This window comes from Battus philenor, unplaced genomic scaffold (genome assembly GCF_028537555.1).
Source record: "Battus philenor isolate CCGP_79_NKW_IND1 unplaced genomic scaffold, ilBatPhil1.0.hap1 SCAF_5, whole genome shotgun sequence".
Classification (NCBI taxonomy): Eukaryota; Metazoa; Arthropoda; class Insecta; order Lepidoptera; family Papilionidae; genus Battus; species Battus philenor.
In genome coordinates, this window is record NW_027181715.1 from 6,052,874 (window position 1) to 6,124,962 (window position 72,089).

General features: G+C 31.8%; 1 protein-coding gene across 1 annotated transcript; it reads right to left on the minus strand.

Moving 5' to 3' along the window:
- Positions 1 to 9,596: 9,596 nt before the first annotated feature.
- LOC137929579 (cytochrome P450 6k1-like) lies at positions 9,597 to 14,961 on the minus strand. The gene is made up of 8 exons (XM_068772597.1): positions 14,582 to 14,961; positions 14,332 to 14,487; positions 13,864 to 14,048; positions 13,609 to 13,769; positions 12,525 to 12,643; positions 11,935 to 12,040; positions 11,612 to 11,860; positions 9,597 to 9,794 (listed from the first exon to the last, which is right to left on the minus strand). The coding sequence occupies exons 1-8, from the start codon at positions 14,954 to 14,956 to the stop codon at positions 9,634 to 9,636; spliced, it is 1,512 nt and encodes a 503-aa protein (XP_068628698.1). The 5' UTR covers positions 14,957 to 14,961; the 3' UTR covers positions 9,597 to 9,633.
- Between the last annotated feature and the right edge of the window lie 57,128 nt (positions 14,962 to 72,089).

The window sequence follows — 72,089 nt, forward strand, 5'->3', positions numbered from 1 at the left end:
GTTATATTTTATTGGTCTTTGAGTTCATTGCAAGCTGTTGCTAGCTTGCTTAGCGGATTTATTACTTTGCATTTTGTAATTTTCAAAGCGGAATAAATTTATTTCCGGTCTCAATGGTATACGCCAAGCGTATTCTTAAAGATTGTAACATTTTTCTCAGAACATTATTTACGCAAATATCTATTTATTCGCAATTTTGGCAGATATTTATGTAATATAATATTTCTATAATAACAGAGCAAATAATATGTGGCGTTATATATCCAGGGATGGTGAGGGAAAATATCTATAGAATGATGATGAATCTATTTCACATCACACTCTATAAGTAACCACCTCAATACAAACTACAAAAATAAAATAAAATTATTAAACCAAAGCACATTAAAAAAAACAATAAACTTTTAAATTAAAATTTAGTAAAGTTATAAAATAAACAAATACAAAGAAGCGAAAATATCCATTAAATCGACGTTTTGCAAAAGAATCAATCGTGTTTTTAACTATTGTTTTAACTCTGTAATTTTTTAGAAAATTAATCAAACTTTCACAAGGTTGACAAGAACTAGGGCATATAAATGTGTTAAACTACACATTTATATGCCCTAGTTCTTTTTTCTCCGTCATTTCAACGTTTTTAATAAAAAATGAAGCAAGCAGTAACCCAGACCAAGCATCAAGTAAAAAACCAAAGGCATTCGATATGCTCTCTAGTTTCTCAAGCAAACATATCTTTTATTCATTCTTCCTGTAGGCGTTACGGCGCTAGTGGCTCCTGACTGTTTTTTTGTGTGGATAGTAAAGATTGTTTAGAAATATATTCATGCTGAAAAGAATAAATTCATTTTAAAAATTCACACCAGGGAAACTTTAACCTTTAACTGTGGACGCGCGGTCTCACAGACCGCTTGCAGTTTGTAATTTTTTTGTTTACCCATTTCCCTTTGCTCCCCGCGTTTAATGTTCTCAGTAGCTCTAGTTTTAGCGCCGAAACGTATGTTGAGATGAGAAGTTGTGTCGGCGGCCACAAATTAGCTGAGTTATTTTACTTTATACTTTAACCGCGGTCTGTCAGACCGCACGTCCACGTTTCCTGCGTAAATAATATAAACGGTGACTTTTTAATTTGATTGTTTTATGTTATTTTAATTTAAAATGTCAATGAATATTGAACGAAGAGATGGCCTAGATATTTTATATCGCATTCTTGACTTGTGTGGTATAAATGCTCATGTACTACACAATGAGCACCAGAGCCAAAAAAGAGAAAGTGGAATATTCCTAAAAAAATAGCACGATCTTTAGTCGTTCCGCATATGCAAAGACGAGCAATAAAACCAAATATTTCAAACGAATTGAAAATGACAATGAGGCGATTTTTATTAGGGGCAGATATGCTCCTAGATGAACCCCCCCTAGCCAGGAGAGTGATTCATTAATACGAAAAACATGTCGTCTTTGTCCGCCAAAACTAAAGAGAAAGTCCAATTACACTTGTATAAGTTGTAGGCAGGTCATATGTTTATAGTGTTCCAAACCCTTGTGCAAGGACTGCCAATAATTTTAAGCAATTGGACCAATGTCAAAAATTTTGTATTTTAATTTGAGAAGACTTTTATTTGTTTTTATATAAGGGTAAAACTTAGATTTATAGTTTTGATTGTTATTTTTCCTAAAAAGTTTAATTTATTCGAGTATTTCGTACTAAAATTGATCTCTAGTAAATGTACGACAAAAAGTGCTTTTAATTGTTAGTATGCTTTATTTTATTTACAAATAAGGAAAGATTGATGAAAGGCCTCGAAATTATTTAATTTCAATATATCTAAAAAACTATAAATACAAAAGAGTACAAATAAAATTAATATTTACGTAATATTTGGACTTCAGAACATAGCGGTCCGAGAGACCGCGCGTCCATGGTAGTGTTACAAAAAAATGACGTCCATAGTTAAAGGTTAAAATGCGCTAAACTTTCTCAACTTCCTAATATTAGTTTAATACCACAATTTTAGCCGATCTTTAGTCTTTAATTAGATTCATAAATTTCTTTTGTTAGTCAAATACAGGGATAATGAGATTTGCAATTGTACTAAAATCCTAAAATCGTATTTTCAATACGAGTAAAATAAGTATAAGGTTATAAAATATAATAAGCAAAACGTGGTGATCGATCATCATTTCAGCCGTAGGGTCACCTAACATAGGCCTCGCTATACATATCCAAAAAGACCGGTCGAAAGCGGACTGCATTCATCGTTATCATCGAATAAGCATGCATGCATGCCGATTATTCTTAACAAGAGAATTGATGCACGTGGACTATTTCAAACACTGTCATATTCTTTCTTTCACGCAGTAATAGTATGGTAACTAATGTAATTGTATTATCTACGTTCACTCAAACGTTATGACGATGGACGTATGCGGCGTGGTAACTCTTGTGGCGTTTTATTTTACGTAAGGGAAATGCTTTCGCATATACATCCTCAAGGGAGCAAAGACGGGGTTCGACAAATTCGCACCCCCACGGCTGTCAGAACGCTATCACATATCCGCAGCGTTGCCAGCGACGGCCGCCGCTGTTTGTCTTTAAAATGTAGCTCCGCACCCCACCGCCTCATCTCTGAATTGTAAGTAAGAAAGGGACCAATATATAGCTACTTCCACTATGCAGCAGTGAAGTATCACTCGGTGTTTGGCACTGGTCGGTGTAACATTACTCCTGAGGATGCCCCGTGGAGGGGTGAAACACGTGTAGAGTACATTAGAGGTGGTAGTTGTGTAATTCGCATTGTTTGCTCATGCGCATTTATCAGCGGACTGGCGGGCGGTGCACTTCATTGCACGACTACTGCTGCATAGCAGAAGTAGCTATGTATTAGTCCCTTTCTTACTTAGGATGGACTTCCGCAAAGTAACGCCTGTATCTATTAGATACTCTGAATTGTACTCGAACCTACTCACAACAGTCATCTGGGACCAGTCCTACAAACATACTGGCCAGACATATAGGTTACGCTTAACTACGTTGTGTCCATATCCTCGGTTACTGAACCCTCTTCCCTCTCGGCGCTGACACATAGCGGGAACAAGTTTAAAGGAGAATAGACAATGACCACTACCGCGTTTTATTTGTTGGGTTAAAATATTATGCTGCTATAGCTTTTATCGACCACACCTTTAATACAGTGTAGTGCTTGATATTCTTGATACTCTAATGGGAAATTTAAAACAGCTTAACACACGTTATTTTTATTCAATGAAAATTCCCGTTTAATTTTGTGTATATCAAATTTTTAAAAACAATTACGTGTCATACATAACTCATAAAATTTATGATAAGATAATTACACTCTAACGTTTTTCTAATAATATCAGTGAATATAATGCACGCATGGCCTCGACAATTTCAGATGATTATAGCTGAGAGGAAAACAACATAGAATAAATATTATTTGTGGTAACGTAACTGATATATGTGCCCAGAGAGACGTGAAGATTTATGGATTGAAACAAAGTATCACACGTCATTAAGCAGACGTTGTATTGTATTTTTTTTTAAATAAAACCTTTTTTATTATTTACAAATTTGTAAAACATATATTGTTATAATAAAATTTGTTTTATTAAACTTTATATTTTATATTTAGTAAAATGAAAAACCTTATGGTTGGACATCATTTAACTATCAATTGAATTAAACAAAGTAGAATTAGAGTATTTTTATGTGTATTACGTAAAATACATTACAATACATTATTTCATTGAATAACGTATTTTCAATATCTATTTAAAAGCTTTATATTTACCTATTAACTGTAAATATTCACACACTGTGTAACTTAATAATGTCGATAATTGTATCTATAAAAGTTACTTTGGTATAAAAATATATAGGCAGGTTTATTTTGTTAGTTCTTTTTTCAGTCTTTAGATTCCCCCTGAAGAGGCTACACAGGGCTCCACCAAAGACATATATGAGGTATATACCATAATGGCCACGCTTGGCAGGCGGGTCGGCAAACGCAATGTGATATTATGTCACGCAAAAGATGTTGCTGCCCATCCTCTGGAAACTTGTGAATAGTGGCAATCTTATATAAATCACATACAACCTGTAGATTATAGGAGATTGCATCCCGAGAATCAAACCTGCGACCTACGATCGCAAGTCTCAGTCCTCTATTGCTGGACTACCACCGATCTCAATACCACCGGCTGCTGGGACACCATTCTTTTAGTAGGTAATTCTTTATTTATTTTTAAAGAAAAATATCGACGCTCGAAAGGCTGTTAGTAATGACTATAATCATTTGTCACATATCATGTTTTAGGAGCCGGTTTCTTTCTTACTTTTTGAAATTTCTTTTGTATATTTAGAGCAACAGATAACACGTACAACGACTTAAAAATTTAAAAAATCAATAACCACGTAAGCAGTGCTATCTCAGACTGCCATGGCTCGCGAATTTTAAACACAAATGTCAAGTGGGTTTTCTTTCATGTTATAAAACTTCAACTATTAACTTATGCTTAATTGTTAAACTTAAGTACTGCGTTATGTAATGCTTAATAATGATAAATTTATTGTATTGGTTATTAATCACTAAAAGTATCATATTTTATTAGTTAATGTCGCTAAAAAGATGTTTAGATACAGCTTGGTATAATTCAATTGTAGACTAAATGTGGAATTCTTTTTTTAAGTTATATTTGTTTGTATATTTCTTAAAATAACTTAAAAAAAGTTTTAAAAATACAAAAGTTAACCGTGTAAAGTTTACAATAAAATTATCACATGTGTAGATGCAAATGACGGTCGAATATTCTTCATAGACGCTCCAGAAAGAACTGGTAAAACCTTCCTTATTAATTTACTTTTGGCGAAAGTAAGAAGAACTCACGGCTTTGCTCTTGCTGTGGCGTAGTCCGGCATAGCTGCTTCATTACTGGAAGGTAATCGAACTGCTCATGCTAATTCTAAGTTACCACTCAATTTAATCACTGCTAAGAATCCCTTTTGCCAAATAAACTTTATCCAAAGTAATTTTGCTAAAGTTTTAAAGAGTACAAAAATAATCGTGTGGGACGAAATAACGGTGGCTCATAAAGGTGGTATTGAAGACTTAAACAAATCACTAAGTGATATAAGGGGTAATACAAAATTAATGGGTAACGTAACAGTTTTGCTGGCCGAAGACTCTCGGCAGACTCTACCAGTGCTGCCGAAAGGAACCAGACCTGACTAAGTAAAGTTGTGCATTAAGAAATCTAATTTGTGGCCCCAGGTTAATATTCTTAAGCTCTATAAAAATATGAAAGCACATTTGGGCGGGGATGATTCTGCTGGTTGATTTTCAGATCTCCTTCTTAAAATCGGTAATGGTGATTTTCCATCGTTTGATGAAATGATAACCATCCCAGAATAATTGTGCACAATTGTTACTACGGCCCAAGAATTGCTGTATAAAGATGATGTATAAGAAGATTATCCAGATGTTATTCATATACATGACAAGCCTATTGAATGGTTATGTGAGCGTTCCAAACTTACTCCAAAGAACGATCAAGCAGCAGCTATCAACAATATCCTGCTCATGTCGTTTGAAGGCGTAGAAAAGGTCTATACTTCTATTGATACTGTGTTTAATACAGATGACGTTACTAATTACCTTGTAGAATTTTTAAATTCGTTGAAACCGCCAGGTTTGCCTTATCATAAGCTTATTCTGCGTATGGTTACTCCAATAATATTGTTGCGAAATTTAAAACCACCAAAACTTTGTAACGGCACGAGACTGCAAGTGAAAGCGTTACATCGCAATATTGTGGAAGCCACTATATAAACTGAGTATGCGAAAGGGGAAACTGTAATTATATCCCGTTCGAATTTAAACGATTACAGTTTCCCCTAAAAGTCTGCTTTGCCATGACAATAAACAAGTCTCAGGAGCAAACTTTGAAATTTGTGGATATTGACTTGAGAGAACATTGCTTCTCTGATGGCCAGTTTTATGTTGCTTGCTCACGATTAAGTTCACCCAATAGCTTGATAGTTGATAATTTTAGCGCCTAATGACAGATTAGTTAACAATATTGTGTACAAAGAAGTTTAGCAGGCCCTAATTTTTTACATACTCTAAACAAAAGTAAAGCCGCAAAAACTATACCTAATTAATAATAATACTTACGCAAAAGCTAGTTTTATATAAAAGTACTAACAAATAAATTAACTAGATACAAGTAGCTTCAGTATAATTACTCATGGTATAATGTTATACCATCTAATGTTATACCATCATGCTGAATAGAATGCAATGCAACCATCTATTGGAGTAATAGATGTCACGCATGAATAATTACGGTAATAAACTTAATGTTTAGATAAAATGTTGATAAGAGTTAAGGTAATGTGGTAATTTAAACTAAAATATTAAGAAAGGCAAAAACTGAAAATCAAATAGTATATTGTCTCCGCCGCTTTAGAGATATATGGCAACAAACAATAATAAAAAAAACTGTATAGAGGCGAAATAGCTTTCTTATACAAGCGCGGATACTACTAAACGGTACCTCGCATATATTTGACTTCATTGTTACTAATGTTTCTCTCCTAAAGAATAAAAACCATTTTTTTTCTAATCTTTTTATAATACGATTACAAAAAACGTCTTTTCTTTAGTAAGACGCTAATTTGAGAGATATGAGATAAAACAAAAATATTTAATCGTTAAATAAAATATTATTATAAGTTCAAAACTATATATTCTTTTTATCTTATCATTCGTACATTCTGTATTTTCCCTTTTTTTAGCAAGTCAGCTTTGATAGAATTTTTCACAATAACAGCTTTGTATATTTATTTTTTGAAAACGCAATTTTTTATGGTTTTTAATATTTATGAAAACTTTTAAATGCCTTTCGCATAGCTCTCCTTGTAGTCGTCGTCGTTTTAGCACATAAAGGCCCACTGCTAGGCACGGGAATCTTCCAAAAAGATCTATTGGGAATATATCATATTCGCCAAGCTTGGCAGGCGGGTTGATGATCGCAGTGTATTATTATTATACGCAGAGGTCTGCTTCCCCTCCTTTGGAAACTTATTTATGAGCAGTGGTAATCTCTTATTATTGATGCACAAAGTATGAATTAGATAAGATTCTGTCCTGGGTTGATCGAACCCGATGATCGCAAGTCTCAATCCTTTACCGCTGAAACTACTGCTCATTATTATTGTTACGATCACATGCTTCTATTATTATTTAAAGCCGGTTTTTCTAAACAAAATTAAATCATACAATTGCATCTGTTCATGGAGAGATTGATTTCCCAAGATGATTCTGAAAATAAAATACGCTTGGAAACTTAGTTTTTACACTTTTTTTTCTATAACTTACATTTGCAGTCCGCCATTGCAGACAACGAAATGAATGTATCAATATTTATAATAATACAATTAAAAACTTTCATACATTTCATATTCTTGATAACATTCCAATAAATACCATGAATCTATTACAAGCTATCTTAGCTACTTAAATAAACCTCCCAAAGAGAGCCGACGCTTTATATAATTGCTTCCTTCTGTGCAATTATCTACTCCGAACAGGTTTCTAGCTGTTACGATTATACAGGTAATTTGTTATAGGTTGTAATTAGATTAATCGTCGTCCTTTCAGTCTACAGATGTCCGCCCACTGCACGGCCAAAACCTCTCCAAAAGATATATATGGATACATATGACACACCATAAACATCACGCTATGCAGACGGGTTGGCGATCGCGTTATACGCTGCTGCCCATTCTCTGGATATTTATTTGTGTGCAGTGGCAGTCTTATATTATCAATGCACAAAGTGAGAATTATATGTCAGGCTATACCCCGGAATTAAACCTACGACCTATGATTGCAAGTTCCAGTCCTCTACCACTGAACATCCTTAGCTCGTAATTAAATTACCTTCGTAATTTTTTGTCATTCCATACTTATATTACAATAACAATGAATGTACCTTGCAATATTTTTTACGTATTTCAATTACACACTAGTTTATTTGATTATTGTTTTACGATTGCATCCAATATCAGGATAAATCTGGACTAGGGTTTAAAGATGACGGATGTGTCAAAAATAGGTTTCATAAAATGAGATAAAATGAATGATTATGTTACATTTTAAATTACGTTTTAATAGTTATTACTGATGTAAGTACTTATTTATATATTTGAATATAAGTCGTTTCTTTTCTCATTTCGAGGTTTTAGACGCCATAGATTTATCAACACGACTTCGTCGTAAAGAATTTACGCTAGATACTTACAGAATGAGAGCCATTTCCATGCAATTGTAGTGTTAATATTCATAAAAGCAGTTTCAGAACTAAATAGGCCATTACATTTTGAGATGTTATGTAAATTATTATTTTATTCTTAAATTCCTAATTCGATAACATGGTTCGGAGGTCAAGAAGTTGAACGATACCATTACGGTATTGAGTTTGTTTTTATAATTGGTTACATAAATATAAAAGCTTTAAAGGAGTGAATGTAAAGCCATTTTATTATAAAAAATAATGTTGTGACTTATAATAAATAACGTAATGATAATATGAATTAAAAAATTCAAATTACTACATATCATAAATAATTATAGTTTACTGTCTGCCCTGCAAACTTTGTACTGCTAGAAGTATGTCGCATTTCAATAAGCAATAAAATAATGTATCATTAATGTGGTAAATAAAATTATTTATAAAATCTATTAAACTTTTTGTTAAAAAACAGGCTATGCATTCACGCCTTTAAAGTTTTTACACTTATAATCATCCTGTATAGATCATGACCCGCTGAGATGTTCGCCTAATCATTGTTACTATTCGCTGAGAAAATAAACCCAAGTGACTGGACGCTTACTGAAAGCGATAGGCCCCCTATTAAAGATATCTACGAGGGATAAGTCAGAGTCGTAGTCGCCACTCTAAGCAGGCGAGTTGTCGATCGCAGTTTGGTGTTATGGTACGAATAGCATTTGAGCATATAATTAATGCACAAAGTGTGAATCATATTAGCTTGATTTTTTATTAAACGTCGTTAGCTTTGGTAAATTATCAAGAAGCGAAATATTTCAGGAAGTTATTATAATAATTAGGTTGTTGACGTCAATAAATAATTTTGGTTTGATAAAAAGATGATATACTTAACATTTTCCCAGCCCACGGTGCTTATTTGTAATCGAAAACGTATTTTCCGCCTCATTACAAGTTTGGATCCGATTATGATATGAACGAAATAATTTTTTTTTTATCAAGTAATTATCAATTTATTTCATCGTACGATAACATTTATCATTAATCTATTTGTTGTAAGCTATTTTGCTAATTAAAAATGATACAGATATCTCTAAAAATTAATGGTGATTAGAAAACATGGAATTGTACGATTTAACTTTTATTAGTACTGTCCAAAAATATGATCATTTCTAAATTGTTTCTTTATTTAAAACATCCCAATAAAACCTATATCTTTTTTATTTTTAGTTAAACGTTTGCCGGCAATAAGTCAAGTTATAAAAAAAATCGCTAAGGAGTTTTTTATTTTATATTATCTTACAAGTAACAGAATCAGACTTTTCATCTCGCTACAAATTTGACGCTTAAACCGTCTTTCGGTGCTAAAATAACACTGTATGGATCACTTGGTGTATCGTAAGGTATTTCTGCAGGCTTTAATTCATATGCCATTATTAGTTGAGCTAAAGAAGCGCGGATTTGCATCATGCCGTAACGTTTACCTGGAAATAAGTTACATATTAAAGACAGTTGACAACATAATTATAGTTAAACACAAACAATACAAATATTATTTAAGATGGAGTCTGTTAAGGTTGTCCGAAGACGCGGAATATAAACCACTTTCAACTGTAAATCTATGCATAATAAATCATATGAAATTATAATGACTAAACTCGATTACTTCGTAAAGAAAGAAAGGCTTATCAATCGCATAATAGTTACACTTGAATTAAATCTAAGTTGAAAATTTTCGCTAATTGTGTTAAAGTTTCGCACATTTGCATTATATATTGACTGTAAAGAAATCTGTGAGAGATGCCTAAGTTTATATGTCAACGTCCTGAAGTTTAAATTATGAATTTTATTCACATAGTAAATTGCTTTAATCCTTGTTGGTTTTTTTACATTAGTAGAGTCACTGCCAGTTTTAAACTCTCTCTCTCTCTCTCTCCTAAACATTATTATTCCTATTATGTTCCATCATGTTGTCTGCTTTCCTTATCTTCTTTCTTCACCTCGCGCGATAGGACACGTCGTTCGCAGAAACTTTGCAGGCAGACATGTCTTTCGCTATGGTATCTGCCCATCTTGTTTTCGGTCTTCCTCTTCTTCTGGACCCGGAAATGTTTAGTTCCATAGCGACATTCCCGATGTATTCAGGAGATCTCCTCTTTACGTGTCCGTACCATCTAAGCCGTCTCTCTTATAGCTTATCGCGATGTCACGTACCCCAAGGCTACATCGAACGTACTCGTTGTGTATTTTATCGAGCCTCGTTACTCCGCACATCCACCGAAGCATCTACATTTCGGCGACATGGATTGAACGGATATGGCTGTGTGTCATAGCCCATGTATCACTTCCATAGGTCAGAACAGGTCTTATCATGCTCTTATATATCAGACCTTTAAGCTTCACTGGCATCCTCCGATCACAGGTAACTCCAGTTACCTCGCGCTACTTTAGCCAGCCAGCTGCGATTCGATGTTGTATATTTATCTCCAAATTTCCTGATATGTGCAACAAGGTACCTAAAAATTTGTACTCGTCACATCCGATGACTTGTTGTCCATCAATGATGAGAGGGTATTCAAGTTGGTTAGGGTCATTGCACACCATGTATTGGGTTTTCGCAACACTCAGCTGAAGGCCACCTGTCTGTAACTGACGTTTCCATTCACTGAAAGCTACCTCTAACTCTTTCCGGAATGTTGTACAGACAGCTACATCGTCTGCGTAAATAAATGTCCATGGTGCTTTGTTTCACTGCCAGTTTTAAACATATTATCGAAAGCTTATATCGAAATCCATATATTATTAACGCAGACAAAAAAATCAACATAATTTTGAAAGTATAATAAGTACATAATCTGATTTTCTAGTTCAGCGAACGTTCTGATTAAAATAAGATTATTTACTAACAAAAAAAACCCCGATACTGGAAAAAATTTCTGTTGAGATAATGTATCTGGAAATTGGTTTATGTGATCCATCTGATTACCTAAGCGTCGATATATGTATATTTAAGTGCGTAGTATCCAATCGCCTAATACTTTACTTGACTATATACATATATATTACTTAATCACTAAATAACATACAATGTTATAAATAGTTTAGTATAAATACAGTTTACGAGAAGTAATTCATAAGGAAAACATGACTAATCGTCTTCCACGAACATTGTACCTAATCTTTATAAATATCCTTGTAATATTTTTTGTGATCTAATGGAAACTTAAATATATCAATACTATATTCAAGACTACGGTACTTCTTATTCTCGTGCCTTTTTAAATATAAAAAATATACGAACCGATGCAAAAGCGAGGACCTTCTCCAAATGGTAAGAATGTGAAGTTCAAATTGTCATTATCCGATGAACAGTTCATCCTCTCCGGGCACCATTTGTTTGGTTCCGGAAAGATTTTCTCGTTGTAGTGGATAGCAAGGACGTTGACAAATACCGGTGTCCCTTTTTCAATAGTGAGTTTATCATTTAATTTATAATTTTTGTTGCATATTCTGTCTAAATAAGCAACCGGTGGATATTTTCGCAATGTTTCTGAAAGGTCATTGAATAAAAATTATATAAAATTAATATATTTCCCATTTTTAATTCTGATATTTAACCCTTACCATTAATGCAAGATGAAAGGTATTTCAATTGCATCAACTCATCGTAATTCAAAATGTCTTTGTCTGTTTTTTGTAAAGCATCACGAACTTCGTTATAAAGTTTGTCCTGAAAGTTGTTAAACAGAATTAAAACTTGTAATACACGAATTTTAAAAGTTAAATTTATTAACATAAAATCTATCACCAATAAACGGAACCACTATTTAATATTGCAGCTCATTAGTTTTAATTATACATAATATAAAGTATTAATTCATCAATGTATTAATTAAATAACTATAAAATATTAATACATATTTTTAATGTAAATTTTTGACTAGCAGTGTACTATCGATATCTTGATTTTCGTTCTGTTGTATTAGATTAATAAATTTTATTACAAATCATGATACCTATTTGTTCTAGGGCCCAACCTCATATACCCGATTCGATTGTGTCAAAATGAAGCTAATAAAAACTAGTTTTTTTTAATAAATCGGAAATAAACATCGTAAAAATGATTAATTACTTTTGCAATATTCTACATTTATGAAAAAATATAATAACAGGAAGTTATAATGTTTGTTCTTCAGCAGTTAATATATCATTACCTGTTCTTCTGGATGATGTGCGAGTTCATGTAAACAATAGCTTAAAATGGAAGAAGATGTCTCAATGGAACCCAGAATGAAAACAGCTGCTTGTGCCAGCATTAAATTGTCAGCGAGATCTTAAATAAAAAAATCTTATCACTCTTTACACTCGTGAACGAGATAATGGGCTTAAAGAAACTAAATTCGATGAAACCATGACTATTTAATATTTAAATTCCTGTGAAATTAATAAGAAATTACTTTGTCGTCTTTTTAGCCAATAGATGTCCAATGCAAGGCTATGCTTCCTATTATGGTACACCAAGGACATTGCTGCTCATGCTCTGCAAAACTCTTTGTGAGCAGTGGGTACCTTATATAATAATTGTATTTAGTGTGAATTATATAAAATTGCATCTCTGGAATCGAACTCGGGACTTACTATCACATGTCTCAGAGTTATACCGCTGGGCTATTACCGCTTGTGGGCAACTCCAGTGAATCCTAATAAAAAACAATGACTTATCTCAACACTACTGAAGCTGAAGCATTTTGGTAACGATTTAATATATATCATTAGAAAGATATTCGCGCATGCTGGTGTTCGAACCTAATAATTTTTACGGATGATCTTTGGTGACCTTATTGACATTTAAGATTTCGCATTTGAGAAAGCAGGGCGCTGATAACGCATAGTCTAAATTCCGGTTTAGTAGCTAAACTCAGGGACCTCTCAGAAACCTCGGTTCGGACAGCAACATATGACTTTATTACCGGATAGACTAAACACCAATGACACCAGAGTCATTTTACCTATATCTACTTCATTATCATTAAAGCCGTATGACGTCCACTTTTGGATACAACCTCGCCAGAGATTTACTACTACATACGCACGTGAATTACTATATAAGGTATATATATAATATACAAGCAATTAATTTAAAAAAAAATGAGAAAAGTAGTTTTTTCTATGTGATCCCTTATTCTTGCAGCACGGTGTAATACACATATTATTCTCATTAAAAATAGTGATAATAAGATTATTCTTATTAATAACCATACGTATTCGTAATTAAAACATAATAATTTCTGTACTTACCTGATCCCGATTCAGCGGGGAGCTTCAAGTTTTGTTTTAACTTAAGCAAATGATTAACAAGATCCTTGTTGTTAGAGCTTTGATCTTTTTGTCGCTCCCCGACGACTTCCCAGAATATTTTCTTAATATAATTAGATGCTCCTTCCGAGAAGAATTTTAATCTTGAAAATTAGTTTGGCATTTTTATTTCTTACACTCTGAGTTGAATAAAGTTAAATTTGATTCTTAAGCTATCTACATAACTTTTTAACTTACCTTAGAAAAGCAGCTATAACAGGTAAAAAGAATATCATAGTAAATTCGAATCCGCGCCAAAACGTCCACTTGACCATGTGATTGGTAATACACCATAACGGTGAATCTTCATCGTTTAGTACACTGACTCGAATCCCGAAAACACTGTATGCCACCGTGTCTGATGTGTACATTGAAAACAGTTCCTAAAATGATGGTCAAACATAATATTTGAGTCAATATCATTTTTAACATTATCGTGAATAATTCATTTGTATTTACGACGAGACTTTATAAAGCACAAAAACACACTTCGTTTCAAGTTACTTGGAAAAATTTTATAATAGGAGTAAAATTACCATGATATGTTCAAAATTTACATTATCTACAAGTAAATATCTACTTGTGGTAATTTTAAAATCACCAAAAGCTCTAAAACCTAAAGCAAAAAATAAAGTATTTTAATAAAAAATGATTACATAACGTTACCTTTAAATTAACAAGTTTGTTATTGTCAATGTAGTCGCGACGCACTTTAGAAACCAGTTCACTTGCGTTTTTATTCATTAATTCTGTGATCATTTTAAGTCGAGCGGATGTAAACATTGGCGACATTTCGTGTCGCATCGCAGACCAAATCGGATTCTAAAATAATATTTAAAAACATATAATTGTATCATTTTGAAATTTTCATTTAATTTTATGCGTGCGATATTATTGCAAAACAATATAAAATTACCTTAACCGTAAACAAATTCAAAGAACCCAAAGCGTCAGAAAAACCACTGTATAAATAACGATCTGTAAAATATTCAAAATCTTTCACGAGAATCCTCCTAGCCAACTCCGGAGTTTGAACCATCAGAACAGGTCTCCAAGCTAAAAAGATTCCAAAATATTCTCGAGGATGTTTATCTTTCAATTCGTAGCAAAAATCCCAAAAACTCTTTCTCATGATGAAACTAAGATTTCCAAAGAAAAGAAAGGGCTTTTCAAATGGTATCCCTCGGTTCTTCCAGTAATTGTAATTTATATGATAGAACCAACATATAAGAATAACACAAACACTCGATAAAAGTAAGAAGCCATTTACTGCGACACCAAGCACGTCCATATTGATGCAATCTAATGTTACTACTGTAGCAGTCCTCGTGGCTCCTACAGTAGTAACCTGAGTCACGATATCTCTTGTAGATAAAATTTATTAATTACGATATAAATGAATGACATAGGAAAAAATAATCGATTGAACTATTTTGTTATATAAAAGCTACATTGTGTCATACTTTCAAATTATATATGAATATATTTATTAGTACATACAGCTTTATGTGTGTGTGTATTTATAAAGATGTATGTAAATTTATTTATTAATATTTATATAATACATTAATATTGTTAGTGTCATTAATTTTCGTGTATTTATTATGTAATTTAATAACATGCTTTTTGAAAAACAAGAAATTTTTAACAAGCAGTTTACAAATTTTATCAATATATTACACGCATAAAAAATTTGACAACGAAGAGATAAGGATTATTGAAATAAAAGACTATCGCTTAAAAACATATATGCTCCTATTCCTAGAAAACATACTATTCTTTCGTTAAGCTATTTATATAATTAAATATAAAATAAAATACAAAAACAGGTAGTAATTATGGGACGATTTTTTTTAGTTAGCCTCCAGAGATAATAGTTGATAACGCCTTTAATATTCACAGTTGCTAGCTACATTTGAGTTAAAGATTAATTTAAATATTATTTTTTTAATATTGTTGACTACTTACGATTTGTTTTCACATTTTGTTCTAGTTTCTTAACAATTCATAATGAATTATTGCATTTTTCAAATTATGGTAACCATTCTTTACTTTTAGTGATTAGACGATAGCACTGTGACTGATAAACTTTCTTTACATTTGCTTGTTAATAGATATGTTTCATTTATACCTATTTACAAACCAATGTAAAAAAAACTTTTAGGAAAAATCGCTAACTAATCTATATGTTATTTTTTAGTCCCGTGTAATAAGTTCTTAATGTTATATAGTAACATTAATTTTAAGATGCCATAAATATGTACAAACTAATCGGCAAGGAAAAAGAATTTTTGTAACTTTCTTTGGTACAAACTGTCTGTACAAATTGTTGGGCATCGTGATTTCGAGATCATCTGTCCTGTGGTAAATCCAACAGGAAAAATAAATATGAACGTGATTTCCCTGGTCGGGTAGTAAATGACCGCACATTTCATTTTTACTCGTTTTAACACCAATAATACCGGTTTGATGAGGGCGGCATGCGTCGCCGTAACTCCAGAAACTTAAGCATAGTTTGAACTATTCCAGTATTTTAGTTGAACAGCGAATAATTTAGTAGCTAAAATACTCGCTTCTGCCCAAGATTCGTTCGCATTTGCTCGAGTAAAGCTTACAAATGTGTGGTGTTTTGCAAGATGAATAGTTTACAATGCGATAAAGTAAATAAACTGCTTAAGCTACCGACTATTTTAAAATATTTATTAATAATTTTATTTCTATTTAAGTAAACTTTATTTTTTTTTTTGCTGCTATATATTTTAAAGTTTTTTATTGCCTCCAGCAAAATGACATTTTTGCGGCAACAAATGAACACAGCAATTCTGACAGGTTTTTGACAGGTTGACAGGACTCGACTTAATTACGTACTAACCTACTCCGGTTATACTCCGGCTATAAATGACTCGCTGTTCTAATAAAATACTAGGAGTCCAAACAAGGCCAAAGGTCTCAAAGACCTTTTTTTTTTCGTGAGAATCTCCTGCTTAGGATACCCCTCGGCTGCGGAGCAACGAAAGGGTTATGCCGGACTCCTACTGTCTAAAACCAAACCAACGGTGGTGACCTAGTGCCGCAACTCCTTAGAATAGAGCTGTAGTCGCCCACCCATCATAAATACGTGAGATTGAGTTCGCGTGCTATCGCAGGGCCAGGACATACTTGCGCCGGATCACCACGAATCCGTCGCCAAGGCCATGTTATGAGGGTTGGAGAAGGGCGCGGTATAAAACTCTCCGACGCCCAAGTCTCTAACTGCGGATGGGAAGCTCAGAAATTCTTCCTTTCTCTCTGCAGCCTCTTTCTGCAACATGACTTTTTCGCAGAAGATTATACCAGCGCTCTATGACGGCCCTTTCTGTACCATCGCCTGAATTTGCCTCGAAGCCTGGTAACGATAGATTATCCCCCACAGCGTCGGTGAAAACTGCTATTGGCCACTTGTTTCTTCTTGTTTGTTATTATTCACTACGAAAAAATGTATATAGTATAATAGTTTTTAAAGTGCGTAATTAAACTTAAAAAACATTATCACACAATATTTTGATTCAGCAACCATAGCTGTCATTTTAATGTCGATTACTTAAAAAATGTTAATGTTATGATGTTAAAAAGGGTGCAATTTTTATATCTTCAAGCGTTGAAACCGTTGCCTTGTCAAAAATAACAGGCGCTTTATCACATGAATATCATCATTTATGGCACGAGCAACGATGCCATTACTAATCTTTATTGTTTTCCCACTTTCTTTTATAAATGTTTTTAAAGATATTTAAAAGAGTGTATGTGCTCATAAACAAGAATAAATCGTAAATAAATTTCATAGAGACACAAAAAGATTGTTATAAAGAGAAATAATTTTATACCGCGCGGGACATTGTAAAAACGAATACGCTTGTTTTTTAATTTTTAAACCATAGAATAAAGTAATGTACTTATCCATAGCTGTCAAACTTTGTTGAAATTAAATAAAAAATATTGCGTTTTTTAAAGTTATAAATCTTGGTTCTTCTTTGTAATGGATAATAATTTTTGACAGTAGGAAGTTAACCAGGGCGCCTTGTTGGTAATAAAATTAAGTTCATATTCTTTTTTGTTTAATAAAACAAATTTTAAATATTTTTATCACTTTAGACTAAAACTTCGTTATCCGTTATTGGCATATTTAAATTTTGGGCAGAAAGCGCTCAGCCTTAACTTCTTTTCAACTAATCTCGAGGGCTCGGTCAGGAACGTCGTCTTGGGCCAAATACCTATATTTATAAGATTATCATTTAAAAGGTTTTAACCTTCAAATTTATTTACATCTACGTTAAAGATAATATACAGAACTTCGATCTACGGGGATATTGGTTATAGATAAAAAATAAATTGTTAAAAAGTTGAAACAATATTTATTTATGTACTTACTCATTTATTAATCGTCGACATAATGAATACAATGATGTATCATTTTCACAATTTACATTGTGACGTGTTTTCCGATTTTAGAAGATCACAGTTACATTTTTTTTTTTCAAGTAACCCTCGCTATTGGGAACCGCCCATGCTCCTATCTTGTTTTCAGAGAGGATTTTTATTCCTACTTTATTATTTTTTACAACATTTTTTTACTTTTATGCTCTTTTATCATTGCTCTTAGGATCTATCTATCCTCTTCTTTCATTGTACAATTTTCTTTTATTCTTTTCCGTACTAATTTCCGTTCATTCATAGCCTCGCTTCATTCGCCTCGTTCCTCGAACATTACTGAATTATCACATTTGTATATTTGTTTATGCTATACAAATGTGATAATCAATTCCTTTTACTAATATTATTTAGACTTTAACAATTACAATAGTTTAAGTGAATATGCGGATAGAAATAAAAAGCAAAATGACAGTTCTTAACTAAAAAAATAAAACACTGACTAGACATTAAATTGACAACACTAACCCGTCATTCGAGAACGTAATGTCACTATCGAACAGAATTTCTAAAAGGAAATTGGAACAGAATAAACAAAATACACCTCATTAAAAATAATAACATATAATGTTGAAATATATGTTGATGAAAGAGATAGACAATAATTATGACTACTTCAGTTACACAGTTACTTTCGGGCCCGGTCGCATTGCCGGGTCTGACAAAGTGATAGGGGTCTTCCTAATCCAATATCTGTCCGGAGTCCGGAATTTGCGACCCATGTGGCGATTAGTCCAGCCCCCTTACATATATTGCCGATGTCAAAATAGGCTTCCCCAACTAATTCCAATAAAACCCGTGGGCTACGGATCCATAAAGCTTCTGCTTATTTGAGATAAAGTGTGATCATTCCCCATAGGTGGTAGGGGACTGATACCTGTAGATACCAAAAAAGATAGGAGAGCAAGAGGTCCCTAAACACGGTAGCCATATAAAACGTAGTAATAAGACTAGTAGGAACCTGTCTGCAACCATCTTCTTTCCATCGCTTTAATAAGAACAAATAAAGGTAACACACGGGGACAAGATGAGGGACCAATTGTATCTTAGCCCGTCGTTTAAATGCTAATAAGTAATAAGGCTTTTCCTAAAACTTTCCGTAATAACGAAGTGAAAATTTTACAAAAAGTCCCATTAGCCTAATAATTTTACTGGCTGCGACATCCTCAGAACGGAACGCCATTATGTTTGACGGAGGACATACTTGCCGCGATACGCTGTATCTCCGAGCGCTAAAATGTAGCGTCTCGTTAATAATACATTAGTGTGCACTATCCGTCATTTATAACATAAAGAAGCGTTGTTTAACTTTGTATTTACTTAATATTATAAGTATATAAGGTTCTACTACAATCAAGCAAACTATAATACATTATGGTGTTTGAAATCACATTTCGCGATAAGCACCTTACCTAATAATAAAAAGGAACGAAAAAAACATAGAGCTACATTCTATCTATCATAGCAGTTTATTTTGTTTGTCTGTTCTCGACGTTTCGAGAGATTTACAACACATTGTGGTCATGGATAGGATTGAGGTAAAGCATATTCATGCGTCATTGTTATACCGAGGTTTCTTCAACCTATTTTATTATTGCTTTTGATCTAATCAATACAAAATATTACCTAAAAGTCTTTCAGCACTCGATAAATCAATTAAGAAATTATCTATAGTACCATTAGTAGTACTTCATTGAACCTAAGTAGCCATTAGTGGTATTTTAATGAACCTTATTGGAATAAGAGACTGAAAAAAGTTAAATCTGTAAAACACCAAATATCTAATGTCGTCCTTCTAATTATTTTATTAACAATATTTACTGCCAAATTATGCTAAAGGAAGTATTTGTACATATGTATGATGTTAGTTGAGATATAACATTTTAAATTATAATAATATTTTTATTTTATCTTTAACATTATTTTCTATAATTACATTTGAGACTAGACGATTTATAACGAAATAAAACCATGACTTCATACTTTTCTTAATTCAACGATAAGATAGAAAAATAGAACAGCAGCTGCTTTTAAGCACTATTTTATGACTAATGGGCGTCATTAGATTTTGAAATCACTGGCCGCTTCTACGATTACATTTCGGACCAAGGCTTCATTGCCAAGACAATTTGATTTATTGTTATACGTAATTGGCTTTAATTAAATTCGTACAATCTTCGCAAGCCCATTATGGACGTCGTAATAACCAACGGCATCGGTTTGATTACAATTCCTATCGCTATGTCTCACCGTTCAACCCCTTGAATACATTTTGTCCCTTGACTTTTCTCTACGATTCAAATATTTTATTATTATTTTGCGTTAGTTATTTAATTTTATGCGTATTTTTTTAAGTCCTCCATTTTAAAACTTTATACTATTACACGATTCATAGTTATTCCCAAAAGATTTCTAATATGACCTTTTGGAAGCGGCCTGCATCAAGAGTCTTCCGACGAACTTAAAAAAGTTGTGTAAAATAATGTTATTAATCATGCAAAAATTTTATAAAGATCAATATTTCAAAACGATTTATATAGAGATAGATACTTATATAGCATATATTTTAATAGTAGTAGTAGCAGTAGTAGTAAGTAGTAGTAATAGTAATAGTAAATAATATATTAAAATGTATGCTATATAAGTATCTATCTCTGTCGTATATCATATTATAATATGAACACATATTTTAGTTAAACTTGTTTTTTATAACTAGTTTCATAGTAAACGTGTAATTATTTTTCTAAAAAACTCTACATATCGACGAGTCCATACAAAAATTGCAACATATTTAAGATTGTAGATTACTCTACTTTTAATATTAATAATTGTCAAAGAGCACTGGCTGACAAAATCTATTGGTCGAAACTTAAACTATTTGAAATCTGCGTTTATGCGTTCTAAAATACAAATACACTCGACTTCATTTAATAACGTGTATGAAATTAAATTGATGGTACGCAAACCTTTGCTAAGTTTCCTGTAACCGCAATACCTGTTACGAACGTAGATCGAAATATTAAATAGGAATTTCAATATACTACACAATAGTATTGCATTTTATCTTTAAGTATTATGTATTTTTAAGTAAATACTAAGAAATATTAAATTTTTAATTTCGCAATTTAAAAAAAAGACATCAAAAAATTTTGTCACTGTCTTTAACAGAATACGTATCCGGCGTTCCAATCAATATTAGAATGTCGCAGTGTTCGCATTCGAAAATCGATAATTTCTATCTTAAACTTACAAAAGATTATCTACCTAAATGTTGTAGAAATAAACGTTACGACCAAATTAGACAATTAATACATTCTATATATCTTTAGAATATCTTTAAAAACTATCAATTAATCGGGTATGGTAAATGCTAAAACAATGTAATAATAAAATTTACACTTTTACGTACAATAGTTTGTAACATCTACAAATTGAACAGAAAAATAAATGTCTTTTTAAAACTTATGCAAATACATTAAAACAGAATAGAGTATAAAACAATGGGTAATAAAGTCTGCATTTAGTACAGCAAATATTCTATTTATATCCAGCCATAGTTTCATGCGCTTCATTCCACCGTTTTGTAAATACAAATACAGCTTTGTGTTCTTCAAAAACTGCACTAAAATACAGGTTTGTTTTAGGGATTTTGTAGAGCAGATAATGCATGTAAACACAAAATATTAGCTCTAACGGTGTAATTTAAATTTCCTAAAATTTGTGTGACTTAATAAAAGTGCTAATATTTGAGTATAATCAACACTCTACTATAAGAGAACTTCAAGAAACTTAAGGAATTCTGAGTACCTGTAATGGCCATTTTATACTTCATTTTCAAGAAGTTGATTGAAAATGAGCTTCTGACGACCTTAACAAAGTCATCTGTTAAACTTGCTGTGCTTGCCGAGCGCCCATCTGTTCTGCACACTACTTGACCTGCTCAATACCATTTCAACTTACCAGCCCGCCGGCTTATATCGGTAACTTACGTTCATCTTTCATAGAGAAATCACGAGTATAGCCCTCGCCAAAGCTCGTTGAGCAACTGTGAGCTTACAATTATGCTCGAAGTGGCAGACCTCTTAATAGTCATATAAAATAAGAACATTTTCACACGTAGGTATAGTTATTAATGATAACATCAGAGGTTAAATCAACATGTTAATATTTTTATCATTATAAATAGTATTAACAATGAAGTGCCGGAGACAAATGATACAAGTTTCAATGTATCTGGTATGTCATGATTGTTTAAATATTCACGTCAGTTCAGTCAAAAAAAAAACCAACCGCTTTTTTAAAAAAAAAAACGACAACGCTTAGATGTTAATCCTTTATCTATGCTATATAATCATTTTAGATAAAATTTATTCAGGTATCCAGAGATAATATTAAAACAAGAATAATCTAATAAATAGTCAGAAAGTGAAAATGTTGTTTATTTTATTTAAATATATAGCTATTCTTTTAAAACATTCCAAGATACATGAGAAAGCAAAGTCAAGCACTCTCATAGTCTCTACGTTTCAAGAAGCTGTCCTAAGAACTCTCGACAGTGATACAATTTTTAAACTAAATATATACAAACACTGCGACGAGAAAACGAAAAAAATACATTGTTAATTCTTTAGTCCTTGTATAAAACACAGACTGATCGAGATCGTATACTTTTGACAGGATGTACTTACTGGACGAAAATTAAACAAATTTCATGGAATTTCAAAATTATTAAATGACATGGCAACAATAACAAGATTTTTACCATCCTTGTGCGTCGTTAACTGAAATTTTATGTACACACAAAAGACGAACATAACATTAAACAACTGACGGTAACGTGGTAGCTCAAGGATAAACATTTAAGAAGTCGTGGTACCATCAAACGATCGGACCTTTAATGTCACATAAGAAATTTTGTCAATGTGCACGGAAAATACCAGGTGTTATTTTAGTATTGTATGATTTAATACATAACAAACTAGGGTCCCAAGCAATGCTGCTTAATTAACAAATGATAACTTGTTAAATCACATCTTTATGACGAGGACGTAATGACCATTTACATTTTAAATTTTGTCATTCAAATTACTGAACAGTGTAAGTTTAAGCTTTGGCGTTTATTATACGTCATTCAAAAATTATTTACCTATGTACCAGATGTTTCAATTTTGTACTACCATTGTAGTGGGTATGATCACTGGCGCCCCCTAATTTGATAGCAAATACATTGTTTATATATTTATATTTTACTTTTGTTTTGTCTTAAGGTATTCTACCAAAGAAATTTTGTATAAAAGTATACACAGTAGAGTGTACTTTTCCTTCAAAATATTAAAATAGACACAATAACTTTACTTATTCGAAAAGGTAAACCAAACAGATGAACGCTTTTCTGCATTTCATATTTATAAAAATAATATCACTATGTCATTGTTCTCCGAAACAAAAGCCCTAAGCCCTAAAAGAAACGACACGTTTTATCAGAGTGGACAATAAAAAGGAAAACTTGACCTGGCCCTACGGAACAAGAGCGAAAGGACCCTTAAAGCATGAAATATTTAGAAGCAAAAATAAGATATTTATTCATACAAATGGAACCGTTCGTTAAAAATAATGATGAAATTATTTTTTGTATGAATAGCTTTTGGAAAAAACTAGTAAACTTATAAAACCTATGTAATGGATAAATACAAATCCTAACATTCAGAAAGTTGTAATAAGTCTGAGTCAGCTCATAATGTGTGGTGCGTTGCCATTATCGAAACGTAACGGTCGATGAGCATAGCTCATCAATGCCAATAGAAAGAATGACTTTTAATCTATCGTTTTAGCTCTTAAAAGCTAACAAGGTATAGGTCTCCAAATAATTCCCCAAAAACATCTATGGGGCGATATACTGTAATTGCCATGCTTGGCGAGCGCGTTGTAGTATTATGGTACGCAGAGGATCGGGTGCCAATCCAACGAATCTTGTTTATAAGTTTATATAATTAATACAAAAATGTGAATTATATAATATTATATCCTGGGAATCAAACCCGCGACCTGTGTTCGCAAGTCTCAGTCCTCTACCACTGGACCACATTCAGTCGTGGTATCTATATAAAACAATATTTTGCTTACAATATAGTATATCCAAAACGTAACCGTATTTTATTTTGCTATTTATTAGTTTTTTTAAATGAAAAATATATGTAAATACAGTTATGGAAATAAAATCGACCTATAGTGCAAAACATCAAACATAAAACAGTTGCAATATCTATGCTCAGAGACTGGAAACTGAATCTGATGCTCGCTAAAAACGTTATTTGAAAAATTCTGGACATTCTTTGAATATAGAAACGAGTACAAAAACTTTGCAATCGATCCCAAGTTAAAAACGTCACTTATAAATTAGGGTCCTCGTATCTCTGCAAGAAGTCACAAAGGCATGATTAATTAACATTATTTCGACGATAAAGTTCATTTTTTTTATTTTGCTTAATGGGCATTGCATCTACAACAAAGATATTGACCTTTTTATTCATTCGTATAAATACCAAAAAACTTAAGGTATCATTGAAGGTAACAAGTTAACTATGTGCACTTCATTTCTATACAACCATTCCAAACTTTAAGAATATCTTTTATCAACCTTTCTTTTAAAATTATGTAATAATTAAGTTTAATAAAAGAACTGAACTATTTAACATGATGACAAGAACTAAGTTACTTATACTTTCTCCAAAGGAATGAACCTTTTTACAAGGTTGTAATTACAGGAAGAGACAATAAATCCTTGACCCATTCGTAGAAGGACCCTTTGTAGCGGAGAAACACAATACCGGAGTTCTTAAATTAAGAAATAAAAACTGGATTTTACATTTAGAAACCCTTTCTTTTTAATTATAAACAAGATACAGTGCCATTAAATTACGACAATTCTGGTAAAAAATATTGCTCAGTTATACGAGTATAGAGTCAAAAATCATCACTATGATAAAATTCTAAATGTTAATGCCTTATTTAATCAAATGCAAGTTTATTCAATTAGATAAATCAGTACAACGTATAGCCGCGAAATCTTACATTACATCCTGAAAGTCAAGGGTTATATTTGCCCGTAAAGAATATCTTTGTATGCTACGAATGACACATTAATTTACAACAGTAGGTATAAATCATCTTTTAACGACTTAAATTCAACTTAGAGTGAGGTTTTTTTTTCCCAATAACTACTTTGAACAAAAAGTTTGTAGTAGATTAAGAACTACAAACTTTTACGTCGTCTTTTACAAAAGTTTACGTCGTTTGTAATCCTGAATGACTGCAATCATTAGCAATTATTTTATACTTTTTTCTAACATACTTTCGTTTTCTAACATAATTTAAAATAAAACTTTATTCTTTAACAGTGTTGTTGCTGGCTTTGTCCAACTTTGAATCAAAAGACATCTTTGATTATTTTACCTTTGTAATTGTTTATTAGATTTAACCCAATTTTTAATTGCATTTACAACATTAACACGAAACCTATTTTTTAAACTAAAACATAATGTCATAAACAATGCGTCCATTCAATAGAAAAATCATTAAGAATTTCGACTCTATAAATGCTTAAAAATATTATTGATTTTTAATCCAATTCATCGTTCTTTATTATAACGTTTATTCATATGTCAAACGAATGTGTCTCTACACCTACTGCATGGCGTAAATCTCCACCAGAGATATCTTTAAGAAGATATACCATAATTGCGACGCTTGGCAGTTCGTTTCGCGATCACAGTGTGGTATTATGGCAGGCAGAGAACACCGCTTCTCGTCTTTTGGAAATTAGTTTGTGAGTGGTAACCCTAATTAATTAATGCACAAAGTGTCAAATATTTCAGATCCCAGAAATTGAATCAGCAACCTACGATCGCAAATCTTACCTTGTCCTTACCGCTATGCCACCACTCGTATTAACGGTTATTCATTATATTCATTCTATTTTAATCTACAACGTAATGAAAGCAACAACATCTTTACGTAGATATAAATAGTTTTGTATTACTGTAATTATTAAAGAAATAATTGTAGTAATTGTACAGTAATTGCTTTGGCTTCTGTTTTGTTAAACCTTAAAATAGTAAAGCGTATGCTAACTGGAAAAGACCAGGATGATATACCTAAAACCAGTGAAAACATCCCTTTTGAAAAAAAAATTATAAAAGATTTTCAATTTAGTTATTCTACAAATAATTTATACTTCAGATCATTTGATTATCATTTAAATTACAAATATACTGGAATCCCATCATAACTTCAAAACAATTCTCATTTATTGGAAAAGTATGATAATTTTGCGCTTAATATTGGCTATCGTTCATGAATCGATCGTATACTGTGCACAGATAAATTCCATAGCGATAAGCCAATGATTATTTGATACAAGTTAAATTACAAAACGTTCATTGCTTACAAAACTTCTATAATTTATTTCATTGATATCAAAGGAGTTATTCGAGATTTTGATTTAAGATTCTCGACATTTTCTATCGCTGCTTCGCGTCTAGTAAATATATAACTCCGGAGATGAAACGTATCACAAGATACATTCCATATTTTTCCTCGGGCTAACGCATACTTACAAACCGATTTACTGATGGATGTATCTGCCTCGGGGATAACATGGCATCGTTCGAATCTAACGTCATCTTTGTCATACGAAAATAAAAATAAAAAACTTTTTTAAGTTTTCAATCTCTTAAAGTTGATACTCGGAGTATAATAAAATATTCAAATTGCTTACTATAAGCAAAGAAATCCTCGGAGAGGGTTATAATCGGGATTTCTGTAGGAAATTAAATCAGGAATGAGATCTGCGGACCGCCGAACGTAACCGACATAGACAAGTGGATTGGCAAGTTGAAATAGCAATAGGCAGGCCAAACAGCGCAACGAACAAATGACCACTGGGGCCTTGTGATTTTGCAGTGGAGGAGACCAATGACTAGCAGCGTAGCGGCGGACTTTCTGGACAAACTATCACGACGAGTGTTAAATTCGTCGGAAACCGCTGGAGTCAGACCTCTTTCAATCGGTCATTAAAAATCCAACACAGAACGTCAAATGACTGAAATGATGGTAATGACAAAGAAATAAGAAAATTGTTTAGTAACATCTACATCAAGGCACTTATTAGATGACGTAACATGATCCTCAGTATTGTGGGATACACCATCATATAATTAATAAAGATTTTGGCCCGCTGCCTTTTAAGCTAAATAACACGAGGTCTTCGAGCAAATAGTGAATAGAATAGTCCAAGATTTCATTCTTCTTCTCATTCGAAATCACAAAGCAACAGGATCTAATAAAAATAATCATAACATGTAAAAACAAATATTACATACAAAATATCTGGTAATTATCTTTTTTATAACGCAATTGGCGCTACAAAACTTTAATAATAAAAATAATTTACTATGTACTTGTAATCGTGGACAACAATATTTATTTACGATATTACATTAAATCCCACAGTGAAATGGGATTCCAATTAATCTAAAACATTTTGTATTTATTTTGACACGGAGTAGTAATAAATAAAGTCCTATTTAATGTACACTCGCAGACGTAACTACTTAATTAACATTAATGATATACCAAATTTTTCATTTCAATTTTACTAATCTCTTATAGAATTCAATTTATAATTCAATAACTTTAAGAAACAAATTGCACAAAAATTTTATTTATGAAAATAAAATGTTAATAGTATAGAAACTAGAGTGTGCTCTTTTAATCAAATATGCAATTTACCTTTTAAAATATGCCTAGCTTGATAAGATTTTTTTTAAATATTTGTAAGCCGCCCAAAATGTAAAATATAAATTGTAATTTTATTAGATAATATTATTTATTCTTAATTGTCTTAATGACAAAATATAATGTTGAAAAAACAACTTCTGTAAACCTATTTTCGTTATAAATATACTGATAGCCCACATATTACTTATAACGGGACACTGGCTCTTTATCGTTAAGAAAAAGAAAATGTCACAGCTGTAAATATTTTAGAAAAGAAGCAATTTTGCGATGTTTGTACTTACGTTTTAGTTATAAATAAGCAATTTATGTTAATATTAAAAATTAAAGCAAGCTTGCTTTCGAATGTAAACTAAATCCAAGTAAATACCCGCAATGGATTTCATCTGAACTTTCATTGAAAATAGTCTCAACGGAATTTCGAAGCAAATATGAATGATCCTTAGCTCTTAATCAAATTTTCAAATCACTTTAGGAATACGAGAGATTAGTTTAATGCTATTCCGAATATGATTCTTGAAAGGACACAACATTTAATATACGTATAAAGTTATAAGCTTTGTGTTTAAATTTTCGTCTAAAGTTTTTTTTTTTTAATTTCTATTATGTTATAATATAATTAAAAATCATCTAGTGTTAAACATATTAGTATAAGCATGTGACCAAGCATACGTTTAACTTTCTTTATAGCACACAAAAATAGTTAGAAACAGTTTATTAATAAATTGTACATATTTAACTGAAGTTACTTAAAAATATGTACATGCGAATAGTAATAAAACAATAGGATGCAATTAGATCCAACCGATAAATTTCCGACGAATGAACAAATTACCAAACGAACTATTAAACAACTATCTTGAAGTTCTGGTTAGCGACGAGGGGCAAATACTCCAAATACTTGAGACGAACGGAATCGGAATGTTGTCAACATCTTAAAATGAAATTGAATAGAGAACTTCTACGTCGTTATGAAAATTACAGCTACAGATTTTTTTTCTTTATCTACTATCGTATTAATTTGTTCACATGGTAGTAAATGATATGCATAGCTTACTTCAATATAATTTATCGTTTAATTCTAAATCTCTGTATTACGTTTTCTTTAGTAAATTGGAGATGTAAAATAATATGCCTTGTTGAGTAAGTTAATATAGTGTAGTATTTTTCTACAAATGGAAACATGAACAAAGATGTACTACTCTAGCGATAGTAATTGGAGCGTCAGTTACATAGACAAACATAGAATTATTTTATTTTAATAAAATGACGCACAAAAATTAGGTATTCGATTTATTAAGTACAAGATGTTTTATTAAGTATTGTATTATGTAAAATTTTATTCATCCCGAACTTTACTACCAACTATCGTATGAATGTTAAAATAAGATACAGTGAAGTACGCAACTTCGCCGCTTTTCAACTTTGAAAGACTTTTTGTTCAACGTAACTTTATGAAATATTCATAGTAACAATGCTTGTTATAATAGCATCAAAATTAAATAAAGAAAAATTAAACTGTCATTTAATCGTTTTATACTTTTTTCGTATTATTTTTACACTTTTATTTAAATGTGTTCTTATCTCACTGATCTTTTTACAAATAATTTTAAAGATCAGGTAAGTTTTTTTATTGCAATCTAGTCAACTATTTTATCGCTATTTATTAGGCTTTGTAACTTTATTTGGCAGTAATAAGAACTATTATTTTAGTATAAAAGTTAGTCATCATTTAGGCAACTTATATTACCTTGCTAAACGAAAACTTGACAAAAGGTAAGTTTAAAAAGTATTTTTATTTTAAGACATCGTTCAAAAATCCTTGCGAGTATTCCTCGACCTATGCCTATGCCTTTCAGTGGGCGCCTATAGACTGGAAAAAAAGAGAAGAAAAGAATCGTCCTCGGCTACGTCACAAAGAAAAATAAATAATAATCACACGTACAGAATGATTGGTTATAGGGGTAAAAGCTTCAAAGGATTGAATGGAAAGCTCGTTTATTTTTATATAAATGTATTGTGCATCCAAAGACGTAATAATAATACTTTATCGAAGGGCTTTTTCAAAATTGGGATAACTACATATTAAAATTAATTATTGCTTATTATCTGTTCCTGGAAACTTTGTACTGTCAAAAGTTTTGGCCTTTCGCATACCTGTGAAAAAATGTAACCTAGGTGGAGAAGCTTTAAAGCTGATATATGAGATTTCCATTTACCCATCTAAAACTTTTATATGTACACTTACACAGAAATATAAATATTCATGTATTTTTTTATTTCGGCATACATGTTAAATAGGATTAGATGTATATTTATATCTATCTGCACACTTTGAAACATTTTACAATCTGTTTTAATATTAGAACTTCTCTGATATACTTTTACAATAATAAAAAAATATATCGATATACTTGATAATGCACCTGTGCGTTTATGTGGTAACGCCTTCTTCTTCTACATTTTATTTACTTAACTGACATTAATTTGATTGATCGCACTTTACCAGTCTTACATTCAATCTACCAGTAAAGAACACAATGATTGATGACTTCGAGCGAAGAAACATGTGTTTGTATTATTAAAAAATACTTAATAGTATTAATATTCTCCCGCATTTGTTCTAAATAAAAATTATATACATTATTTTAAGTATTCGATTTAAAATTGAATATAATTTTAAATATGGATATGCAAAAAAATTCGACCATACCTGAACCATATATACCAACGCAAGTAAAAATGTTATTTCTAACAATTAAGTATTGAAAACAAAAAATAACATCATGCAATTTCCAGTACATAATGTTTTGTAATACTTATCACTTCTTTCCATGGAAAGAAGTATCAAATGGATAAAACTTAAAAATAAAGTCAGAAATAGAGGAAAGAGAATACATACGGGGAAGAACAAAGCTAATCGACATACTGACACGAATTGATCAACAAAATCAGAGGTGGACGGATCATATGCTCTGAACCAATGATAAAAAATGGAGCAAGAGAGTGACCGTCTGGTACTCCCAGTCAGCCTAACAAAGCCAGAAAACGGGAGGAAGAACTAACGACTTTGAGTTCCATGTCGCTCAGAGAAGCAGCTGACCGGAAGCAATGAACGACGTTGGAGAAGAGCTTTGTACTAAGGCACGCCGAAACAGGAGACATTTTAGTTGGTTGAAATAATTGTAAAGGTTCGGAAATTAAGGCTCCTAAAATATATTTATATCACATCTTTTACTCTGAAGAACATGACAATTGATTCAACTTATATGCTTTTATTTGGGGTTTCACAAATTTCCATTACAAGTTCTTCAAGACGGCTTTTAAGGTTTTATTATTCTTAACGAACTTTTAATCCTATAATTGTTTTGAAAGCTTTAAAAGAGAAAACGCACTAGTTAAATAAAACAGTAAAATAAATTTATTCAACATTGTAACTTTTAACATAGGCACTTATTGATTGTTAACTTTTGAGAAAGCGAAGGAGGAAACTCCTCAACATCACATATTTTCTTAAAAATTTTACAATACCATTTTATACACACACCATTTGTCAGATATAGCCGTAATATTATTTTTCATGTAAAATTATAGTTATTGTGTTTTTGTAAAGAGCTGTGGCTATTCATGGCGAACTTTTTTAACAATAACTCGTAAATTATTAGATTATTGTTATTAAATTATTATTATCCTTATTTGCTCGTATTATAACTAGTTTTCTAACCTTCAAAACATGGAATGGAAACCCATCTTGTAATAATTCTTGTAGTTTTTTTTTTAATGATTTTAATTATATTTTCTAGTATAAAACAATTATCATTTTAAATCAGTGTTTCACGATATATATTTTTTTCTTAATCTTGATTTCGCTTATATGGTCGTAATTTACAAGTTTTTGTTTAATATTTTATAATAACAATTATATATTATCGTTCCAGTGTTCATTCACTAAAAATCACATTATCTTTTTCACCATTAAATCATTTTAATATTTAAGGTTGTCGTGGTGTTATATCTAACTTTAACACAAAAATATATTAGTTTATCATTTTTGAAAAAATAATTAAGAACTAGTTTCTGTTATATGGTATTTTTATTATTTCGACATATTGTTACTTATATATTTTAGTATTCATATAAACTATACATTTATTGAAAGGAGGCACAAAAAATACATTAAATTATTTTTAAACCGTATTTATTAAAAAAATGTGCATGTGACATGAATTTTTAAAAATATTCAAATTCGAATAAAGTACAATAGTGTTGTTTATGGTCAGTTCATAATACATATGAAAGTTATTATTAATAAATTTGACGCTTTTGACGATATTTTTATAGCTTTATTACTTGTTTGGGTACGTTAAACATATTATAGTAGAGTTTCATATTTAGTTTCCATAACACTTAAACATTAAAAAAATTAAATCTACAAGTTTACCACCACAAGTACACTGTATAGCTCAAGCTAATCTATTCATAAGCGACGTCCGCCGCAGGATGTCAGGAAAGGAATTAAGGTTATTGTTATCGGAAATGGAACCAATCCCACGGTGGACAGCTGATGTTCGCAACTGATCAATATCATCCCGGAATTAATAGCTTCTCTGTTAAGTTTGTTAAACTTCACTTTTGCACAAGAAAATTTTTATTTTTACCATTACAGTGAATAATCAGATGTTTGGTAACAATCAGATATTTATAAAACCAAATTAATTTACTTAACATCAATAATTCAATTTTTATCAAAGTTATCTATTTATAAAATGTTAGTTACTTTTTATACGCGAACAAACCTTCAACTCCCAAAATAATATTTGAGGATATTTTCATATAAGGTAATTGATTATTGATGTAAACATTTTAAAAGGCCATTTTATAACTCATTTGCTGTCAAGTAACACATAGTATAACCCTATCCAAAATCTATCATTTCGAAAATTATAAATAGCCAATGAAAATATTATAAAAAAGCGTTTTTGACTACATATTAAAATTAACTATTGTCTATCTGCCTGTGCACACTTTGTATTGTCAGAAGTTCTTGGGCTCTCATACTCCAATAGAAAAAATCACTTAATGTAACATATTTAAAATAATAAAAACGCAATACAGTGTGATTGAAAATTCTGTGTAGTAAAAGCTTTAGAGGGTGTGAAGGTCTCAAAGAGCCTTGAAATAATTTTTGTGGATATTTATTTATATCATTAAAAAGATGTTTTAAATGACTTGGCATCAAAAAGTTACTCGTAGTATTACATTTGTGTACAATAACCAAACGAAACCGATCTAAAAAGATTACTGTTGTTAAGGAAATATGTAAGAAGGTACACTTCATTTTTAACAATATCTGTTAGCCCGGTACTCGATATTACAAGTTCGAGAAGTAGGCAGAAGCGCCGTGAAGTTCTATCATACTTTTTAATTAGCCAGAGGATGGTTGCAGACGTTCGAACTAATTGCAGTACGACGCTGCAAGCGTTTTAATTACACAACTTTTTAAACTATTCAAATTGAAAATTGTTGCCGGATATCTACCCTTACTTCGTTTGAAAATTAAAATCTATCATATAAGGATATTTTAGCACATGCCCTTCTTAATTTAACGAATTTTATTAAAAATACTTGTTATTTTAAATACGTTTCTTTGCCTTAGTAGAAACGGTGAAGTTCAATTTCCTTATATGAATAAATAAATTTTAATACCTCATAAAATCTCAGACCTGTCAACGAAAAAAAATTTATGACTCCAAGAGCTACGTGTAAAAGCCATTTTATTAACTTTTTATAAACTGTCTGGATGTAAAAAGCGCAAACGTATGCGTATGAAAATTTGAAATGGATACCGATTCACCCTGTTTTTTTTTCAAACTATTTAAATTTAACACAACGAAGACCGTTATTTACTTCGTCTGGCATTCAATTAGAGATAATGTTAAAGAAATTAATCCTTGACAAGATTAATAGTCTGTGCGAGACTAACAGACTTAACAGTCAAATGCTATCCGACCTTTTTCAATTATATATTATGTACTATTAACGTAACTTTATTGTTCTGTTTGAATTAATAGTGAATGTTGTCTCATCGAATCATTACTTAAAATAGTGATTAATGCATCATATCTACTCTACTCTTATATTTAAAATAAAGAATAGATATCATTAGATATTTTTTTGTTACAGTTAAAATTTGAGTCTTTAGGTTTTGGACACTACAGACCAGTACGCGCGGCACCGAATGTGAAAAGAAAACTTGTTACATAGTCAGAAGACGCGAGCATCTTGACTCTGTCCTTTTAGAAACATGGTCGGAACAAATGTCCAGCTGTGAACATCTTATGAAATGATAAAGTGTTGTGAAGAGTAGGACGTTCATTTCGTATCAAGTGACATCTACTAAATGTAGTTTGTTACTTCTAGTTATTATACATATTTATTTGTATATTCGCTATAGTTTAATTAGTTGTTTAATGCTATCGCTAAATGAAGTAACCTGCTGTAACTAAATACCTTTTATCACATAAAATAGTCAACCAATAACTTTATGACCACTGTTTCTATTTATAAACATAAACAAAAATATGTCCGACCTTTTTTCAAATATTTTAGGTTTTTTTAATTGCATGTCATGCAACATTGTTTCCACATCTTTTACTTATCATCTTAATATTTTACTTCACGCTTTTCAGTGTAATATAATTTGTACTTACCATTCTATAAGTTACAGAATTGTATATCTACGACTTTTGTACATTTTGTGTTACTAAATCGATGTAGTTAGAAGTGCGAAAAAGCATATGATTTGAAGAATAAATCTTGCGCAGAAACGTGGCTTTTAAACTCCGCGATTCCTTTATGCCTTAAAGAAAGTCGAAGGTAATATAAGTCAACGGATAAAATATCACCGCAATCATATTCCACCTTCAATTTTATGCGTCTACATTTTTCATTCGTTTCTCTAGTTGGTTCCCGAAAATTTGATTGATTGATTTGGGACCACTCTTGGGATCAACTCGGAACCCAAAACTAATAATGGAAGACCCTACGAAGTACTTCCTGCCTGTTTAATTTTCCGTCAACTATTACATTACATACATTGGTACATTAAAAGCTAGAAGCTGAAAGCTTGTTCCCACTGCCAGCTTCCAGATTCGAGCATATCACATATTGTTTGATTGTTTATAAATATTATATTAATGTTATAAGTAAATATGTATATTTATATATATATATATATATATATATATAAGTATGCATATAAATGTATAAATATTTTTTTAGGTTTTTGGAGTGAAGACTACGAGCCAGCAAGCACAGCGTAGAACTTTAACTTACATAGTGTACAAACTACCTTATCGGAAGACGCTAGACGCAGGCCTGGATTATCCCCTATGGGAGAGGCCTATATCCAACATTTCTCTTTGATACTGAGCAGTCTTCTGTACCAGCTTTTAACAAAAGACAGCTTCTTTCCTCTGTTCTTTTTGACATTGTTTCTCGTATTGTCATTGTATTGTTATCTCAAAATTTATCTTTAAATTGTACTAAGGCAATTTTCTTCAGAGGTTTGCCTTCATTTAAACGACAGTCAGTCTCTCTGTAGAATTCTATCGCCTTTTTACAACAGCTGTTAGTGCCTTATAGTTTAGTTATAAAAGTATACCATTGCCTTAAATTTTGTAGTCAAGTTTTGCGAGTCCGAAACAGCGTTATGTTTAGTCATAAACATTTGTCTAAAAAAAGTAAATAAAAAATATTAAAATAATACGAGTCAAATATTTCATATTTATCTATTTCCAGCACGACTATCAATCAAAGAGTTATGCTTGTTTATTCATCGGTTGAACGTTAAATTCACTCGACCCAGTATGACCATGCAACGTTTCAACGGCATTCTGCTAAATTAAGAATATTCAGGCCAGAAGTCAATATGTACTTAAGTTTTCATCAGGTTAAAAGCGGCTTCGAGGTTGGCCTGTTATAGAAATTGTTGATTGGTATTTTAGAAAATGACCTTGTCTGTTCAAAAAATAGAGACAAACGAGAAACATTGAATAAACTCCGTTCCGAATTAAATTGTGTTATGTTTGCAAAACGCTTAACTTAAAACAAACCAATAAAAAAACAAATATCGCTAAGAAAATACTAATAAAAGAGCTACAACAATATTGATTATTTTACGAAATTATTAATGAAGTAAATTCCTAAAACTACTTCCTGTATTAATAATTTTACTCAAACTCAGTAAGCTCGACATAAATCCCCCAAGATACATGAATTGTCACGTCACATATTTCTCTACTTTTTTTATGTCATCGTTACTATCCTATTGTGAAATCGTCTACTGCGCTCTTTGAATTTCTCCAGTGGAAGTATTTTTAACGTAATACCATGAATTTATTACTACTCATACTATTCCGACGAAGCTTTCACACATTTTATTGTGTTATTAATGATTTTTAATTATGTTTGAAACGTTAAAAGTCTGTATTCTAAGATAATCTTTAGAGTCAAGTATCCGCTAAAAAAAGTAGATTAATTGCTTTGAGTTTACGAAAACGTTATCATTAATGACCTTACAAAATTATCAGTGGTCCTTTCCGATCTAAAAACAAAACAAACGAGTCGGTATTGTACAAAAATAATGAACTTCTAGAAACTTTTCTTGGCCAATTGCTAAGCTCAGTTATTTTGGCCTTCAGCTGAGTTTATTTTTAAATATCTTAGTTCTTACCTCTAGTGCTATAACTGTCGTAATCTTATAGAAGTATTTTCGAAACTTTAAAAACAGAATGTTCGAATACAAATTTATTCAAATATAATGCAATAATATTGTTACAATTTTATATAATAATGTTACAACTAATAAATTATCACAACTTTTAATTAACAACAGGGTGAAATAAAATCATAATTTTTCGATTTAATTTAAGATCAATAGCCTTTTCACTATCGCTAGAATGAATAGAGACATTTTTTTACCACACTGCTGCCCTAGAGGCATTTGCTGTTTTCGCAGGTTCGAGGTGGCAGATGACATTTACATTCATTACACCAAAGCTCAGGGGTTCCCAGTTCCAGGCAGTTATTCCATACAGCATATATATATATATATATATATATATATATATATATATATATTTATGTGTGTCACCTAGTACTGTTTATCTGGGTCGTGAAACATTCTTCAGAATACTAAAGGAAATTAGGATATTGAGAATAGATACATACCTTCACCATGCACTTATACCGTCTTATATTTTTGTATCAGAAATGTTGATTAATTAATGACAGTCGTAATAACAATTTAAAATGAAATGTCTTAAATTATATAATTTATTATTACATATAATTATAATATATTACATATAATAAAAACGACGATGCTGATGATATTTTATTATTCTATGATGATTGATGAACGCTTATAATATAAATATTGTGGGCTGTATACAGAGTTTGTTAGAAACTTATTTTCGGACGATCAGTTTTTCTGATTACTATGATTTTATTTCGACAGTAAGGTTAAGAATAACCATTTACTATTATGCTTGCCTTTGTTTTTTTTAATATAATTTATAAATAATTTATAAATCTAGAGAGAATATTTGAGAGATCTAATGTTTTTGATTGTACCTTTGTAACGTTTTCTTTGTTGTGACAAAACTTCACTCCGGAAAAGGGTTCGGGTCATAATTCACCACGCCAATCAGAGACGATGTTACATAACATAGGGTGCGCGTGCCAGATATAGAAATATTATTTACATGGAATATCGTTATTTCAACCAAAGGACGTCCACAACCAATTGGAAGGGGTATTTTTGAAAATAAATTTATTGCATATTTTTGTCTTAAAAGTTATTCAGGTATTATTACTTATACTCTATTAAGTAAAATAACAGAACCGAAAGTTCTAGAAAAAACTACAACCGAAAATATTAATTCGTATCTAATTAAAATAACAAGGGATACCCAAAAGTCGAAATCAAAAGAAATAACAATTATTCGGTTGAATTAATTTCTTAAAAAAAAACATTCAATTTGAATCGAGGACAAAGAATCCAATTACATACCTATGCGAAATTACAAAGCAAACGCTTCAACGCTTTCGAACACCAACTATCCCCGGGTGGAATTCGCCAATGCATGAACATAGCGTTCGTAAAGGGAAGCACAAATCAGAAAATCTAAACGTATTAACTTTTGAAGGAATACATGTAAACTTGTTTTGCGATGCGGTATAAATAAAATAAAATTAGATACTGTTTACAGTATAAAGAAAGAGTTATTATTATTTTTAGTTGAGAATATTTTTCCGTAGCTGACATGCTCCGATTGCTAATGAGTCACAGTCGCTCATCGAGCTACGGAGAGGGCTATGCTCGAAATTTCAACGAGATCTAATCAGGTTAGGAAAATTCGCAGACTAACAAAAGTACAATATAGCCCAGCGAATTAACAAGTTGAAGTGGCAGTGAACAGGGCTTGAAGGTTTTGTAGTCAATAGACATAGAGACAATAGACCGGCAAGCGTAGCGTGAGTCATCTACCTACAAGATGGATAGACTATCTTCTTGGTTTATCAGAAGACACTGAATGTAGGCCTCTTTTCGATTGTATTAGAAATTTCCGAGGTACGTTTACGTCCAACTGTGTACATCTTACGGCTGAAATGATAATGATACGCGCTGCGCTTGAAAGGCTACTGTGTTTTGCTGGTGTTGGTCGGTGATCGAACGGTCTAATGGATAGTCTCTGTATTATCTTTATCACAATCAAAACGGCATTATACACTGATTATACAGACATTAACTTAAGGAAATATATCACTTCCAATCTGTTTGAGTGCGCATACTATAACATATCGTGTTCCTTTACTTGTCTGACATGTTATTATACTCATTTTACAATTCATAATAAATTACAGAGTACAAACATACAGCCATTTTCTTTGTTAAAATTAAATCATTTTTATAGTTTTTTTTTTGTAATTTAATGGAATAATGAAAAACTAAACCTTGATGTTAAAATTAATCATGCTACCGTTTGATTAGAGACTAAAGTCTTGCCTATTGTCGTGATGGTAATAGGTTATAAAATTATAAAACACTGCAACCAGAATTGCGACTAGTTGATCAAAACTTTTGCAAGATATACGAGTAAGATATTGTTACATCAGTTGAGTAATTTAATTTTACTAATTTATTTATTATTTTATGTACGCCAAGCCACGCCAAGCAACGCCAAGTAAGTGATAAGACCACGTTATCTTTTTCAACATATAGCATATCATAGGTTTTATTATCTCAATATTAACTACGTCTTTTAAACATGAAACAAAATGGGCAGTTCTATTTGGCTTTAGAAATTGGGACGCGGTTTGCCACCTAGTCGGCCGCTTGCCAAAGAAACCTACAACCATGACTAATACAACGTGCAATATTACAACATGCTGCATATAATAGTTACTCGTCATATGAAATTCAAGTAAAACGTGGTCTTTCACTTCGCTGGCAACTTCATCGCTTAACAAGTCATATGCTCGGGAATAGTCTGTGAGATCGAACCATGAATAAGAAGATGCATGGATAAAAGAAAGTTACCGGTATACATACCACAGCAGATCGGCAAGTTTTGTGTGGTAACGGAGATGGCCATAAAACCCACAAATGACTGCTGGGGCCTTAGGGTTCTGAAATAAAGACCGCGGACCGGCAAACGCAACCCTCAAAGTGAACAGATGACCTTGTCATAGTCGTTGGAAAACGCTGAATGCAGGCCGCTTGAGCTTGGCGCCTTAGACTGCTCAGTTTTTTAAGTTATTAGTTCGCGGATTTCGGATTCGCAAGTGCTAAACCTGAAAGCTGTAAAAGCCGGTACGACTAGGGTCCAACATCAATCTAATATAGCCAGCGAGCTGGCAGCTTTCATCCGGTCCTTTGGAAATCTATGGGAGAGATATCTGGCAGTTCTACAGCTGAAATGATGATCATTTAAGGATTGTAATGAGATTATAATCTAATTAAATAACTAAGATAACTATGTAAGAAACTTTAACCAAGTTATAGTTGAACTAATTACCGGTCGTTATCACTTATAAGTTATTTAATTCTTAAACATGTTGGACGAGTTGTAGAAATAAGTTTATGTAAGTTTCAACAAATGATTCGCTCATATATTAGTCGAAGGATCTATTAGACTTAAAAAGTGAGCTCCTTAAGAGTTCTTTTTTTCTTTTGATTTTGTCATAAATGTTTACACAAAGGGCGCAATTTCTTTGGAAATTTTATTTGAATAACAAATATTGTACTTATTAATTACTATAAACTTTATATATTATCATTATTCGAGGTTCGTTATTCGAGGAATCGTTGATATAAGTAATTGAAACCAAATAGGAAAAAAATTACATTATTTTAATATTACAGAATGTCATGGTAATAATGTCTAGACAGATGTAATATAGACGTTGAAAGTTTTAGAAGTTTAAGGTTAATAACAGTTTTTTGTGTCTTTCAAAGAAGTTTCAGCGAAAGAAGTTTCAGTGGTTGGTAATCAAAAACTTTTGAGATAACAATTTCGACATTCGAGTGACATTATATTTTTATTAGTATTTTAATGGTTATATCGCGACAGAAATGACCAGCAATATTAATACAATACAGAGCTGGAGAACGTCGGAAAATGCTACGGATTTTTATTTCCTTTTTAGATTTCTAAGTTCCTCGACGAGTTTCTTCACAGTGAGCCAAGTAAAAGTTTTAATAATACTACCATGAGTTTCTCAAAAAAGTAAATTCAAAAACAATGAAGTGGAAGTGCTGAAATATATTTTATTTAATAAAAATATTTTAACAAATCAGTCGCTTATTTATTCATTTATTTATAATTTTATCTACTTATGATCGTTAACAGCGACCACGTTTGTACGTTATGAGAAGAATGCCAGAGAATCAAATTTTATAGACACTAGAAATGAATTGAACCATCTTATAATGGCATAATAATAGTAATTACAATAAGAATCTACAATAAACTCGTCTGAAAGATTTTTTATCACTTACTATGTCCCTAATATAGTAGTATTTTATAAGTTCTTTTAATAAACTTCTTAAATTCAACTAATAATTCAGAGACATGATCGTGATAATCATGCCGTCTTATACCAATCACCTCTTAAAGTACAAAATCTTGACAAATTTTAACGTTGTATTTATGTATATTACATATTTAAATATATATGCATACGAAATTTTTTTTGGTTTTTCTGATAATTTTTGAAACCAAATAACAGACCTTTACGTAGGTATTTCAATAAATCTCACTAATGAAAGAGCAGACTAGTCCAACTAGTACCTTCATAAATTAATACAGGGAACAGATTCGATTAATTATGTACAAGATGCAATCTAAAACGTACGAGGGTAATCCCCGGAGGCTATCCCTTTTACTACAACAACAATAAATTTTTAATGATTTAAAAGTTATTTATGTCTAAAGGTTCCATCTATAGCTATAATGGTTAATCTCATTATATTTTAGATAAAAAACTACCAAAATAGTAATAAAATAATAAAATTAGTCAATTTAGGATGATTAAAATTAAAACAAGCACAAGGAATATATTAGTGAGTAAGACATAAAATAATGTAAATGAATTAGAAATATAAGATATAGCAAAAAAGTTGCAATAAATAGGTCGTTGATAAAAATTAATTAATTATAAGATTTATAATTAAATAAAAAAATGAAAATATGATTACTTAAGACAAAAAAAGACTGCCATTAGGTGGCAGAAGTTTCGATGGCGACAAAAAAAAAAAATGTAGTGGTTACAGATTTCAATTGTTTTTACATTAAATTAGCAATTCGAATGAATGTGGAATTTTCTTTTTATATAGCTTCTGTGCTCTGGTTTGTTTTAAACCTTTGTGCTAGAATAAGGTACCATAAACTTTGCAAAAATTTAAAAAACTTGATTTCACTTATTATGTAATGGCGGATTGAAAGTGCTGTAATTCTGGCTACAACATAAAAAACGTTAAAACAGAAGAATTTAGTGCGCTGTCTTTTCATACAAAATGTTGACAATAACACTGATGGTTTTATATTAAAATACACAGTCAAAAGGCACATTGAAATTCGTCAGAGAATAGGTATTCATTTTGCCCCTCTCTTATAATTACTTCAACAGATATCTCAGTTTAACATGTTTTCAAATAACTTTATAACACGTAAACAGAAGTGCGTTTCTTTTTCATAACTTTTTCAGAACATGGAATTAAAGAGCAGTTTTGGGTTTTTTACGCTCGTATTTCGTGTCGATCGGCGTAACTTTCGACACCTGGCACTGCAAAATCCGGTAACTTTAACCTAATTTCTTTGGAGTAAGTAGGTTATGCGTGTGTGAGGATGGTCGTCTTGGGTGTGGGAATTGCGTGATTCCCCTTTAATTAACGGTTCTCTAAGCCTATTTGTGTGGTAGCTTAGAACATTAAGTGATAATGGCTACTATAGATTATATATGTAATCTGATGTCATATACCTAATTAAATAAATTTTAATTTTGCGTGTGGAGCCGTAATTTATCGGAGACCAAATTCAGAATAGTGAATTATAGATATTGTTTTACTCAAGTGGATGTATTATACAAAACGGTGGACAATACTACCTGTTACCTATGTGTCGTTATCAGCATACTTAACTACAACGTCTCGTTACATTTAATAAAATAAAATATTTAAAAATTGATTGATTGATTGAACGAAAGGTCCTTTTATAAAAGGATAACAGCGTTAAAATAACATATTCAATTTCATTCTCAATTCATCCAGCAAAATTGCTTATATGTGCTTAAATATTTTAAACCGTTTGTAAACTCCGTTTTATCTGGATTTTATATAGCTTAGCGATTAATCCGGCTTTTTTCACTATTACTGGCCAAAATTTTAAAACAGATGCATTGCAATTTTGAAGTCTCACAAAGGACATTAAGCTTGTTTAATTTTATCTATGAATGTAACTTATTTACTTATTTTACATAAAACATAATAAATATGGATAATAAATTCTACTTTGAAAACTGTTGTTAGAAAATTTGTTTATTAACAAAATACCTCGTGAAACAGCATAAACACAGCTGTTGTATTAATTTCGCTGGCAATGTTCAGATTAAAGCGCCCGTATTGTACATCGTGCGACAAAGTGCAAGAACGAATACCGCCCACGCATAGTTTAATAGCCCGAATATGTACAAAGCCTTTGCTTCACTTTCCACATGACTGGGAAAATCTCTACCTTTTGGTGTTACTTCTCTGTCCAAATTATTATAACGTGAATTTTAAGTTTTATATGTTGTAACGACCTTCCTTGAAGGTAACATTTTTGCTTCCTATGTAGTTTATTATCTGACTATAATTAGAACTAAATTATTTAACAATACAATGAAACACGCCACTCATATTTGAATTCGGCCTTTTTTAATTCGTGCTTATTTTCATAAAATTTGTATGTATCATATTTAAAAGTGCAATAACCATAAACAAGGTGATTGGTTATAAGTTTCAAAGCTTAATAAGTTTAAATATATAGCTTACCTGCAAAACGCACTTATTTTCAATAACCCCATTTAAAACAATCTGCAAAGAATTACTTATGGCAGTACAAAATCTGCGAGGGCTAATAATAAACAATAATTAATTTTAAAACGTAGTATAATCCAAATCTTGAAAAAGCTTTTTTTTTTTAAAAATCATGACGCATGATTTATTATTAATTAACGCATTAATTTTTCATGTGGTATCGTACTCTTCGTTTCAGCCCATAGACGACTACTGCAAAACATAGCCCTCCCCCAAAGATATCTATGCCCATAATCGTCACGCTTGGCAGGGTGGTTGGCGATAGCAATATGGCATTATGGTACGCAAAGGACGCTACTGCTCATGATGTAGAAATAAGTTTGTGAGCAGTGACAATCCCCTATAATTATTAAACAAAGTGTGAATTACATACGATTGTATACCAGGAATCGAACCCGCCACCGACAGTGCAAGTACCAATCCTCTACTACTGGGCTACCACTTTTAAATAGAAAGTGTATCATACATTAACTGACAGCAAATATATGCACATTTATAAACCAATCACCCTGCATTTGTCATTTACACGATAAGTTGTTTATTACGTTTAGTTATAAATATACTTTGATTAAATTATTTAATTCATAAGTTTTAATAAGAACGGTAACTCTAAATTACAATGTACTACAATTACTTAGTGATGGTAATAAAGTTTTACCTAATTGTTTCGTCATAAACTTACATAATTAATTAAAATTCTAAGATAAAAGACATTAACATGAAACTAAAACGTTGATGTGAAAACTTATACGTACATAGTTACGAAACAATTATTTTAATAGAAAACAATTGCGAAGGAACGTGGCTGTTATTGCGCAGTTATTAAAATTACAGTTAAGAAAGATTTAAAAATAAAATTCTTATTTCTTAATATGACTGGCCATTGAGAAAATATTTGAATCGCTTTATTTTTCTATTTTATAAATGTTATTTAACAATAAATAGCACCACCCAGAAGTTTCTACATGAAGGTATTAAACATTTGATATTAGTGGAAAAAGTTTTATTTAATATTTTTTAATAAAAATAGATTGGAAATAGAAAATTTTAATCACTTTACAAAATTATTCTCTAAACCCTTAAAAGGTTTACATCAGAAAGGCTTAACGCAATTAATCTTTCATTATCTCCTTGTCAACCTGGGCGTGGAAATGCTGAGAGGTATTTTGTATTTAAATAACACAAAACAATTATAAAAGGAAATTACATAATAACGTAAATATTATGTTATGACCAAAGTTAGCAATGCGTTTAAGTGTTTTAAATTATTTTAATTACAGCTACTTAATTAATAAATAATAAATGAAGTTTATTGGAGAAATTATAAATTTGTCAGAAATAAACCCAAATATTTCTATGTTAACTTCATAAGAACTCTATCTTTCCAGAGAGTTAGTGAATAGGTATACTACTGATGCGTCTGATATTCAATCCTCAACGACCCACCCGCGTTTTTTTTTTACCAAAAACTATTTTAGATAAGTTCAACAGTGGTTAATATATGCAATAGGAAACAACCATGTTCTTCATATATTACCTAACGTCAGTCCAAAAAGTGAACAGACGACTTAATTAATTTAGTCGGAAGATGCAGGCTTCCAACCGGTTCTACCGGAAATCTATGGGGTGGCTTATGTCCAGTAGTAGAAGTCCTGCGAATTTAATGATGTTGATAACGTATTTAAGTACCTTTGATACGAAACTATTTACCAACGTTTCTATTTAAGTTAAAGTATAAACTGATAGATTTTAGAGTATTATCGTGAAAAAGATACGGTCTGTGTGTGTTTTTGAGCATTTATTCGTTATTTATTCCCGATTCAGAAGCTTATACATAACCCCTGTAAAATGAGTATAATTTCTGTGCTACATGCAGAGAGGGATAAAATATGTACGTACGTTTGTACCATATCTCTTTTTTCAATTCTATATATTTGAGTAAATTTTTTCAAGAGTTTTTTTCTTTTCTTTTCATTCATTTTATGTAAGAAATTTAAATATGTATTGTTCCGACACTTATGATAGAATATAACCAAAACGAAAAATGTCACCGGCAGACAAAAAGGGACACGTAAAGGCCAACCATCTACTTTTTACCTTCTAATACAACGAGAAAATTTATCTTTGCAGCGTAAAGATAAACGAGCGTGACTTGAATAGGTAAGATAACCGACCCATCGAATGGACAGACGATTAATTTCTACAAGATGCAATCTAAAACATACAAGGGTATTACAAGAGGGTCAATCCTCTAGTGATAACCTTCTTATTATAATAGAATTCATCGGAATACATTTTTAACATAACAATGTCTCGAATGAAAAGTTTTCTTTTGTGTTAATGTCATAAGTGTACAATGGGACTGTAGTTGACCTCCGTTTATTTTTCAAGTAACACAACGTTAATTCTCAAGAGAAAAACCTACGTAGAAAGTAGCCTTTGTATAAAATGTTTCGAATAAAAAGCAAACGTTATACAATTTAAAAAGGTTACATTTAACTTTACGGTAATAAGTTTTAAGTTAATATTAATCGCTTATTATCCGAAAAAAAATGACCTTTAGTAATTTATACAAACATATTTATTTAAATTGTTTTTAATAAAAATCCGTTTGAAGAGAAGAAGTTACGGAAAGAAGAAGGAACCAGAGTTCGAGGATGTGCCTCGGCTTCCTAATGCTTCTTTCTACCTTTGAATTTTCCCAACTAGGTCGCTTTGTAGAATTTCATTTTTTTACTATGGACAAAAGTTTTCTGCCCATGGGCATTACCAGATTCACTTGGTTTGTAATAGCATAACTCTCCCTTAGTTCTAGGGCTCTATTAAGAAACTCGGCTGGGACCTTTAATTTATTTATATCGTCAACTTGGGAGGCGCGTGAGCTTAACTCTTAATATGTTTTAGCGGACGTTGTATGAAGTGACTGAGCACAATGGCACCCAAAAGAGGAGTTTTGCTTGGGCTGTCATTTAATCGTGTTTAGCATTCCCATTAGGTTTTAATCGGATTATTACTCCAAATAATATAAGATATAATATTGGTGAAATGTACCTTGTCGTGATTATTATTTATTAATAGAAAATCTTGTATGTCATAATCATAATTTCTGCTTTAGGATGCCCACTGCTGGACTTCATAAATTGATTTCCAATAAGACCAGTTGGAAGCTGCCTGCATCCAGCATTACTTGACGACCTTATTAAGGTCATCTGTTAACCTTGTGAGTGGACGTCCGTCTGACCGTCTGTTTTGCGCTACGTGACCTACTTATTGACTTTGCAACTTGCTAATCCGCTGGGCTGTATCGGTTACTTTAGTTCATCTACGGGTCTTATTATTTCTACTTTGATGCGTAGAAATATCATGAAACAAAAAAAAGAAAAAAATTGTAATAGAAAGAATAAATTAATTAATATGAAATCATTGCATGTTGTAAAGTATTTAAAAGCTGAGACTTTTTAGAATAAATACATTTAAAAAACGTTAAAAGTTAAACGGTTTTTTGATACCCATATTGTAGTGGTTGTGAAAAAATATGTACCTAGTCCGCCATATTGGAACGGCGTCCATCTTGAATTTTAATTTTTGACATAATCATCGTGTTTTACTGGTGTAGCCCTTTCATTTAATACCCATATTGAGGGGGTTGAGGAAAAATATGTAATCCGCCATTTTGTATCGGCGGCCGTCTTAGATTTATAATGTTATTGATTTTATTATATTGTATTGTCATCTAAATTAAATGTGTGTACCAAATTTCAGATCAATCTGACAACGGGAAGGAGCTTAAATTTCAATTTCAAATTTTGACCCAAACAAATTCCGTACGGGTCGAAATAAATAAAACCGTTTAAAAAGAAATATATTATTCATTAACAAACTTATATAACATATTAAAAAGTTATGTATTTAATTAGTTAGGTTTTAAGCTATTTAAATGTTATTCCTTTCCTATATTTATTATATACACGTACATGTACGTTCGTTTTTTTGAACTTATTTCACAAGTGTCTATTTTAAAAATCCAGGGCATTTCCAAAAAGGCCACCCCTTTAACGATTCGTTACGAATTTCAACACAAGAATTTACCCCTCTGTTACGAATGTTTTTAAACATTGCTTTGATCGCTTTTACACGTACCGATTTCAGTTTAACCCAGTTTTAAAATATCCGAAGCTTTGATGTTCTAAACGACGATATCTAAAACGAAACCTTTTTTATTAAATTAGTTTTTTACGTATATTAATGAACAGACAGGTAATTTTGCTATACGAAATCATACAAATACATGCAAATTAGTAAATTTTATTTCCAAAATTACTATATTTTGAAAGAATCTTTTTTTAGCTACTTGTAATCCTCTGCCGTCAATCGGCAAAGACGTTTTATATTGGTTACATTTATTATCATTTCTACTTTTTACATTTTTCCTTATCGCTAATTCCTTGTTATATTTTTGATCTATGTGACCGATACCTTAATATGACTACATCATTATTTCCCTAGATTGCTTATTGCTAAATGTTAAACTATTTATATTGTTTTGTATTAAGCCTTCTGTTTACAGCAAGGTATAGCATTTTAGCACACTGTTCACCTCTAATTATTATTTTTTATGTTATGAAGAAGAAGATAGAACTTTATTATCCTATACTATGATTATTTAATTCAATAACATAACATTATTAAGGCTACAATGTTTTATTTGGTATTCACTTCGCTAGCAGTAGCAAAAAGTTAAATCTGCCAGAAATTACAAAACTATTTTATTATTACACTTTTTCACTTAATACGATACTAATTTATGTTTATTTATATTATTTCGACCTCAGTACTCGTAGTATTCTAATACTTTTGAATAAAAATGTATATGAAGTGTCCAATATAACTGTGTTATTTTAACTGTAAATCGATTTAAGAACGCTTTATTTAATATTGTTATTATTATTACTAATTTTGAATTTCAAAAGTTACACTACAATTTTTAAAAATCGCCGTGTCTTTCACTATCAGCAGAAAGTCTTGAACGAGCTGCGGCAACTTCTAATTCAAAATATTATACGTTGCTGGTTACCTCGAAGACCTTCTCGTGCTAATGGAATAGATATTGTTTTAAATATTTTGTACTTATAACTTAAATTATTATTAAGTAAATTTTAATACAGTCTAGTCAGTGTAATTCACACTATTTGCAATAATTATTCTGTATATATTGCCACTACTCAAAAAACAAATTTCCAGAGGAGGAATAGCAGCATCACCGTTATATGGAACACGACACTGCGATAGCCAACCCGCCTGCCAAGCGTAGCAATAGTACATCCCCCATATATATCTTTGGGAGATGCATATGCCTTGCCGTCAGCGTCTATTTGCTAAAACGACGACGATAACTTATAAAACGGTGTAATGTTTTAATATTTTGTTATAAAAAAATCCACTTGCCAGTCTTGTACTAAACTGGAACGTCTTAACTTAATAATTTATACTAAATTACAAATAGTTTTAAACTACACGCCGGAGAAAGTCAGTACCAGAAAATTGAAAACTGGTAGCTTTATTTAAGTCATAAAAACATAATCATGCATATATGTTTACATTGATGACGAAATGTCAATCTACATTTGTCAAGATAATAAATTACAATTGTGATCGTTATATCAATTAAAAAAAAACTACCCTATAGTATTCAGCTCAATCGGCAGTTTCATGAAAAGTAACGAAATTCTAACCTCGAACAAAATGTTACAAACAGTAAGTTAAGTAAAATTAAAAGTTACTGTAATCAAAATGTTTCAACATTTAAGGGACCGATTGGGAATTGCATCAAACATGTGAGGTAAGCCGTAGAACAAGAATACAAAGAAATGTTATTATAGATTTCTTCCTCTTCTTCTTGGTCGTTTATCTCCTTGCGCACTTTTCCTGGAAAACCTCCACAAGTCTTTTTTGTCCGCCCATCGAGTTAGTGATCACCGTCTTAGTCTCTTTCCCTCTACTTTTCGTACGACAACCAGCTTATTAAGATTCTCTGGTTGCCCCCGAGCTGATAATATGATAATAGAGTCCCTGGTCTTTATACGAAGTTGATTTTGAATAAATCTGTTGGTTCTCCCTGCAGAACACGGTAAGCGTAGCATTCTATCGCCAACACCACATTCCAAAATCATTAAGTTTTTTTATAAGAATAGTGGAAATATAGAATTCTTTTTTCTTATTATTAATTAAAAGAAAACAGTTGAACATATAACACTAAATTCTTGAATAAAAAATTAGCCATTTGTAAATACATCTTTAGATTTCTTTACAATTGTTGACGCTCACTTGACTTTATAATTGTTCTCGCTTCTGTCTATCCAGCAAATAAAGCATAATAATACCGTAGTAAACAAAAACGTTAAATGAATTTGGCAACGAAATTGAAGATTAATACTTTCAAACAAAAGCACACTAAAGAAAGTTTACTAGCCCAAACCATTGAATGCCTCGTTACGAGAGGAGTTGATTTGACTTCAAAATCAGATATCTCAAAGGTCAGTTAGATGTTCTTGTCACTTCTACAAATTAACAAACTTTAGTTATTATTAAATATTTATACGTTTTCGAAGCTTAAATAAATAACTTTTTTACTCTGCAAAGCAGCAAAGGACTTCAATTACTGCTAAGTAAAGCTAAATGAAATTAATTTTTTTCAGATTCTTATTCAGCAGTTTATAACATTTTTCTTTACATTTTAATTACGTTAAGCTAACATGAGTTTGAAATACGCAGTTTAATATTTTTATCCGACTTTTATGTTTTGAAAATACCATTTTCATACTATTTTTTTAAATATTCTATTTTCTTATAAAACTCAATTCATTGTTTGTTCAAAGTTACTTTTATACAAGATTGTATATTTTTTATTAAGTTTACTAAAATTGTTATTTATTACGTTAATATAAAGTTAATATTTAGGGAAAACAAATCGATAATAACTAATCGCCCGGATTAACAGATTTTAGAAAGGACTTTTTAGACTATGTATGCAAGCTCGAAGCTATGGATTATGTACGTTTGATAACGTTTCATAAACTTTGTTGCTGTTGCGCATTTATTCAATATCCTATTTATTAAATATTAGTATACTAGTTTCCTACGAATTAGGCATACTGTATTGATCCTTAATATGGTTTAGAACAGAGGTAATAAGTATAAATAAAATTATTTGAGGAATAATTATTTCTTTGCTTATAATACTGTAAAAATACTAACAAACCAAAGAAAAAACTAAAACTAATAGCAAACAATAATTATTTCTGGGAAAAAAGAAGATAAATATAAAGAAAATCTTTAAATTTTTCATCTTTAATCTAAATCTAAATCTTAAATCTTTTGTCAAAATCATTAAAATGTGGAATAAAAAAAAAATTCTGCAATTTTTTCAATACAATACAGTAATCCTGCTCCAATTTTCAACTTAAATACTTCAATAACTTCTGTAATTAAACCGACTGCGGTGGCTGTACAGAGCAATTAGCTCGGATCTCTGCAACCAACCTCATGCTAATTAAAAACTACCATAGAATTTAAGAGCGTTCTTTCGTATAGCTGACGCGGTTTTAATGGTTTTTAAATTTACGAGTAATCAAATAAAAAAAATAATATTTTTTCCATTTTCCTTAAATAAGTGTAAAAACGTACAGAGTCATAAGTTAAAATTACGCTACATGCCTACATGTGCAAATAAACATGTATGTTGAGACCCATTTCGAAAACCTGGTTTAAATATTATCTCATTTTAAAGCACTCGTTTTCACTGTAATTTTTTACATTTTTCCTTTGTTAACTGATCCCTAATAAGTTAACTAGTACTACTCTATATATATATAATGTATTTATATATATAATATTTAGATGTGCCTTTGTTTAGTTAGGTATGTATGTGTGTATATATATATGTTTTGTACACTTTAACTACCCATTATTTATACTTCTACCTTTTCTGTACTTTGGTTGTCTGGAAGAGATTGCCTTGTGTGAATAGATCGCCCATTGTACTTTTTTCTTTATTATCCTGAAACTATTTTAATGTATCCTTGCGTGTACAATAATTTTTTAAATAAGTAAATTAATAAAATACCTTATAGCTTCATAAATATTTAACAATCCGATAAAACTTTCTATAAAGTAGATATTTGACTTACGCCGTGCATTAGGCATATTAACAAAATTTTTGACAAAAGTTACAACAAGTTATATTTTCAACAAGAAAGATCTCTAAAATTCGTCAATAGGAATATCTATCGATTTAAAGCAATATATTTCAAAATTATGAAATCTAATCATCACTGTACCGTTTGCAGACTCCGACATAATTTGACCTAAATGTGCACTGAACGCGGTTTTAATAAAGTGCGAACTGAACGAGATAAGGCAAAAGGCAAAAGGAAATGTAAAGATACGTTTTTAAATTAAATTCCGTTTCATGCTGAAAAAAAAATTAAAAAGAGACGAGTTTTTCTTAACACAATGTTAATACGAACTGATTAGATATTTTCTTTGTTTTAATACATTTATTTATACTAGCAGCAATGAACCTGAAAATATCAATTTTGTACATTGCGTACGTGTATAAACATTATGGAACGCTTAATCAAACGCCAATATATTTTACTACACAATAAATTCGTGCTTAATCATTGTAATATGTCGAAATATTTACTAGAGTGTATAAAATTGTATAAATATTTTCGTAATCACTACAATGTTTCGGGATTTAAATGTAAATTTTGCACAAAAAACTTTAAATGAACTATCCAGTTATTGTTTGATAGTTAATTTGTTTAATAGATTAATATATTGAAATCACATGTGTGTTGAACAGTGGTAGCCCCGCTGTAGAGACCTGAGATGTGATTTGAGATGATATCTGAGATTGATATTATGCTATGTTAGGCCTATGGTTTGCAGTAGGCGTATATAGGCTGTAATGATGGCGACATATATGTTCCTACAACAATATTAAATTTAGTATAGAATTATTGTATAAATAAAAAGCAACGACATGAGACCATTATTTAACAAAAAAGAATAATGAATTTCATTTTTAAAATTATAAACATGTGAATATTAATTATAATTCGAATTTCCAAAAGGTATGGTATTAATTCTGTAGGTAATTAATTATATAACGTCTCATAAAAATCACCCCTGCATGAACATATCCCGGATTAAAAGAAAACATCAGATAACTAGGACTTATAAATCATCATCAATAATAATAGCGTTACGTACTGATCGTATCGTATTGACGGATCTTTGTTTACATCTCCTAAGATTTTTTAAACATTTTCTCCAACATACAGGCATAAAGTGATTCAATGAAAATATTATTGTTAATATGATTTTTAACAAATAATACGTTTGACTCGAAGCAAGATTTTTATTAAGGAACAAATTTAAATGGCACAAATACAGCGGAAGAAAATGAATGCCCGATACTTTTATCGGATAAAGGATTAATTGAAACGAGAAGCGAAAGACTGGTCCCGAGGGCATCAGTTCAATTTCCGATAACAATAAGCTTAAGTTTCCGGATGGTCGACAACGCTTATAAACAGATTAGCTTAACGGTATCTATAACATCAAGTTAAAAATTTATTATTTACTTTAAACGTACACGAAACGAACAAAACACGGCGAAACTTTGTTTTGTCAATGTTCTATGGAAACTTTTAAAATAAAAAAATAAATGGCTTTTTTATTTATTTATATAACTACAGAAACATAGCTCTTATCTATCTAATAGATTCAGGCATTACCTTGCCGAAATCAATCCTAACTAAAAAAGGGACTAATATATAGCTACTTCCACTATGCAACAGTAGTCGTGCAATGAAGTGCACCGCTCGCCAGTCCGCTGATCGAAACAAAACTACCACCGTTAAAGTATTCTACACGTGTTTCACCCCTCCACGGGGCATCCTCAGGAGATGTTACACCGACCAGTGCCAAACACTGAGTCGTTAATTTACTCTACACGTGTTTTATTTATTATATATAATTAACAGACTTTCCTGTGCCTCTGCGCACGGATTCGCTACGCTCGGCGTTTGGAGTGTCGGAAATGTATTCGGACTTTCCCGCGTCTCGTAGTTGCTGACGTAGTTACCGCCTTCTTGCACTTCAGTGCAAGAAAACCCTGCGATCAGCGTTTGGACTGTCGGTAGTGTCTCCGGACTTCCCCGTCTCCCTTAGTAGTTGACGCAGATTATTGTTTCTAACTGTTAGAGAACGTCTAAGGTCGTCCCTGAGAAACCGGCAGTGAACGCACGTTCAGCCTGTGAATGGTCGCAGACTGCGCTGCTCCTGTCGCTTCGGTCCAGACGGCTCCTTCGTCGTGCCAAGCTGCACCTGACCACGTGTTCGATCAACATATGTTATGTCGGCCTGCCCGCTCCCCGCGCCTCGCTCCGGGACGGGGCCGCGGTCCGCGTGTGACTAGGCACTGTCCCTGCTGCCACGTCTCAGCGTGGCTTGCTTAGGGAATTAGGTAGGTAAGGCTAGGGCTGTTAGGCGCGTTTTACGAATGCCGGGTGACTCTGCGTCCGTACCACCGTTTAGGGTTCAGTCTTCGCCGAGCTTAGTTAGATTTGCTGACGCGTTGTGACGCTCAGTAACGCGGGTTTATCTCCCGCCGGACACCGCTACCCAGCACAGGGGTGCCTAGAGTGACCTCCGAGATCACTTCATTTAGACTCCCGCAATCCTGAGCTCTCCATCGTTCCGTGCTCGCAGTGTCCTTCCCTCCCCCATGCCTTTCGGCTGTTCGGTGCTGAGTAGTTTGACTCTACCCTCACCACTACACCCAACAACGGCGCAATCCTGGCGCCATTACACGGGCCCTCCCTTCGGTGAGGACCCTGTCATCACCTTCGGCCGTAAGATAGCCATGAAATAGTACAAGGCAGATGCCAAGGACCATCCCACCCGCTTTCTGAGTGACTCCTTGCAGTCACCTGACACTCCCGTCCGCTATGAAGAGCGAAAATCCCTCCCCGTCGAGGACCCACACCCTTGCGACGGCTTGTCGGACTACTCCTCCGGGTCCGAGTATCTTGGCTCGGACTCGGAGATGGAGATCGACGTACCGAAGCCTGTCCCCCGAACCAACGATTTGACCCTCGTCACCGGCAAGAGGAAAAGGCCACTACGTGCTGCTCCCTCCTCCACTCAACGCGGCAGTACCTCCAAAACTGCCTTCCCATCGGCTAGCCCTGCCCAAAAAACCCTCCCGAAAACGGAACTAAACCTCCCCCGCCCGTCTTTCTCCACGACAAACAAGCGTGGAAATCCATCCACTAGTGGCTTCTCGCCAACGAGATGGACAAATCATGAGCTAAAAACCACTCAACCACCAAGGTACTATGATTAGCACTCTCACTGTCGACGATTTCCGTCGCTTCACCCGCCACCTGCGTGAGGAAGGCATCTCCTTCCACACGTACGCCCTCCCCGAGGATATGCGACTTCGAGTCGTTATCCGCGGCCTTCCGCTCGAAATAGAGATCGCCGACCTCAAGAAAGCGGGCATCCCCGTAATCGACGCGAAGCGCATGACATCTCTGCGCACCAAGCTCCTCATGCAACTCATTATGGCAACCATGGAGCTTTCCTCCGAGGAAAAGCGAAACTTTGCCCTCAAAGAGGTCTGCCCTCTTTCAGGGGTCTCTTTCGAGGCCCCTTACAGCAGAGGCATCGGCCAGTTTCACAGTTTCACAGCCAGCTGTATGGCCACGCAACCCGCAACTGCTTCTCCCGCCCCCGGTGACGGGATTGCAAACTGTCCCCGTCCCACGGTAGGACCAATATTTAGTCACTTCCGCATATGCAGTGGTAGTCGTGCAACAAAGTGCACCGCCCGCCATGCCACTGACTCTATGTTTGGCACTGATCGGTGCAACATTACTCCTGAAGATGCCCTGTGGAGGGGTGAAACACGTGTTGAGTGAATTAACGGTGGCAGTGGTGTGATTCGCATTGTTTGCCGCATACGCATTTACCAGCGGGCTGGCGGGCGGTGCACTTTGTTGCCCGACTACCATTGCACGTGCGAAAGTGGCTAAATATTGGTCCTTTTCTTACATAAATTTATTTGCTTATGATTTGCAGTGACTGCGTATTATCATTTAGCATGTATAAATCCGATGGTACTCGTAGCCACTTATCGAGCTGAGGTTCAATCACTTCAATCGCTCTTAATGCTTTACATTATTTAATTACCGGTGAAAGGTAGAGCTGTCCAGTGATATATACAATATAACGATCCAACTTAAAGTTTCTGTTAAGCCCTCTAGTATATAACTATACAGAGATTTGCACAAACACTTTCAGCATAATGCGGCCTCCAGCTTTGAAACTGTAAAAACCAACAAGCACAGAATATGTTATCATTTGTCGTTGACGTCATACGGAGTAAAAACACATTATTTTGCACCACTGAGGAGATATTATGATAGGCAAAGAGTACATTTTGTTGTTCTAAATTATAGACGTTACCTACGCAATCAGGCTTGACAATCACCTAAAAAGTAAAGATTTATTCCACAGTTTCAAACTTAAAACAACTAAGGTTAAAACTCTTTGTAGAGAATTAGTACCGCAGGGTTCGAACAAACTTTGATAAGAGGTATTCTAAGTTGTGTAATAAACCGACAGTTAATTACTAAAACTTGTATAAATAAGTAATATATTTGTTTAAAATACGTATATGTACGTCGTAAATATATGACGATATTCTAGAAATTTATCAAGATGGCAGCTGATGTCAACCGTTACATATGGCAATCCTAAAAGCTAGTAGAGTATTGATGTTCTAACGGTACGTTGCTCATATAGTGATTATTTGTGAAAGATTTATAATTAGTTAAACTGCAAATATTGTTCAAATTAATTTTTAATTCACGTATTCTTTCTGCGCATAGAGATGTATAGAGCTAAAAACAATAAATTGGATGAAAATCAAACACAATATAGTCCAATCCAATACTATACAATAGATACGTTTGCTTATGTCTAAATTAGTTAAGAATTATGATATTAACGTCCACCTCGCGATAGTGCAATTCTCTAACATAAAAATGATTAACTAATCGAAAAATAATAAAAGAATTTAATAGAAAAATAAAGATGAATCGGTGTGTTCCCTTAGCCACATAGTTTTATCACATGACAGTTTACGATCACATGAAGTAAAGCAATAAAATTTACGAAACTCATTAGTTTTATTGTATAATGTTGGGTCTAGGAAATAAATCTATTGACTAGATAAAGCCTTCACTTTAAACACAGACATACTAAATTAAATCCTCGATTATTAATGTTAGGAGTAAAAGACATCTGTGAGTGTTCACAAATAATTGTTGACAAGGGTTCTGTTTGTGTTTCATTACGTCATCCCTACATTGTAATGCAACAAATTATGGCTGGTGAACATTAGTCCATTCTCCAAATGTTTTTAAAGATGATTTCTTAAGTCAATAACAGACTAATACATTGCAGATTGCACAAATAATACGAACATAAACTTAGAGTGCTTATACAATATATAATACAAAGTACTTATTGTAAGGTATGTGCAAGATGCTTAACAATAAATACTTCATTTAGTTTACTAAAATAATGGGCAAATATTGGAGAGATTATTAACTCTCTTTAAAGGTTCTAACCTTATAATAAGAAAAATGTAAATGTTTCGGAGTAATATTGCAAAAAAGCATAATGTATTAAACTAATTCGCGTTTCTTTTTAGTTAAATAATACTATATAAAGAATTATAAAAAATAATCATTTTTATGATTAAAAAAAATTGGCTATATTCTTGTTTTTTAAGTTTTAATTATAAGAAGAGCATTAAAAATTAAGACAACGAAACTGGAGAAAAAACTAACGCAGTTAAAATTAACTCCCTGAGATGAGGAGTCCGAGAACTATGGTGTCAGGCTTCGTTAACGGTAATTGGATACCCTATATCTTTCACTGAAAATACAACGGCAAAATATAAACTGCGATATTCTGCAAAAACTTGCTTAAAATTCATTTTAGAAACTTTATTTAATCTACCTATTAATATCATTATGTAGCGAGGACATTATACTTGCCTTTTTTACTAGTGAACGTCTTTTGCTAACCTTACGAAGTATAAAATGAAGTTATGTTAGTATTCGGAATATAATAAATAAAACTTATTTCTTTTCACGGCATTTACCTATTGGGTTTACCATTAAATGCCGTGCTCACCTTATCTCCTTATTGTATAGATAACTATAATGCAGAGTGCATTTAGACAAAGGTGAACATCCCCAAAACTAATAGCGCGACCTTTTCTATTTATTATTATTTTTGTCGCAACGGCGTAAAAATTAAAACTTATTAAAACAATAAGTTTTACTTTAATTTTTTACTAATATAATTTAAATTGCATTCTTTGGAAAAGACAGAAACAACTTTTTTTCATTATTTTGGAACGCTGTCAAAAATGTTTTAACCGATAAAATTTTATTTGAGATCTAGACTTCGATAATTTTGGCAGTAGCTGATGCTGAATTAACTGACTTTCATGTTGTCTAGACAGAGCTTAAACTAATTAAAAAACAAATGAATCCAGTACGTAAAAATATTAAATAAGGAATATAAATAAAAGAAGGTTTTAAAAAATGTTTCTTTACAAAAATATTTACATTCGGATAATTAATGTTAATTATAAAAGTATTAAGTAAGAGTAAGTTACTGAAACTTTTTATAGGAATGGTTTAAAAACCGAACCCAAATTTATTTAATTTTCTGTATCATACTATGTTAAAATTTTTGTGTGATTATAAAATTTTTAAATATTTTTATTTCAGAGACTCTTCTGTTATAAAAATGTATAGGATATATCATTGAAACTGATAAATTAAGGATATAACAAGAGAAAATTTTTGATTTTATCAAGAAAACCAACGTCTTTGGGGCCGGGATTATTTGACCTAAATGTGCGAAAATCCCTCTGATAAAGCGCTAACTGAACACGATAAAGGAAAAATGTAAGACCAAATCTGAAGATGGCAGTCTAACACATCAGGAACTTTATAAAAAGTAAAATTAGTTGGTGAATAATTTGAATGCCCTGTAGCGCATATTAATAAACAACAAAACTTTAAATTACCGTCCTTAACTGGAACATGAATTGCTTTTCGTGCATTTTACAATACCTTGACCTCGTCGTTCTGTGCGGTACCTTTTGAATTTCTTATACAATAAATATTACAAAGTAGCCTTGCTAAACCTCTGTTGTTCATGTAGCGATATAATTATATTTTGTCACGCAATAGATGTAGGAATTATTGAAATTAACAAAACAATATAAGGACTTTATTATTTTATTTTGATTGCAGCTATTTCATCATTTCAGCCGCACAGGATTCCGGAAGGACCGATTGAAAGTGGTCTGTATCTTTTGACCACCTTTACAATGTCTTCTGTCCACCTTATGGATAGACATCTTTCGCTGCGTTTACTGGTCTGTTGTCTCCTCTACGGAAGTTTCAGGCTCCAGAGAGCGACTACCTATAATATATTCGCCGAATAGTATTAATAGCACAAGGTGTAGAACTAAGATAATGTAGAGGATCGGTTACTCATAAAGATCTAAGGATCTGTTTACATTAATATATGTAGTGTGTCCGGTGCGGGCGTATTCTGTTGCTTCGGTTGTTAAAGTTGATTGTAACTATCTGTCTTACGTCATATCTTGTTTTGGACTATTTTAATTTTTTTCAGTGTTTCGTATTAATTTCTGTTTAACTTGTGTTTTGGTGTTTTTCTGACGACAAAAACAATTTCATCGAAAACTATCGCATCAAAAATATATATGACCAGGATGTTTAACCAGGAAAACAATAAAAAGATAAAAATTATATCATTTTTTTTACATATCATTCAAAAAATTGGAGGACTTGACATTGGACATATTGACAACAGTTCTCGCATATTGTATAATTGCCTAGTGGAAAATTTAACTTAATTTATAGAGTACTTTTTATTACATTATTTTTGTTTTATATTAATTTAACGTTAATTGAAAATATTGTTTGGTCTGTTGTATCCAATTTGTTATAATTAGGAATGCCGTAAAGATTTAACGATAGTTAATTTATTAATAAAAATAGATGCGGTTATCTGAAGGAATCTTCAAATTTCTAAAGAGCGATTTGGGAAGGGACAAGAGATCCGTAGATGAACGAAAGTACGACATAGCTCAGTGCATAGGCAAATTGAAGTAGCGGTGAGCAAGTCACATAGAGATTGCTGCCGGTGGAACAAGGTTCTCCAGTTTAGACCTCGGACAACCACAGCATGCATAGGACGTAGCGTAAAAATCGTAGGAAGATGTTGGATGCAGGCTGCTTCCAATCGGTTCAATAAGAAATTAATGGAGAGGCCTATATCCAACAACGGACGTCTTACGACTGAAATGTTGTTGATAATGAATGCTGTAATCCATCCGTTTAAAGTATAAAACTATGAACAACAAATCAATCATCGTTTACCTCTTGAATGACTAATAAATAATACCGAAATGAAGAAACTGAATTACCGATACGAGTCATGTAGTTACTTTGTGTGGTAAACGAAGATGTGACCACGAATCACGTGAACTTCGTACAAATCTTCCCCCTTTATTTGCTAACTCATATTTGTACACACAAAAACACATCTAATCGAATACTCATTTGGTCAGTATATAGTCAATGACGTCAACGGAACCTACTTAGAAAGAATTTACAACCGGTAATAACAATATTCGTGTCTTACAGTTGATATTTTTGGACGAAACACGTTTCAGGCAATATAAATTATATTTTAAGTCTGCATTTGTCATTTTAAAGTTTTATTTTAATGTTACTTGTCACGCACGCATAAACAAACAGTTATGTCATGGGGTTTATTTCCACAAGGCTGCGATGTCCTTAGATTTTAGATCTTATAAACATAATCTGTATCTATACTAAATGGCGTAACAACTGTTAAAGCGCGTTCCTCGACTAACAACACACTTTGATCGAAGAGAGAACTGCCGTCTTGTTTGACATACGGCTCGTCTTCAAGAACGCCGCTGTAACAAACGAGACGCCGCGACAACAGTGCGGCATGCGTTTCGATACGCCGCCCGAAAGTTGGAATTATATGTTATTCCAGCGAGTATAATGCAATAGTACATACAATAAGCATTCCGTATGAAACAACCACTTGCTTCACACAACAGTGAGAATTCATTTCAATTAGTAGAGAATCGTCTCGTCTCTACAAATGGGATAAGAAATAATATCTCATCTACGATATCTCGAACAAAAATGATTACATGTTATGTAACAATCTTTGGACGAGTTGTTAGTGTACAGCACTTTATATTATATTTGAAAATTTCTTTATACTTAGTCTGGCCATAAATACTGTTACTATTCAAAAAAAGAAAATATTACGTTTGAATTTGGAATCTGTCATTTTTATATGATTGCTTGATGTGTTTTCTTATTTTCGCGCCATTATATTGTTAAATATTTTGTTATATTAAAATGGAGTGGGGTGATAAAGAGAACCGAATCGCTGTGATTGCCTTACATAAAGTAGGTATGGAGAAAAGTGCAATTTTTAAAACCCTCCACCCGCTTGGTATTAGTCAAATGTTTGTTTACCGGGCTATTGATAGGTACAATGATACCTCCTCTGTTTGTGACAGAAAAAGATCTGGCCGTCCACGTACCGTTCGTGTGAAAAAGGTGATTAAAGCAGTTAGGGAAAGAATTCGAAGAAATCCTGTCCGTAAGCAAAAGATTTTATCTCGGGAGATGAAGATAGCTCCTAGAACCATGTCGCGTATATTAAAAGATGACTTAGGACTTGCAGCCTATAAGAGACGTACTGGTCACTTCTTAACTGATAATTTAAAGAAGAATAGGGTGGTAAAATCCAAACAACTACTTAAGCGGTACGCAAAGGGAGGTCACAAAAAAATTTTGTTTACGGATGAGAAAATTTTTACAATTGAGCAGTATTTTAATAAACAAAATGACCGTATTTATGCTGGAAGCTCTAAAGAAGCTTCGCAATTAGTAAACAGAGTACAACGTGGGCATTATCCCACTTCAGTGATGGTTTGGTGGGGTGTTAGCTATGAAGGGGTGACTGAGCCATATTTTTGTGAAAAAGGTATTAAAACGTCGGCACAAGTTTATCAAAATACCATTCTTGAGACGGTAGTTAAGCCTTTAACTAACACCATGTTCAATAACAAAGAATGGTGCTTTCAACAAGACTCGGCACCGGGTCATAGAGCTCGATCCACCCAATCTTGGTTGAAAACTAACGTTCCGGACTTTATCAGCACTGAAAACTGGCCGTCGTAAAGTCCTGACCTAAATCCATTGGATTATGATTTATGGTCAGTTTTAGAGAGTAAGGCTTGCTCTAAACGCCATGATAATTTGGAGTCCCTAAAACGATCCATTCGGTTGGCAGTGAAGAATTTTCCTCTAGAAAGAGTTCGTGCTGCTATTGATAACTGGCCTCAACGTTTAAAAGACTGTATTGCAGCCAATGGAGACCACTTCGAATAAACATTGTATATTTTTAATAGTTATATATTGATGTATTAAACTAACTCACTATGAAAGGAATAAATGTTACGTATAAAAAAAAATCGTGCTTTTCTTTATAACAATATTTATGGCAAGACTAAGTATAACTTTATAACTACCTTAGTTTTATTATTTAAACCAATTCGTATTATTTCGAATATAATACTCTAAGAACAATTCTATTTTCGTTTCAAACAAAGAGACTCCTTTATTAAAATAAACGTTTAAGCTGCACAGTTTGATTCTTTGAAAAGAAAACAACATGTCCAAAAGCAATTTATTTCCGTGCTGACAGCAATACTCTAAAGCGACGAATAAACTTAACGAAGCGGTTAGTTTGGACTTACGTTTTGTATATTATTTGATTTTTTCTTAATTTAAATTCAACTATTTAATTTAAATTTCTGATAAGATTCGACTTTTTGTTTAAACATGTCGATGCCATATTACTGTTCAAAAGAGGACGTTCTATGCATGAAACTGTAATGATAATACTGTCAGCGTTGTAAAACCCGAGAGAGTACCGGTTTTATAAAAAATCTATAGGAAAAGTGTGATATATAAAATATTTTTTTATTCCCTAAGCTCATTTTACTTATAATTCTATTTTAATGTTTAAGAAATTATGTTAAATTGTTTTAATAAGATAATTTTTAAGCAACAATTTTTTAACAACAAGTCCAGCTGTGGACATCTTGCGGTTGCAATGAATGAATTATTGAGTTTGGACAGATATTAACAAGATGTTTCTCAGTAGGTATTAATAATGACGCATAAATGGTACAACGAAAAAAAGTTTTCGCTTGAACCTCCGCAGCGATTGAATCTCTAAAGACGTCGTTAAGCTGGTTGTTATACATAAAAAGATGTCAGAAATAATGTTAATTTAAGGAAGTAAATTAGTATATAATATAACAATATATATAATATAACAATAAGTAATCACCAAAATGATATGAGTGATGTTCCATTCCATTGCTGACATAACAATTTTTGAAAAATCTGTACAAAATTTCCTGGATATTTAGGAAAAAATAGGACTTTATTTTATCTAGATTAAAATGCGTAAAGTATTGTGTATGTTTTGCTACTTAGTAACCCATTAGTGACTCATTAATAAGCGCTTCAAACGGCTGTTCACATAAATGGAGTAAGCGCAGCAAACTCATCAGAAAGTCTTTGTTGAAATAATGCAAAGCGACATCTTTTAGAACGCCGACGTTCCGAAATGGGTGAGAAAGGAACGCGAAATTAAATTTTTAAATTATCTTTCTTAACGAATTTACGTAGCATTGAATTTTTCTATCCGACGTATACGGTGACGAGAATTGATAGCGAAGGTCATAGAACTCACTCTAATGGAAAATTTACATTTTTCATCACCAAAAATCATTTTACATGTTATTTTAATAATACTTGTATACTAATTATATTAAATTGTGACAGTAATATCCTTTCTTAGCAAAAAATTTTTAACAAAAAATTATTACCAACTTTTTTGAACATTTGAGACATTTTTTTTTTATAATGTCTTCAAAAACGGGCAAGAATTCGACGTCATCTAGAATTTTGTATTTAAAAACTCCGAATTATTATAAGCCTTTTTTGTCATGATGATATAGCTTATCTCTATATTTTCTCTTCTTAACTTAAATATTAAGAACCATCCATCACTTAATGAATAAAACCTAACATGCCGCAAGTAACACCTAATTGCCGAGTCGGGCAGAGATTTAGGTGACCAGTTTGCTAAAGCACACAACATCTTCTAATATACCAAATGGCATTGGGAATTGCCATTCCAGGCCTTGTTACGTAAATTGCGGTTTACGAGTACATACTACGTAGAAATTGCAAAATCACTGTCGCAGTTAAACTAGTTTCTTCTCAATATTATATGGGTGGAGTCTGACAATCGACAAATTAACTTACTTAAAATTAAAAAAAACGGAGTATTAAACATTGCTCCTATTCATAGGTTTTTGTATTTTACTTTGTTAGAATAAAAAATTTAATTAATTTTTGATTTAGGTTAGTTTTTTTTTTCAGAGTTAAATATTTTAATAAGTAGCTTTTTTTTTATTTTAACCATCATTAGATATAAAAAAGTAGTCTACATAACCCAACACAGTACGTTATGTAATAACATACGATACGATTAAATAAAAATCTAATTCTTAAAATGTTTTAAATCCGTTGACAAAGAAAGAAAAATGTCCAAACATGCATAGAATTTAATAAATAAAATTTTCGAATAAGTATCAACAGAGCAAAATCATTAAATCCTAATTTTTCTCTCAAAAGAAAATTCAATAAATTTACAATATGTACATGTTATTAACCGCTAACACAACAATTTACATAAATGTTGAAAGCAGTTCTCCTTTGCTTTTTTAAAGCAATCATTGTAACCAAACCAAACTCAAGAGAAGCATAAAGAAAGCATAAATAAGTACCGTTCATTGGTAAAAGTTTTTGTTACATAAAGTTTAAGTACAGTATATGTATGCATGTATAGTAAAAAAGGGAAGCTTCGTCTTTATAAAAGTTTCATTGCCGATCGATACGTGATGAGAATAGTAGAACAGATCGTATGATCCTTTTCACAGCCCGATCTAAACAACATAATACAGTTACGTTTCCAGAAAATTAAATCCACCTATTTTCCCACGTTTATTGCCGCGAGAAACTTTACTATTCATTTTCCTCTTATATTAAAAGGGGAGTGAAGCTATAATGTCCTCTTACGCCTATTGCGCTGGAAAATAAGATTTTAAATCTGATTAGAATCCTCATTGCTGAGGTTCTATAATAAAAGATATATTGGCATTCTTGCTATCACTTCATTTTCCATTACCTCAATCACTTTTACTACTCGTGTAAATTTAATGCACTACAAACATAAATGAAAATTTTTAAAGTGATGTTTTTGTTACAGTGCCTATTATGATTAGGGTGACTATGACGCCGAAATAGTGATTTGTCCAAGAAAATGAACATGAGGGGAAGACCTACAAGCTATAATAACTGCGTCCTTGTTTACATATTTCGATGCATTCATATATTTCCCTAAGGTGCACAAAAGTGGTACTTACACATTACATATGAACATAAATAAAACGAATCACGTTCTGTCCGGTAAAATCTTTCTAGAAAAATAATTTCATTGCAAAACTTAAATATGGATTTCATAGCAGTTGTTACATATGGTATGTAATAAATTATACTTTTATTATTTTAATTCAAATATTAATGATAGTTTATCGAATTGCGGACTTCAACAAATACCAAATCTCCTTAGGATCGAACGGTATGTTCTAAACTACATTTTTTTAATATGTTATTCAAAAACCGCGGTTGGTTATTTTGAATTATTTATAATAATCGGAAACTTCTTCTAAACAGGACCTATTCCTATATTCAAGGATATTAAAAGATTTAGTATTGTTATAACTTACTGTTTCTTGGGAAACAAATATGCCTGAAGACAACACAGCAAAGATGAAAAGTACTACGATCAAGTCAATGAATTGATTGAGATATAATCATAGAAATAGGAGCGATACGATTCAGTCTTGGCAAGATTGAACATCAAATCATTTCTGGGACTAGAAGTCCGTGTCAGTTTCCCATACAGCATTAATAGTGTTATGAAAATTTGGTTAGAAAGAAAAAAGAGCATGGTGATAAAAAGTAACCGCAACGAATCTTACTTAAGTCTATCTAATTTTAGACACGAGTCATCAGATCTGGCATCCGTACGGTGAGTTCAATCTATAAAATACTAAGAACTTATGTCTAGTAAATTCGTGTGTAGTAATTGCAAAAAATTTCTGTAAGTAATTCCCCTTAAATATTCAATTACCATATTTGTTGATATATCAACTGATATCCTACGTGTTATCCAGAACCGCTACTACTACTATTATCTAATTCTTTGTAAATGAAAAACGTTTATGAACGTATACGTGTCAATATTGTTATTTGACTTTTTTGTGCCAACGCAAGTCAACTCTCAGCGATAAGACACGGAATCTTCGATGGTATATGAATATGTACATACTTATAAATACAAACATACTCTCTAAGTAATATGTAGATGGGGTATTTAATCGGATGGCCCTTCCGTATTGATCCAAATCTTTGAGTAAACCTTGTCGTAAGTTGTACCACATACTTCTATCGTACTATAAGCTTTTCAAATTAATTATATCACGCAAATTTCATCATTACATTGTATTAATAATTTAATAAACACACGCGAAAACTGTCTAAGGAAAATTTACTAAATATTACCTCTGTAGTCGATAATATAAGAATATAATATTTCGATCTATTGTTTTTATTAATAAAACTATGAATGACTATCCCCAGTCATAATTCTTACAACAAAGAATACATTAATAAATTTTTTATCACAAAAAATAAAATTGTTTATCTGATCGATTTAGTCGATAGTAAATAAACGAGATATCTTGGAACGTTAATCCGAAAGCCACGGCCGCTAAATTAAGAGAAGTTGTAATGAACTGGCGTTAAATTCTACCGAGGGATGTATACTGACTAATGGCGATGCTGACCGACTTACTCTAACATCTGACCGACTTGTTACACCAAAAGGGTTTGTATCACTAAACCCTATTTAATTTATTTAACCCATTGATACTTACGTTCTTTTGTTTGTTTGTGTATTCCGAACACGTTCGTTATTCAAATTAATATTTCTTTTCCATTCTATTATAAAGAAACAGAATTATAGTAACATAAAAAGTACAATGTGTGGTTTTATGACTCGAGGCATTTTATTACAGACAATAGTATTGAAACAGAAGAAGAAAAAGTAGCGGGTAGTCAATGTGAACATTGTTAGAGACATTTAAAAATACATATGATAAATATTGTACAGAGGTTGCCCAATGACAGAGGACTCAGACTTGCATAGAATTAACCAACAATAAATCTATGTCATGCAGTGATCATAATTATTTTAGCTATAATGAAAATCAAATAAACTACAATGAAATACAACAACCCTAGAGCAGTATATTATTTAAAATTTATTGTTTACAATTTACTCGTATATGAAGTCTGCTTAAAATCTACATACACTTTTTACATATACTAATGATAAAAATATTAAAATACGTTATTATAAGTATAAGCATACAAATAAACTTAATTGTAATCAATGTGGATGAAATTCGTCGCGCTTGTCTAAGAGAAAATAGAAAAAAATTAAATAAATAAACAGATAAGCAATTGTCGAAAAAAAAAACTCCTGCATACAAATAGTAAATATTTTATATTTTTTAATGACAGAGTTTGTTCATATTATTGTACATTAACACGTGTACATTTTTGAGTATTTTTTAAAAAAAGATGAAGAAGAAATACCCCATGTTTATTAGACGCTGTTAGTAAGATAAATATTTTAACTAAAGTGTTGATATATATAATATATAAATAAATAGATTGTAAATAAATCATAAAGATTATTTGTATTCTAATGTGTTATGTTTGTGTTGGCATAAATGCATTCTATTTTAATTTCAGACAGATAACGAATCATGGTATATCATGAGATCATTTCGTGTATAAATGATATAAAGCAATATAATCTATGATTATTTTGGTTATATATCAAAAAGACACAAAAAGTCAACGAAAACTTAAAAATTATAAATTATTACAAATTGATCACTTTTTTTTTTCAATATATTTACTCTAGAAAATTCAATGCTCATTTTTTATAATTTAGTCCTTTTGTTTATAAACTCCCGATTCTCCATTCTGATCACATTGTAATTTGGTTTGGAATTCTAATACGTATTGATTTCAAATTAAAGCTAAAAAATTTGTTTCGAAATTAATTATCCACTTGTTATATCATTTTACTAACTTCTTTCAATGTTCTGTTTGCAACTAAAGGGAACGAGCTCCACCAACCAGCGATAGAAAAAATTTTCGAAGAATCACGTCGTGTAAAGTAAAGACGTGTTTTGTCTGCAAGGTTTCCGTTCAGGAAATTTCGATCTACAGAACAGGCGTGACGTTAACGTGGATGACCGGAAACGTTAGTCAATAATAAATAACTTAAAGCATATTAACTATTATTAAAGTGTAGTTAGATAATAAATATGTGTAACTAATAAATTTTATTTTTTTTAAGTTCACAAACTAGATGAAACACGTAAAAAGTCAATGTATTGTGATTGGGGTATGCATAAACAAAGTGAGCAAGCTGCTGGGTGTGAACACGACTTGCTCTCTCACAACAAAAAGTTTTAAAAGCGTGTCATACATAATTAATTTGTCAGCAAAAACCTATAAAGTTTTTATGTATATTCCCAATCATCCTTTGAAATAGGTTACATTTTTTTTCTGACGGATTGCGACAGGCAGAGGTCTGGCAGTAAAAAGTGTACAGTTAGTAAGTGTATAGTTAGTAAGCGATAATTAATTTTAATATGTTGTATGAAATGATTTATTTTTGTAATGGTGTACCATTATACATTAATTTACAGCAAATGATCTATAACATTAACCCCTTCAAAGTTTTTACACCTATAAACGATTACCCAGCATGATATAGAGATAATACATAAAGTAGTATTTTATTTTATTTTTATTACTCTATCTTTTCAGCAGAGGAACCCAAAGCCTTATAATGACGATAACTATTGAATAAACCCATTTTTATTGCGTGCTGCGTGTAGGTTGAATGAATTGCTCTGAATTGCTTGAGAGAATGTGAATTTAATTTTTTTAGTAGCAATCCAAATGTATTAAAACGCAAATACTTGAACGATTTGAACGGTTCTCAACTTTAAAATAAGAAAATTTTTAGTTTCTAAGTCTTTGTTACACATTCTACGTATGATGTAACGCTTTGTCTTGTTGAGTAACTTTTCTTAGCTTCTATGTAGGAATTTGATTCTTTTATCGTCGTTTCATCCCATAGGCGCCCACTGCAAGGCATAGACCTACTTCAAAGATATCTATGGTAAGATAAACCTTAATCGACGCTTGGCAAGCGGTTCTGCCATCGCAGTGTAATATTATGATACGCAGAGGACTTTAAGATTATATCACGGGAATCAAACCCGGGACTTACGATCGCAAGTTAGTTTTTGTCCACTGGGCTATTACTGCTCATCCTAGCTCATCCATGATCCTTTTATATGTCCACACTATCTGAATCTTACTATAGGGAGAAACTTGTGATAAAACTCTCTTTTGTGTATATAGTATAATATAATATCATAATCAAAATAAAAAATGAAAATAATTACAAACATATTCCATTAAAATGTAATTGTTATTTGACGTACCCAACACACAAAATTCTCATATGACACAAAGGTATTGGTAGAGTAGAGTCTAACTAAAATAACATAAGCATTTTAGTGTATATCGAACCTCACTCCGATATTTTAGGAGCCGAATATTTTTAAGTGTGGCCCAGTTTCAGTTCGCTTATTGACTTTCTATCCAGTACATTTGGATCGCATGAAGTCCCCAATTTTTATCTTTTTATGTATTTAAATTTGTAAATTATATGTGGTAGCCCAGTGGTAGAGAATTTCGATTCTCATAATTTACATTTGTGTGTTATATAGAGATGCTGTTGCCCACAAACAAGACTTTGAGAGAGACATGTACCTTGCAGTGGGTGTCTATGAGTTGAAACAACGACGACTACGAAATAAAACATAATTTTCTGTGAATGAATTATACCTAAAAATATTTCTAATAATATAATAATTGTACTTACTTAACAACTGCGAGAAGAAATTACTCTTGCGTATAAAATATCTTTTTTTTTAAATCATTAAGGCTGCTGGTAGCTTGAGATTTTCCCATTATTTAATGAGATACATTAACATTTAGTACAGTATGTTAACACTGAATATTATTATTAATAATATAATCATTAACGATGTTAAACATTATTTATGAAAAATTAACAAACAACAAATATTTCAACTGTTTTGCGATACTTCACTAAACATGCGCTATACAATGTTTCTGTTTTAATTCATTTATCGAACCTTTGGTTTATTTACTTATCACAAGTTCAATATCTTAACAGGTACACAAACGTAATAAAATATTGTCGTTTTTATCTAAAGTAAATATTCTAGAATATATAATATATACCATACAAGTTGTAACACTACTTAAACCGTTGTACCGCGCCTGAGGAACGCGTTCTGAAAAACGGGTAATATCGGCCACTCCGTTCCGACAATTCGTTTTCAACGCTCGTTGCGGCGATGTTCATACTCTTTTTCCTCGGCCCACCCTCACTTTCCTAAGGAGTGGTACATCCATTTGCTTACACTAAAAAACTCCAACATTTATACATATATTACTAAAATGTTATGTTGAAATTGACTTTTCTAAATTAGAAAATATTTAATTCAAATCACTCTTAAAAGAACTTTAAAGGAATTCCTCAAAGTACCGGAGAATACATCTAACCTAGATACGTTCATTTCTATATTGTCATAAGTTATATTAATTATTTGCGACACGGTTTTACTTAGTGACCCTCTTATAATACTAAATAATATCAAACCCACTTATAAATATATGTTATGGGTGAAAATCTTAAAAGTCAGCGAATTTATTAGTTAAGTTTAAATTAACTATAATTTATAGCATAGTGTTTAAAATCTTCTATTGCCAGGCATAAGTGTGCTTTTAAGAAAACTAAATTCGTTCCAGGCTCTGCTTAAAGCTAAAAAACATAGACTCGTTAAATTAAAAAATGTAATGGCTTCGTTTCCCGTTTTTATAATTAAAAATCTTATGTTACTCCTCTTAAAGAGTAAAATGTCTATGAAACAAAGCAAACGTAAGCAGACACTGTTACGAAATTCGGGCATTTGGAGCTTGGCCAAAAGTATGAAATATTATATTAAGCTCAAATACGGTAAAGACTAAAATAAAATTTATATTTGTAATAAACTTTGGCACGTTGCGGACAGAATTAGAAACAAAAAGAAATGTCCTATGTTTTCTTTTAAAGACCGATTTTTTTATATTAAAACAAATAGCAACTAAAAGAAGCAGACTGCTCGTGAGAATGCTTAATGATTCAATAAATTTTACATATTGGCTTATAGTGTCAATGTTTACTCTTTTCCCCATATACACGAAATTCTTTACGAACTTTTTACTTTTTGTTATGACTTGAAATAAGATATTCCTTTTAACGAATTAGATAAGAGAAATGAATCGGTTAAAACTGAGTTCATTCACAGGCACCGGTTACATGATTGATGGTTATTTTTGGAGTAAATCTCGCACGAATGACGCTATTTTAAAGAATATTTCAATTTTTTTTTCTATTTTGATATAATAACAATGATTGACGTATTTATATATTATACAGCTTCTGCACAAAATACTGCAAAATACTCTGTTCAGCAACAATTTGATATATGTATGTCAAAAATTTTCGGCTTGTACAATCAAAAATATCGGTATTTTTTTAATCAATAACAATAACATTGGCGTCAATTGATATTCGTGAAAGAAGCCTTGAGCTTAGTCCGAAAAGTTTCAGGTCTAATACTATTCCTCGATAACTATAATTACTAAACTATAATTATATTCACCACATGTGTCATTAAAGAAATAATGAAATATAATGTTATGTTATTATTTACTGTGTTAATTCCTTTTTATTTCGTCTAGTTTTTATTTTGTAAAGTTTGAAGATTATTATAAATACTCTATAAAATTTTCATACAATAGATTTGTACACATAGTGCGCAAAACAGATGCCCGCTGGGTACTGGAGGTTCTGGTCACAGAGACCAGCAGGCACAACGTAAGACGTCCAACCACGA

Bases quoted from the DNA above. Each gene is read 5' to 3' on its own strand.
- LOC137929579 (XM_068772597.1), bottom strand. From the start codon at position 14,956: ATGGACGTGCTTGGTGTCGCAGTAAATGGCTTCTTACTTTTATCGAGT. The intron at 14,488-14,581 runs GTAATTTTATAT...ATATTATTTTAG, and splicing joins TGAATTTGTTTACGGTTAAG to AATCCGATTTGGTCTGCGAT. The intron at 13,770-13,863 runs GTAAGTTAAAAA...CTAATTTTCAAG, and splicing joins GTTATAGCTGCTTTTCTAAG to ATTAAAATTCTTCTCGGAAG.